The following is a 72,089-nucleotide window of genomic DNA, read 5'->3' as shown; positions in this document are numbered from 1 at the left end:
GCCGGGTGCACGGCGCCTGATGGCAGCTATAAGGGACGCCACGCACCCCTTACAGCTGCCATCAGGCGCCCCCCATCAGTTGGCAGCTGCCCGGCTCGCCCACCCCTTAGTCCGGCCCTGCGATTAGTCAGTTACCTGCCTCTTAACATCCTTATCTGGGACTAATTTTTAATTTAGATTAGGCCTGATGTGTTTATCTCCTAGCTTTAAAACAGAAAATGTAATTCTCCAGCATATTGTCCAGTGTATTATATTATATCTAGCAGACTTACCCAGCATTGCCTGGGTCCTTCAGGGCAGGATCTTGAGGATGTAGGGGGTGAGTTCAGGAAGCTTGGGGTTACAAGAATGAGGATTGGGGTGAGGAGGGGCTCAAGGTGAGGGTTTCCCCCACCTGCCAGGGATGTATTCTGTCCTCCCAGGCCTCCCTCAGCTGCCAGGGGCCTTTTTTCTCCTCCCCTCCTGTGCTGCAGCCAAGTGGGACTACTTACTCAGTGTGCTCACAGGCAAGATGGTGGCATCTCAGCCCTGCCGGCAACTCCCTTGATGGTATGGTTGCCTCCAATGGCCACTCTGCAGTATAGCTCTCCCCTGTGTGCTCTCTGTCCCCTGTGGACATTGTCATATCGCGTCCCTTGAACAGCAGCCCCTCCTTTTGCATGTTATGGAAAACAGTCCTTTTACTGGGGCTTCTGGTTGCCTTGGCACAACCAAACCCTGAACTCGCTTTTAAGTTAGGAGGAGAGGAAGCTGCGTATCAAATTTGGTGGCCCTAGCTCTTATCGTTTAGGAGGAGTTCTTGAACAAATGGACTCACAGACAAACACACACTAAAATATAGAGAGAGTTTATTGTATTATATTATCCAATGTAATATCTTTGAAAGAGCCCTTCATACTGCATGCTGCCTTATGTCCTGCAGTTAGTGGGAAGTTGTGTTCGACCTTGCCTGAACACAAAAGTTGCACTGAACTAACCAATTAGAAACCAGTTTAGTAAATTGGTGCCTCCCCTTTGGATACTGTGAGTGCCTCATCTCAGTTTAGCTGAAATCAGGAAGGAACCCTAAAGCGATTTAGTTAGATCAGTGGAATGTTTGTATGTAAGATGAAGTGTAAGGCTACTTCTACGCTAAAGCAAGAAGTCAACTTATGTCTCGTAACTCCAGCTATGCAAATAACATAACTGGAGTCAACATACCTAAAGTCAAGGTATACAACAGGTACTTAAATCCCGATTGAATTCCCTTACTCTTCTCATCCAGGGTAAAATAACAGGGTCGACTGGAGAGTGAGCTGTGGACAATTTGGCAGGTCTTCACTAGATCCGCTAAATCGACAACCAGTGGATTGATCTTTCAGAGCATCAATCTGGGCTGTAGTGTAAATGTAGCCTTGGTTTTAAACATTTTGCTTGAAATAATTGTCTCCTAGTGTGATAAAGGGAGTTTTATCTTAGTTTCTTTGTGTCACCAGACTAATGCACCTATAATTTCCAATCGGGAGCTATACGGAGAGGCTCTAGTGCACAGCGTGTTTTATCAGTGAGAGTGTTCATTATTACTACAGTTGCACTCTCTCCTGCTTTACTTTTTTGTTGAGGTGAACAACAGACATATTTGGCTGCTCTTCCATAAAATCACTACTGCATTGGCCAGCAGCACTTTCCCCATTTTCCATGCTATTTCCTATTAAATTCCATTTACAGCATTTTCTATTGCTAAACTTCTAGGCTACATCTAGATTGAATCCCTTTTTTGTAAAAGGGATGCAAATTAGACATATCGCAATTGCTAATGAAGCAGGGATTTAAATCTCCCCCGCTTCATTAGCATAAAAATAGCTGACGCTTTTTTTCGGCACGGAGCTTTGCTGGAAAAAAGCACCAGTCTAGACGCGGATCTTTCGGAAAATAAAGACTTTTCCAAAAGATCCCTTATCCCTCTTAAAATAAGGGATAAGGAATCTTTCAGAAAAGGCTTTATTTTCCGAAAGATCCGCGTCTAGACTGGCACTTTTTTCCGGCAAAGCTCCGTGCCAAAAAAAGACGGCAGCCATTTTTATGCTAATAAAGCGGGGGAGATTTAAATCCCTGCTTCATTAGCAATTGTGATACGTCTAATTTGCATCCCTTTAACGAAAAAGGGATGCAATCTAGACGTAGCCCTATAGTCTCTTGCTTTGGTGAAAGGCAATTTTGCTTCTGCGGTTATGCCTATTATTTTTTTTGAAACCTTGATTTTCTCACCTATGGTCCTAAGCTAAACCAATCATGCAAATCCATGAATTTATCCTGCTTTTTTTTTAAGCCCTGTTAAAGTCCTGGCCTTCACAACATCCTCTGACAAAGAGCTCTACAGATAGAGTGTGCATTGTGTGAAGTAGTGCTTCCTTTTGTTTGTTTTAACCTGGTACCTATTATTTTCATTCGGTGACCCCTTAGTTCTTATATTATGGGAACAAGTACATAACTTTTCCTTATTCACTTTCTCCACACCAGTCATGATTTTATAGACCTCTATCATATCCCCACTTTGTCTCCTCTTTTCTAATCTGAAAAGTCAGTCTTTTTAATCTCTCTTCCTATGGGACCCATTCCAAACTCTTATAATTTTTGTTGCCTTTTTCTTATCTTATTCCAATGCTAAGATATCTTTTTTGAGATGAGGCAACCACATCTGTATGCTGTATTCAAGATGTGAGTGTACCATGGATTTATACAGCGGCAATACGTTATTCTCTGTCTTATTCTCTATCCCTTTTTTAAATGATTCCTAACATTCTGTTGCTTTTTTGACTGCTGCTGCACATTGAGTGAATACTTTGGGATTTCATGGTATTGCCAGAAAGTGAATACTGTTACAGATGCAACTGGCATTTCTCCCACAGCCCAAGCATAGCACTTATTTAATGTGCCCAGTCTACAAGAGCACAAGACATGCTGCAAACCCCTGGCTGTGGGTGTTATGTTACAGCAGTGAGCCTTCCTTGCACCAGTGGGGAGGCCCATCCTGCACATGTCTGGAAATGTTGAGAGCCTGCAAAAAAGTGCTTGCTCTAAAGCAGTAGAGAAGAAATAGGCTAATTAGCTTGGGTAAAGGAGTTCTAGGTCTTTGCCAGTTTTTATCAAAGCATAAAAAGCAATTATTAAAATTAATGCAATTTACCATGTGTTATACTTCTAGCAAAGCTATTTTTGGCTAGGTTTGCCATCTGTCCCATTCAAAGAGATCAGCCCCAGACTTTTGCTCTCTGTTCCACCTCCTACAGTTTCCATGTGTACTTCAGAAACTATATTCTAGTTTAAAGGAACACTAGAGTAGTTTGGGTGCAAAAGCTAATATGCCTGAAAATTGTTATAATCTGGCGAGGAATGCCTGTTGCATTCCAAATACCTATTTAAAAAAATCCATGACTTTGGTCAAGAGACTTTACAAATCCCTCAAAACCAAAACACCTAACCAGAGCCTCAGTAAAATAACCCTCGCAATGCTTTTGCATTGTGCAGAGAAAGCCATCCAGTCAATAGAGGGTGCACAAGTTTACTAATAAATTGTATTCAAAGAAGATAGACCTGACAAAACTGCAACACTGAGTTTTTTTGCAGTGCCTTAAAGAGGAGGTGACTTTCAGGTGGCTTCCTGATCCCAGACTGCTCCAATAGGCTAGAGTGGTCCTGGCATATCTTAAACAGCCCAGGGAGAGGTCTAAGTTATGGCTACCCAAAGTGTATCCTCTTCCAAATCCCATCTTAATATCTCTGTCTGTATTGAATCCTTTCCTCTATGCTTCCATCTCAACAAGAAACTTGAACTGAAAACAAAAAGGCCCACTAAGTTCACCCCTGATGTACCTCTGCTGAAGTCAATGGAGTTATCAGAAGGAAGAATTTGGACCAAGCTGTCTTGAAAGTACTGAGATTCCACTTGTCCCTGCAGAACTGCCCCATATGTCCCAAAATACTAATGATCCCAATAGTAGGGCAAATCTCTGCATTACATTGTTCCGTGTTTGGCGACACCTCTCCAATAAATAAGATGCAGTCATCACTGCACCTTCATTCCTAGGAAAGGTGCTTTCCAGAACTCGCACACCTGGCAGTGACCTAAGTTCAAGACAACTCCATCACAAGTAGGAAAAGGTCATCAAAATCATAATAACCTCCCTTGCTGATGGTAACTGCTTTAGAGGTGACCCATTTCCTTCCCTACATTTCCCTTGTTCCTACTGCCAGTTAACAAAGAAATTGGGCATTTATCAGAACTTGTATGAACAATGAGAATACTTCCCCATTCATGCTCCCTCTGGCACACATTAAACTTGCCAAACAATTCTTATCTGCTATATTTAAAGAATCATATTAGTGATTTAAAGCCAAGGGAACTGCAGAGTTCAGGCCAAATACTGTTCTTCTTTAGAGGCGTGTAATGCCATCACACTAATTGATGGTGCTAGGACAAGAGCTAGTGGGTTTCTAATAGAGCATGTTTTTGGTTAAAAACAATACTACAGGATAAGGTGAATAACTGTTTAAGGTGACCCACAAGCCCTCTGTTATGATTCAGGCAAAACCACTATGATTAAAGCCATTGTATGAAGGGAAAAATTCAAGGTATTTCCTGCATGAGTAGTCTAATACAGAACTGTAAATGGCCAATCAGATTCCTCCCAGCACCCAGCTCAATTTAAGAGTACAATTTAAGAGTACATTAGGAGTATCTATTATCTATTTTGAAGAGTTTGTTTGTTTGTAGATTTGTTTGTGCAAAATAAAGTCATACTTCCTGATTAGCTGCAGATACCAAATTTTGCATAAACAATCCTGCCTCTTAAATTAGCTGAATGCACTACTTTCTGGCACTGGAATACACTGAGTGAAAAGTTTAAATAATTATTTTTGTTTTTCATCGGAAAAAATTCATGACTATTATGATTAGAGTTTATAAAAATATTTGCTATCAAAATTAAAATTGAGTCACTGTCATTTTAGTGCAAAGAAAAATGTTACTGTTAAAAATCACAAAATAATACAAATTAGTTATGGAACGAGTAGTGGAAGCTATACGAGTTTCTGATTCAAATTTACTATGTACAGTAATCATTCAATAAAATGAATAAAGTTTGAAGTTGAAATTCTACTAATTTACAACTGTTCTTTTACTTCCCTTTTGCAAGCACATTAATAAAAAATTCTGTTACATATAGTTAATTTCTCAAACTTTCCTATCAGAGTAATCTATGCAAAATGACTTTGTGCAGTCAACGACAGGCCTCAACTGCTAGTATGCTATATTTTGATGGTTTATTTGCCAATCAGGTTACAACAGAGCACTGGTGTAAACTTGTGTGAGATGGATTGTTTTATGTGAGGTGTTCAATGTACTTTGTTATATATTGATGTATTGGAATAAAGAGTCGCAATGCCAGCCACATGGTTAGTCAAAATCATTTATCACCTTCTGAAGAGAACACATATGCCATTGTTGCTAACACAGAACTTGAATATTCCACAGGACACCAAAAGAAAGTCCTTTTAATAATCAAAATACTGAATCTCATCTGTTGAATGAAATGGACTTGTTTTAAGAATAAGATGATCCAAAGTACCTTTATATATTACGTTTCCCAAATAGAAACAAAATTGAGACTGAACAGTTGTAAAAGTTGATAGGGTAAGAATATATATCATGTCATGATGATGATGTTATCCCATATTCTAGCTCCTGCACTTTTTTCTTTTTTGCTGCCTGTATGAATGTAAATAAAAATACAGTTTAAGAAACGAAGAAACAGAAAAAACCATCCAATAGCAGATAAACTCTTAATATGAGTCCAGAAAAATATAATGATGAGAAACTACCACAATGATATTGTTGTGTGAGTCGATGATCTGTGGTAGGAAGTGAGGTCCTGAAACCATCCTTGGTAAATGAACATGCGATCTGTCCCTTTCAAGGGAAGAAGGCATTTTCCAGCTGTGTTTGTGTTTTGTCTGTGCACACAATACTGAATCTGCTGGGGCACTTCATATATGTCTAAATTTCATGTATGACCTTCTGAGTTTGATTCTAATCTCATTTACGTTGCTGTCATGAGCGACTTCTGATTTACTGTCAATTAGTCTCTGAGAATCTGTATTGTAATGTGCTATCTCCCAGAGAAGGCCATGCTCTGATCCTGCAAATCACTGATCATGCTCAACTCTCATAGGGCTCGGACACTCTGCACCTATTGAATCGGGCCAAGTGGTCACTATACAAATGAGCTGCACTACTTTATTTTCAAGCGGCTGCTTAGGGTCAAATACTGTCTGTTTGAATTTTTTTAAATATTAGACAAACAAGTAGTTAGAAATAATAGCAATAAATTTATGAAGTAAATTACACCATTAGTGACGCTGAAATTAATAATCAGGGAACAAAGAGAAAAATATAATGAGTAGGTGACAAAAAAATAAACCTTTGGGTAACTTGCCACTCTTAGCATTTTAATTTTGAGCTTCTACTCCCAGCTATCCATTCTTATTGCCCATCCATCAAATGCCTGATGAATATAAAGGACCACAGTATGCCATATATCACTTCACAAGAGTGGTAGGTTGGGATAATAATGGAAAGAGAGTCTTGCAGGTTTTGAGGCAGTGGAAGGAAACTGCTGATGACAATATGGAAATGCTCCTTTCTCCTTTTGCTTTTCCTTTTCTTCTGTTTAATTGCTCTGGCCTTATGATTGCCATTTCAGAGGTACCCAAAGCCTTCCTCCTGATCAAATAATCTGAAAATCTTCCCCCGGCTGCCTTTAACAACTCATGTAACTTTTAATAGACGTGCAGCATGATTTATACCTTGTCTTATTCTTCCGATTTTAGGATTTGGATTTAATTTTAGCACCACATAAGAAACATTTATCTTCTACCTCCTGTTTACACTATTGTAAAAAATGTTGCAGTTGTTACTTTACTGCTAGCAGTAGGATATCATGTGAATTAATGCTGGCTGGGGAGACACGGGACATCTCAGTGTTATTTTTGTATGAATATTGTGCCTGCCTATGTGTGTTTGTTTATGATGGGTTATTGATGTGGAGTTTGATCAAAAGGGGGCTGTTAGAAAAGGCTTCACAATGGCCCAAAGAAGGGGCCTCTGAAAGATATTAGCTGTGAAAAGGTGACTCCTGCACAGCCCCAAACTGGGTGACATAGCTGTATTGCCAAGGCTGAAAATCCAGAGAATAAAAGACACTGATCAGTTAAAACATATGCCCTGCAGAAAGGGAACAGGAGAGATATCTGCTGCTGCAGGCAGACACAGACTGCTGGGGAGTCAGGGGCTGCAGCAAGACGGATGTACCTTGATCACCAAAAGAATGGGGAGAGATACCAAGGTTAAGTCATGCTTTTATAGGGACCTCCCAAAAGAGACGTGGGAGCAAAGGCCTATCACTTGAAGGAGTGCACTTCTAGATAACAATCTCAGAAAGGGTAGTCAACCTAGGGACCGTAACAGTGACCTTAAGCAAAGAATAGAACCATTGAAGTTACAACAATCTAAGTATTACAGAAATAGTCTGGCTATACAGGAAATGATTCAATAATTAGATGCACCCTTGGAAGTGTGTGTTATTGTGTGTTATTAAAATGGATTAAAATATGTGTACAGGCAGTCCCCGGGTTACATGGATCCGACTTACATCGGATCCCTACTTACAAACGGGGTGAGGCAACCCCACACTAGCTGCTTCCCCCCAGCAGACCAGGGAGACGCGAAGCTAGCGCCCCGCCCCCCGCAGACCAGGGAGACGCAGAGCGGCTTTTCTCAGCAGACACCTTAGCTTGAGAATAAAGGACTGAGGGAAGTGAGGTGTGGGAGAATAAAACTGAGCTCTGGAGAAATGTTTGGCTAGAGTTTCCCCTACAATATGTACCAGTTCCGACTTACATACAAATTCAACTTAAGAACAAACCTACAGTCCCTATCTTGTACGTAACCCAGGGACTGCCTGTACTGGTTTTAAAAATATTCCAGTGGATCCCTTGCTGTAATTTTCATGTGCATCTCTTCAACATTATATTGAACATATTAGAGGGTTATGAGTGGGAATTAAGAGAATATAACTAGTTGACTTTCATTTTAGAATAAAGGCAGAAATTGAAGCATGTAGGAAAATTATAAGTACAACTCTGGTTGGGGAGGGGAGAACTACAGCAGCTGATTTTTTATGTGTTCAATTAGCCATTTAATTTGTGCAATGCATGAGAACAGATTTTATAAAACAGTAAATAGTCATGTAGCACTATCCATGAGAACAGATGTGATTATGAATAATTTCTATATAGTTAGTCCCTGATCTTTATATGTGCAATTATCAAGTTATATGTGATCATTTAATATCCTTAAACTTGACTAGGTGAATGTTCACTCTTTAACTTCCTATTTGATTAAGACTGATTTTATATGTGCAGTAATCATTTTATATCTGCAATAATTCATCAGTCAAGATACTGTACATATGTTTTGAGTATATATCTTTCTGTTTAAAAATTCTTCTCCATTCCTGACTATCCAGTCATGTTTTACTGATTTTTTTTCAGATTAAAAGCTAAGAAGGAAGCGATATGTTGAATGTATTCCCTTTGTAAATGTTGCAAATTCCCTTTGCTGGGTCCTGCCACTTGAGTGACAGCCCTCTTGAACTGCTGCTGATTTTGGTTTGAAATTAGTTGCACTCTTTTCAAGACTAAACTAAGTTTTCTGCAGATTATTCTGATATAGACATTCTTCTGGTACCAAGACCACCATGATTGGTGTATTAAAGAACATTTTACATTGTGGTAAGATGTAGTCTGCACTCGGGAGAATTCTTGACCACAAAAACGTGTCTCAACTCTTAGAAAATGTCCTACTAACAGAAAGTGTAAATTCAAAAATGTGCGGAAAATGATGCTCAGAGCAGTAGGATTCTAATACATAGTATCTTTGGTACCCAGGAAATCTAGTAAGATTAAAAAATTCCAGTGCACAACTTGCATCACCACAGATATATTCCCTGATCAGATGGGATGAATTGAGTTTTCACCAACATTCAGCTAAACAATTCTTTATCCACCAGATGATGCTGTTGAGTGGCATAGGGCTGGCCAGATTTTACCATGCCACAAATCTGCTGTTGCTGAGATTTTACAGCAATGGATAAAGTGTGACTAGAATAGTCCAGGAAGCATAGCCCGGGTGCCCCATGTGGAAGTTCACAGTGGTACCTCCAGTCCAGCCCTTCATTCTGGTGTGCACTTTTCCCTATTCATATTATATTTCAAACTACATATTTTGAACCCGGTTGATTCATTGTTAGTGTAAGTTGGGTGTAACTCTTTGGTACACCCCAGCATTGACTTTGGCTCCTAGCTTTATGATTGAAATATATCCCATTAAATCAGCATTTGAAAGATAGAAAACAACACAACTTTATTTTCTTTTCTTTTTTCTAACCAGCTGTAACCTAAAGTGCTTTGTTATGGTTTTTAAACCTGTAAAGGTTAATTATTATCTGAACAAATGAGATGTAGACAAGGAAGAAAAGAAAAGGCTTCACATGCAATTTCAGATGTAATCATGATACTTGGTACAACATCAAAGCAGCCCCTTGTTTGACATGTGCCTCAGCCTTACTAGATATACAGCAGTGGTGGGCAAGCTGTAGACTGCAGGCCACATGCAGCCTACTGGGATCCACCCATGACCCACAACCCTCTATCTGCCCTCCCCCCACATTTCTCATGCACTGGGGCACTGGAGCCCTGCACTTCCTACTCTTCCTTCCTCCCAGCACTTTTGGAGTGCCCTGAATCACCTGATTCCCACACTGTCCCCATTCCTCTCCCTCCCAAAGCCTGAATGTCAAATCAGTTGTTCATGGCTGTTCAAGCTCTGTGGAGGAGGGGGAGGTGTGGGGACGGAGTATGAATCAGCAGATTCATGGCACTCCAAAAGCGCTGAAGGGATGGGGGAGGAGTAGGAAGCGTGAAGTGCGTGAGAAGTATGGAGGTAGAGAGGAAGTGCTCTGACTGCAGGTGGCAGCCCAGTGGGCCATGGGCCTCAGGTTTCCCATCACTAGATTTCAATTATGTGGCCCACTGAAGTGAAGGAGGGTCATTCATGTGGCCCATTGCTGCTCTGCTGATCCACAGTGTGCAGGACTGTCAGAACTTTTTCCTAGCCTAACCCTTTGCATGTGGCAATGAGGAGATAGCATGGGGCACAGATCACTTGCTGAAGGATTCTCTTCATCGTGGGGTCTTCAAATCATCATTTGAGAACTTCAATATCTGAGATATAGGTGAGAGGATTATTCCAGGAGTGGGTGGTTGAGATTCTGTGGCCTGCTTTGTGCAGGGGGTCAGACTAGATGATCATAATGGTCCCTTCTGACCTTAAAGTCTATGAGTTTATGAGTTGTAGCCCGAAAGTAGCCATTTTGTTGCTGACCATATTTCCTTCTCTTCTAGTTAGTGATCATCTAATCTGTTTTCTCTGATTTTGCCTCACAAAGATATGGAACACTCATGTTAAGCTTTGCCCCTCCAAGAGTGCATCTATGACAACTCTAACCAACTGATCATTAAGGAAAAGAGCTCTAAGGTAGCCATTGCAAAGAGCAGGGACTGTGGGGGGAGAAGGCAAGTCAAAATTGAGGCACCAGGCAGTGTATCCTTGTGTGAACAGTAGGTATCTTACACAGAAACAGAGATAAGTGGAGCTGGTTAGAAACACACAAAGGGCAGCACAAGTCTACAGGAGGTTTTAAAGAAAAAGCCCTAGATAAATGTATGTAACAATGATCACTGTGGTAAAACTTGCAACACCTGGGCTACGTCTACACTGGCCCCTTTTCCGGAAGGGGCATGTTAATTTCAGAAGCCGTAATAGGGAAATCCGCGGGGGATTTAAATATCCCCCGCGGCATTTAAATAAAAATGTCCGCCGCTTTTTTCTGGCTTTTAAAAAAGCCGGAAAAGAGCGTCTACACTGGCCCCGATCCTCCAGAAAAAAAGCCCTTTGAAATAGGAATAAGATCCTCCGGAAAAGGGCTTTTTTTCCGGAGGATTGGGGCCAATGTAGATGCTCTTTTCCGGCTTTTTTAAAAGCCGGAAAAAAGCGGCGGACATTTTTATTTAAATGCCGCGGGGGATATTTAAAACCCCCGCGGATTTCCCTATTACGGCTTCTGAAATTAACATGCCCCTTCCGGAAAAGGGGCCAGTGTAGACATAGCCCCTGATGTAGGCATAATAGGATAAATTAAAAATGGGCCTTCAACCCAAACTTTTAGCCTTAATCTTGGAAGTGAAGATAACAAAGTAAGTGCTGTTGAAACCTTAACTATAGCATAGCAATGCTCCAAAGTATCACTATAATCCAGTTCTACCGCCTTTATTTAGCCAAAGGGTGAATGAGAAAAGACATCTTTCATTTCACAATGCCTTCACTTTGTTCTAGTTTCAGAATGTTGGAGCCTTCAGCGTAACATTTGATGCCTTTGGCTCAATTTCTTACTTTTCTTATATGTGTGCGTTTTTCTATTAGAAAGGAAGGATGGTCTTGTAGTTAAGGTACTAGGCTAGAGCTCAGAAAACTCTGGGTTGAATGCCCAGCTCTGCATAGCTCTGTGGGACAAGATGCCCCTCATCTGAAAATAGGGGGTAATAATGTTTTTATCTCACAGACATCCTTGTTTGGAGGTACTTAGATATAGGGGTAAGGAGGGCTATATGAACAGATTATCTGCCACACTCAGTATTTTGTCTTGTTTTGTTTTCTTTTCTTCATGAGAAACTGCCATTTGTCAACTGTTGTAGTTTAAAATACTGTTGCCTGACTCTTCGTGCCTCTTCTCACCAATCCTGAACTGTTCTTTCTATGACTTTGATATCTGTTCTTTGGGTGAACTGTCTTTTGCTGTGCAAAGTGGACCAGGAACAGGGGCTCAAAAAACACTGGGAAAGAGAGAATCAGAAAGCCTTGATTATTAAGAAAGATGAGAAAAACAATTGCATAATCTTTCACCCCAGTGGCCAGGGAGAAATTGTGCTGGGTGTATGGACAACATTAAATGTGTGTGGTCAGTAAAGACAAGGACAAGGAGGATCAGTGATAATAGAGGAGTGGGACAAGAGCCTATCATAAACTGTGCTGAATTTAGAACCAAAGTGGCTTTTGATACAAATTCCTATTGGCTCAGTTACTGCACTCTGGCATCTGAGTAAGTTTCTGTAATATTTGAGGGCTAAATTCTGCCCTCAACTAGAACTGTACACCTAATCCCTCAGGCAGCAAGTAACATATCAAACACAGGGAATGCTTAAGCATGTTTTGGGAGTGCTGAGATCTGAACAAATCCAGGATGGAACGATTCGGATTTCTATATAACCAGGGCAGTTCTAATCCAGAGGAAGATGATCATTGTTCTAGGCAATATTTCTTTACATATACCCTCTGAGATCACGGAATGGTCCCTGACCAGCCACCCATAGGCAGCATGAGCATTTAAGATGAGCACTGCTTGTGTAGAATGATGTACTTGACCTGGGACTTTACAGCAGTAGTAAATGGCTACTAACAGCACCAAGCATGATGCTATTGGGGCTGGGGGAGTCTGAATGGCCTAGGATACAGGTCCTGGAATAGTTTAGCGCTTACCTATAACTTTTCCTTGCACTGAACAAAAAGCAGATATTTATAGTCTGGCCTTTGGGAGGGGGAGTAGGATGTGGTCTAAACAAAATCCCAAAGTGGGCTCAAGCAGCCTTCCAAAGGGCTGGGGTGGAAGCTCAGAGCTAAGGGAACGGACTAGCTTGTGTCTTTGCCAGATAAAGATTTTTAAAAAAGAGGTAGAATGGTGACAAAAAACAGAAAAGGGGGAACTATTTACAAGTGCAGGAAGCAGGACCTTTATCAGCAGCCTGCTGGGGAGATAAGGAACGGGGCCGGACCAGCTCTGCCCCGCGTGGACTCACTCCTTGCCTTCCAGTCTCTCAGGAAAGAGCAAAAGGAGCTGCTGACATTTCTGCTTAAAAGGAAGAATCGATGGATCTTTGTTTCCCACCGCCCGCCTGCTTGACCTTATTGTGTTGCGGAGCATAAAAGAAAGAAAAGGGAAGGGTGGAGGGGAGAGGAGGCGATTCGTGCTAACAAAATCCCAGACAAGATCACAGCCCCCTCTGATCGGCGCTGGAGATGGTAGGATTTGGCTGTTGTCTTGTTTGCTGCCGGGGCTCATTGCGGATTCTCGGCCCGCTGTAATAAGTCACACGCTTCCCAGCTATCATCCGCGTATTGACAGGCAAATGTCACCCGCCTTTGATTGACGTCCGAGGCTCCTGAATGCAGGAGGATGATTTCAGGATCAATTCTGCTTAGTTAGCTAACGAGCTCTTTGTGCCGCTCCTCGCTTGGTTCCTTAGCTGGGTAACTTGCTTAACAGGCTCTGGAGGAACCGGGCACCTAAGTAGCTGCCAGCCTGGTCTTCCACCCGCCCCCTCAGCGCCCCAGGTGCCCCGCAGCCCCGAGCTTCCCCTTTGCCCGAGCGGTGGCACGTTTCCTTGGGCTTTGAAAACAGCCGGGTGAAATGTGAAGCCGCCTGGGCCACGTTGCCCGCTGATCATTGAATGCTAATTCCGAGAGAGAGAAATGTCCCGGGGGGGTCTGTACGGGTGTGACACGGCACCTGCCTGTGCCCCGAGGGAAGGGAGGCAGCTCGTCCCCAGCGGAGCGAGGCGGGGCTGCAAATCCCTGTCCCCGGACGCGCCTCGTCCCGCTGTGAAAAGTGCGAGCGGCGCGAACACGCTCCCGCGGCGGGAGAGAGCCCGGGGCCCGTGGAGCGGGGGGAGGGGGGGGGGGGGTGACCTTTCACTTCTCGCTCGGGACCTGCCAGGTGCCCAGCCCCGGCTCTTCCCCGTGGCGCGCCCCGGTTCAGCAAGGGAGCGCGCACGAGCTCACTCCTCAGCCGCTTGCGGCGGGGACCCCCCCGCCCGGGTAGTGCCAGGCTCGGTGAGTGGGCAGCGCGGAGCAGATGCCGGAATGAGATGCCAGAGCAGCTCCCCTTTCCCCTGCGCTTTCGGGGGCCTATAAATTGCTCCGGCGCCTTCGCAGCCTCCTCTTCTCCTGGCGGGTGGCTCCGGGGCAGGCTGCTGCGCTCGCTCCTCCCGCAGCTCGGCGGCGGCTGCTCCTCCGGCCCAGCCAGCGGGGCGCTGCGGGACTTGAGGGAGCCGGGACCGGCGCGGCGGCGGAGGGGGATTTTGCCCTCGTGCGCTCTCGCAACTTTCGCCGGCAGCGCTGCCTTGGGAGGCTGGTCGGCGCTGCAGGAGGAGGCGGGGGCAGGCCCGCGGGGCGATGGCGAGGGAAAGTTGATTCGAAGTGGCACCGTATGCAAAAAAAAAAAAAAAAAAAAAAAAAAAGTCGATCGCCAGCAGGAGCATAAAAGTGTGAGCGGCTCCGGCGCCGGGCGGCAGCTCCTGGCGCGCTAGGGCAGCGGCAGCCACAGGTGCCCGGGCTCACACGTCGCCTGGCGGAGCGGCCGCGGGCGCTTGCCCCGCCGCGGAGCAGCCGGAGCCGAGCCGCGGGCTCGCCGGGGTCGGGGTGTTTTCGGCGCTGAGGAGGTCCCCGCGCAACCAGCAAGATTCTGTCCAAGGGCGGCCGGCAGGAGGAGCGGCCCGCGCTGAGCCGGCTGGTGGGCAGCAGGCGGCGGCTGATCGCGGCCGGCGCGCTGGGGGTGGTGATGGTGCTGCTGCTGGTCATCCTCATCCCGGTGCTGGTGAGCTCGGCCGGCACCTCGGCCCACTACGAGATGCTGGGCACCTGCCGCATGGTCTGCGACCCCTACGGCGGCACCAAGGCGCCCAGCACGGCGGCCACGCCCGACCGCGGCCTCATGCAGTCCCTGCCCACCTTCATCCACGGGCCCAAGGGCGAGGCCGGCCGGCCGGGCAAGGCGGGGCCCCGCGGGCCGCCCGGGGAACCGGGGCCGCCCGGGCCGGTGGGGCCCCCGGGAGAGAAGGGCGATCCCGGGCGCCAGGGCCTGCCGGGTCCCCCCGGGGCGCCGGGGCTCAACGCGGCCGGGGCCATCAGCGCCGCCACCTACAGCACCGTGCCCAAGATCGCCTTCTACGCCGGCCTCAAGCGGCAGCACGAGGGCTACGAGGTGCTCAAGTTCGACGACGTGGTCACCAACCTGGGCAACCACTACGACCCCACCACGGGCAAGTTCACGTGCTCCATCCCGGGCATCTACTTCTTCACCTACCACGTGCTCATGCGGGGCGGCGACGGCACCAGCATGTGGGCAGATCTGTGCAAAAACAACCAGGTGAGGGCCCGGGGGAGCAGCCAGGCCGGGGGTGTGCGGCGGGGCAGGGTAGAGGAGCCAGATGAGGGGATCCCGGAGGGGGCAGCGGGAGCCTGGGCAGAGGAGGCGGCGCGGGAGAAGGGGGACCCGGGGTACAAGGACAGGGTCCGGGGCTAGTGTCGATCAAGGGGCTGGGGCTAAGGAGGCTGCCGGGGGGCGTTAGGAGCCAGGCGGGGCAGGGCCTGGTGCGGCCCTATGAAGGCCGATGGGGACACTCTCCTGGGCTTGCGGGGAGCCAGGAGCTTCAGTCCCTCCTCTCCAGCCGCGCCGATCCGGCTTTGGGCCGGGCGGGCAAGCAGAGTTCGCCCGACCGGGGCTCAGGCTCCGGGTCCTGCCGCGGGAGCAGGCGCTGGCTGGACGCGTTCCCGGCTGCAGGGAGCCCGCGCCCGCCAGCTGTGCTCAGCCCCCACTGATCTTCTTTTAACCTGGCCCGGGCTGCTCCTCTGGCACGCCCAGCCGCGGATAGCGGCCTAGAGGGCACATGGCGGGCCCGGAGAATCCGGGAGCTAGGTTGTGGATTTCTTCCAAAATGTAAGACAGACCAACCAAACATTGAAGAGCCCTAGTTTTTAGGGCGCGGAGGCTGAGATTCGCCATCTTTCCCCCAGGAAGACTGAAATATTCAAAGATCTTGAGATGCTACTTCTACCAGCCAGAGGAACGGTCCATTTTAGTTAATCTAAATGCTGCTACTGCGCTTGCTGAGTTTGTGGAAACGTTCCCTGTAACTTTGCACCTCTTTACACCCTACTCCCCTCACACCCTTCACTTCTGCTATTTTCCTGTCCTGACCCGGGCCAACGGGTAGAAAAAGCTTGTCATGCCTTCTGAATTGAGCGGAGACGTTTGAAATGGAGCCAGAATGACACGTGGCTGCAGAAGCTTTAAATTGGCCATAAATGAAGATGACATTCCTTTTTCTGAATACTGTGGATATGAACTGACCGCACAGGGAAAGTTGCTACAAGTAATGCAATAGCACTATAAAGTGTTAACCCACTAAAGGACGCTTCTGGGACTAGTAATCAAGCCGAGCCAGCGCCTGACAAAATTCTAGACCCCTAGGGAAAGGATTCCCCTCTAGGAAATGAGAAATGTTGCAGGATTGATGCCTCCAGCTAGCATAGAAAGCGCACACTGCAGGGTAGCTCGATTCCAGGCTAAAGCGTGGGCTGGCCAGGTTTTCTTGGACCGTCAGGGATTGTTCTCAGCTCTCACATAGCTGGAATTTGGGATTCCGTGTCACTGTGCCATGCTCACTGGTCCGTGTCGATTTCTGGATTAAACCTCCCCGCCCACCCCGGGAAAGGCACAAAAACTGAAGCTTAAAAATGCGTAACACGCCTGGTATGGCACGGGGCCGTAAGCAGGAGAGACCCATTGCGCTCAGGCACTGTGTTGAACGCAAGCTCACAGATGGAAGCATCAAAGGCCAGTAAATTAAACTGATCTGCCACTTAACCTTTTGTTTATGGTTTCTCCGAAGTACCGTGAAATGGAGTTATGGAGACGTCAGCGGCAATTAATTACATTAGCAAATGTTCACTAGAAATACTGCGTCTGCGGATGAGCCCGCACTAGTTAAACCGTTCCGTGTAGTACGACCGCTGTGGCTGCTTCCTTCAAAAGCAGTGCTGTGTAGAGTAGCTAGCGAGACCGCCCTATTTACCATTAAAACACGAGTCTGTATTTGGTATTAAAATGTATTAAGTAGTCCTCCCCACTACAGGCTAGAAGCACAATATAAACTAGCGCTGCAAAGAGCGGCAGGCATTTAGAAACCCGACTGATCACTGGTACAGCGAACCTGAAAAACTAACCAAAAAACCCGACTTCAGCTCCCCGGCGTGACTCCCCATACAGCGCTCACGCCGCATGAAAGACGGGTCTTGCTTGTGTCCAAGGAATATTATTTTGTTCTGAATAGTGGGACTCGGTTGATTTGAAATGAATTCGTAGTTTTAATGCACCGGGGGCTTTTTAAAGTGTGTTTTGTTCGTGAAACACTGGTAAGTGATGCAATGTGGTAGCAGGAGGAAAAGGCCGGATGTTATCAAATGAATTGCTTAAAAGGGGTCTGCCCCAGATAGGTCTGTATATTCAGTAATATTCGTGGGGGATTACTCATGTTCCAGAGGGCATAATTTATAGGGAGAGAATCCCAAGGTAAGGTAGATCGCGAAGCTCCGGGTCTCCAGTGTAACACCTTGCCTTCCCACAGAGAAAGAGCTTAAGCACAGAAGTGCTGAAAACACATTGCTTACATAGTATGTGTTTGCAATTATTGCATCCCAATGTACTTGTATAAAATGATGAGCTGGACACTCATGCAACGTGTACAATGGATACTACATTAATGGTTTAATTTTGAAATACATTTGCACTCTTACGGCAGTACACTTACAAGCCTTCTGAGACTCTTTTCATAGGCTTTAAAAAGAAATTACATTGGCTTTCCCAGAGGCAGAAATCTTAAAAGTAACAGCCTGGACTATGGGCCCAAGGTAATGTATTTCCAGGGCTGTGTGGCCATGCACAAATTAATACAATCTGCGGAGATTAGTTTTAGGTTTGCAGTGTCTAAATCATTCTTTCAGTACAGACATCAGAACTACCTAGTCTTAGCAATGAAATGAGTGTGGCTATAGGCAAGTTGATGTCCCCCACACCTCATAATGTGCACATTTAAAGAGTTTACAGCAGAAGATATACATAGTCACCACACTGGCAGAAATATTAGCTCCAATAAGTAGCATTGAAAAGTGACATGAATGGAATGTGTGTGTGGGGAGGGTTGGGTAATTTAAATAATTTAATTTCCCAGTGTACAAGGCGTTAATTCCCTAGAAAAAAATATATTTTTTAAACCTAACCACCTATTTATTTCCTCCTCCCCCATTTATAATAGCAATAATGACTTCAGTGGAGACTATTTTCTGTGGAGGAGTATTTCTGGAGTTAATGGCCCAAAGAGATCAATTCCACCCTGATGGTCATTCATCCCAAAGAAGTGCCCCGTGTCTTGATAGTTATTGCTGAATTAATGGTCAAAACAGATCATTCCAATAAACAATTATACATGGGAACCAATAACGCCAGCATTAATGTATTCGTTTACATTTGCACATTGTTATGCAAATACATCCCCTGTAAGACGGTCTCATCCAGTTAGGTGGGGCACAGAGAATTTTCTTCCACTCTGCTTCATAATATAATAACTGGAGATCTAGAGTGCTTCTCCCTTCTTAATATTTCAGTATTGAGGTGGGATCATTCCACATGAAAATTTAATTTGAAAACCCATCGTTTAAATTTTAAAAGAAATGATTGGAAATTCTAGATTTATAGCTCTTTTTTAAAATTATGAAGATAAAAATCCCACATATTGTAAGCAAAGTCATGCATTATTACTTAGTTCAGATTTACAAAACCAGTAAATCACTTACAGCTCTCTATAACTATTCTAAAATAGGGCCAAGCAGACATGATGATGTGTTACACTAAAATCAATCACATACAAATAAGTTTAAATATTTTACAAAGCAGAAGTAAATTATTATAGTTAAATGATCTGGAGTATTACCTTTACCTGAGGATAGGACAGGATAGTGCTTGATCAAAAACTGACATTCAGTTTGAGACTGATTATAAAGTCCTTTTTGCTAATAAATTCATTTTCTTTTGCTAAAAATGACAAACTCAATTAGTAGACAAACAGTAAGAATAATTAAAGGGAAAATGTGTTTGCATTAAAGTTGCATATTCAGGTTTAAAAAAAATCTGAAAACTCCATAAATCATCTTAAAGTACATGCTGATGTAATTTTAAATGTATGTCTTTTAGGACTGAACAGAAATTACATAATTAAGAGAAATATGTGGCGATAACAGAATTTCCTACTTTGGATTAAATTGTTTGCTTATTAATTTTGTTGTTGTTCATTTCATTTAAATTTTGATCGCTTATTCTGAGAGCAGCCAGAAATTATTTCTATGTTTTGGCAACACGATCTGGTAACTATTATAATCAGAACATTTCTGAAAAACATCTTAATACCTGGAGCGGATTACAATCTCATGCCAGTGTAAATCAGGAGCAGGTCCACCACAGTTAGAGTTACATCAATTTAAAACTGAAGTGAATTAATCATCAGGTCCCTGCAGTCTATTTTGGGGAGGGGAGATGGGAGAAAAATTGTCCATATGGGCTAAGTAGCTGGAGATGTGAGAATGAGCAGTTTTGTATTACTCAGGAAGCAAGCAAGCCATGTGACAATGAACTGAGTTAAAATATTTAGCCTACTTATTAGAGAACTTGCTGCTATATTGTAAACCATTTCTAGCAATGTCAGAAATACTGATGATATTGAGGGAGAGAACTACAGCTGTGAAGTGTTTAGGCATGCTGCACATTTAAAGTGGCACTGAATATGTACTGCTCATTCTTAAAACATATTTTAATTCCACTATGCAGGAAGAATGTCCAGATGTCTTAACCAACCATTTTTTTGGTTTGTTTTTGTTTTACATAGGTTCGAGCTAGTGCAATTGCTCAGGACGCTGATCAGAATTACGACTATGCGAGTAACAGTGTGGTTCTTCACTTGGAGCCAGGAGATGAAGTTTACATAAAATTAGATGGAGGAAAAGCACATGGAGGAAACAACAACAAATACAGCACATTTTCTGGATTTATTATTTATGCTGACTGATCATGAGTCAAAAACTAAGCTTGTTCTGCTAAACGATGGATTCATGTGGCAAAAGTCAATGAATCAAGAATCCAGCGGATACTGACCGTGGGACACCTCAGTAGCGGGGAAAAATCAAATGCTACCTGACTCACATCTGTATGACCCAGAGAAACCTTATATTAATATATATATACACCAAGTTAAACAGATGTGTGAGCCACTACCACCAAAGCAAATACTTCTTATTGTTAATGTCGATGTGAATGAAGTCCTATATAGATCACGATTTTTATAGGAAAATCTAAAGAGACTGAATTATTTCTTCAGTATATATGATACGTTGATGTATTATGATCTTGCTGCTTTATCCATATGTCAGCTTTGGTTCTTGTGACTTACCTGCTAACTATGATGCTTGGAGTCCACTCATAGTGAGAAATGAGTTTACAATAAATGGAAGAAGTAATTGAAATGCTTCTTCTCTCCAAAGGAATTGTTTGCCTTGTACTTTTGTTATCCTGCTATCTAGAGCAAGAAACTAACATATTTCAAGCCTTAACTCTTTATCTTCTAAATAATTTCCACCCATTCATTTAAATTTCCCTGCTCTAGCCTTGTGTTTTACGAAAGAAAGGCAGAAGAAACAGTTCAATGAAAGTATAAGAAATGACATGACATAAACTGCCTATATTTGGACCAAATTCTGGGTCCATTGAAGCCAACTGCAAAACTCCCATTAATTTCAGTGGGAATGTATTTTGGCTCTTAATATGTAAACATATGTGTTAATACATATACTTAGACAATTTTACAAACCCGTTCTTGATGGTTTGTTGCATAAATACTGTTTCAGCAAGTCTACCACCCATACTCCCAGGCCAGGCCAGAATGATTTCTTTGCTGCAATTAGTTTTCAATGTAAATTTGTAGTTACTACTTTTGTTTAACAGAAGATTATTTAAGACTTGACATACTATAAAGAATCAACTAGAATCATTGCACAGAACATTGTGAAAAAACCACTGGCCAAAATCCTGCTCAGCTTATTTATGCAACCAGTCTTGCTAAAGTCAGTGTAGATACTTGCATGAGAATGGGATTTGGGCCCATATAATTATGCCATCACACAGTACCTGTTACAAGGTATTGAATAGTTTGTAGTATGGTGTGACTGTAATTAACAGATAAGCATATTACCAAATATAAAAACCAGTTATGCAAAGAGGGAAACTTAAACTTGCTTTGCATTTTGAAATGCAAAAAACCTGTGTATTAAAGCCTATTTTTCTTATATAGCTATATACATATATATCTATATCTCAAACAGTGAAGGCTTATCAGTATAATAGCTTAATGGCCTAGAGAATTGCATTGTAAAAACATACGTTTGAGTTATAATTCTATGAAAATCTTTTACAATCAGTAAGAGCAGCAATATCAATAATATCTCTATTCAAAGGATTTTTATTTAGAAATGACGTTTTTAATTGTTCCCAAAATGATACTTGCAAGTTTAAATCTAAAACAAAACAATAGCAGGAATACCACAGGGTCAAAATAATAATGTAGCTTCCGGCTGCAATGCTGATGGAGTATAGATCCTAGGTTACCTTCATGGCAGAATAAAAATACTATTTGCATAAATTGCTCTGGAAAGTGGGAGGCAGGATCTAGCTTTTTTGTTTTACATAATCTGCCACATGCAACCTTCTCTACTATACCAAGGGAAAAGGATAAACGGAGATTTATCAAATACTGAAGAGTCAAATATCTGCCATAATTAATAAACTATATTCACCTTTGATTTTTTAATAACTTTAAGACAGAGATTTTAAAGATAGAAACATCCTTCTAGAAAGCAGTTATTTATAAGAGTTGTGCTTCATAACTGCCTCCCTCTCTTCCCGCATTACATCACATCAGTTTGATTAAATATTTCTAAACTCCTTATGATAAAGACATTGACCCATATTCATGGGATGTACTGGTTATATGCAATATATTTTATAATGGACATAAAATTGACTTTACACCTTCTCATATCACAAATTCTTTTATTGGAAAGGGTCATCAGTAAAGAGTGGTTGGCAGCAAAGCTGTGGTGCTCTCTTATATAGGTGTCAAACAATGTTTCAAATGAAAAATCATTTATAACTAGCAATGCACATTCATCCAGGAGTGACCAGGAATACTTCATTACCACAGGACATCAAAAGCTGGACACGTGAAAGAATAAATTGTTGAAATATGATTGCCATTGCTAATACACAATCTTTTCTTTGTATTTGGTTTAGAAGAAATAAGTATTTAAATGAAAAACATATATGAGGCAAACATTTCTCTTTTGAATCATATCTTGACAAACTGATTTGTAAACTGATTAAAACATGGCCTTTGTTATAACTGTAATAATTCATTAAATTATATTATGTATATATTTCAACTTGTGGATTTTCATCTTTTCAACATCAGGCTGATTTGAATGATTTTTCACATTTTCACCTGAAAGTTTCCAAAGTTCAACTCAAAATTGAATCATAATTTAAAAGAAGTCTTTAAAGCAAAAGAGTAGTGATTGTTACTAGTCTAGAAACTGCTTTATTAAAAATATCTTTTCCATGTATTCTTTACATTTTCATTTAAAATAATTTCTTCATGTTCTTAATCCTGAGAGATACTTCACCTTTTTAAAAATCATGTTGTCTTCCCACTGTTATTCTGTTTTCTGCAAAAGCTATTTAAAAGTGCCATGTTCTTTTTTAAACATTAAAGAACAGCAGGATAATTAACAGAATCATCAATATTATACGGAACATCAAATTGTTCCAGGGGTGGGGGGGGGGGGGGGTCATTTAACTAGAAATTTAACATTTCCTCAAGTAGTTTAGTTGAGGAACTAGCTCCTGAATAATAAGGAGCTATAGTATTAAATGTGCACTTTCGAATCAGTTATATCAATATTTATTTGGAAAGATTCTGTAGTTGTGCTCATTACAAATAACTCATTCAAGACCAGATTATTAGGGGTGATCAGATTAATAGATAGCACATAACATTTTTGTTCTAATTAAAAAGGGGAGTGATTGTCTGCTTTTTTTGGGGGGGGGGTCTTATCAATATCCTACAAATTTTCCTCAAAAAGACTTTAGCTTTAAAATGACCACAATATCAAAACAAATCTGACTTTTCTCAGCAAGTTTACATACAAGATGTGGATACATAATCATGAACCCTATTTAAAAGTCAGCCACTGTTTTGGGTTGTCAATTAGTATCTTATCAATTCTATTTTGAGATATACCTCGTAATAACATTTTAGGAACTATGTTTTTGAGGATATGTGAATATCCGTGACCTCCGTATTTCATCAGTCGATTCTTAGTGTGTATATCATGAGCAATTACAATTCTGTCTTCATAGCCTTCATCAATCAACATCCGAACCCTACAAAAAAGTAAATTCAATGTACATCTGCCTCCAAAGGCTTCATATAATTCTGGAAGTAATACAGAAATAATTAATATTTAAATATTTTATAGGGACATCTCCTCTCTAGTCTGTATTATAAATGAAATGAACTATTTCAGGATATTTTAAAGAAGCAAGCATGTTTCCTAAATATACACAAAAGATTAAATTATCCTAGATCCATTTTAGAGAAAAGAAATCCCTTTAGAAGCAAAACAACGTCATATATCAAGAGCAATGGGTGGGGAAAATCCATTTTACTAGGATTTATTATACGCTTTGCAGTTCTGCACAATCAGTGTCGGGCCAAATTCACAGATTTCAACATGAGCAGGCCTGGCCCAGAAGCCTAAAGAACCATTTCCTACATTCACTTTTCTTCAAATGATCATGTAACAGGGTTAATTCCTACCTCTAAGCTAACACAAACTATTTCCTCACTTGTATTGCTAAGTAGTTCCATAGCATTTCCACACTTTTTTTTAAGGGATTTTCTCAAACAAAGAACATGGTAATGTATCAGGATTAGACAATTTGTAACTTTGCCTCTTTCAGCTGAAAAAGAAAATCTCCTGGAGGTTTTTTGCTCACTCTGAACAGCCTTTCTTAACAATTATGGTTTATTATTCCACGGTCACACAGGGAAAAGCATAACCACAGATGTGAATGGCTGTAGCTCCGCTGAAGTCAGTCAAACTAGCTGAGGATTTGATCCAGATTGTTGAAATTTATTCACAGATTAAAGTATGGGTGGACTATGCAAATATTAACATTTCTTCAGTGAACTTCCATCTGGAACAATTGGGCTATAAGCACTTCAAGTCCTAGAGTCATTAATTTCCAAAAAGATAAAATCTCACAGGTAACTTCATGATTCCATCTACAAGTTTTGTTAGTCTATAACATGCTACCAGACCATTTGTTGTTTTTTTCTCCTACCCCCAGCTACTCATATACAGAGAAAGTCAATTAAATGGCTAGTCTGGCAGCAGCTGTCTTTGCTAGTGCTTTACAAATAAAAAAGTAACAGCAGCAATATAATAGGCATACAGAGCTAATTCTGGAGTCCTAGTGAACAGATTTTGTACAAGCAGAGAAAGGGCCAAGTTGGGACAGATAATAAGCCCTGGCTAGTGTCTTTCCCTCTGAGGGTGAAGTCTGGCTGGGGGATCTGCAAGATCACCTCTATGGCAATGCAGAAGGAGCTTCATGAACCTTCCTACATTCTGCTCCCCTCTTTCAGTCAGCAGAACCTCTTTAGTTCCATTCCCTTCAGCATGTTCCTTCCATACTTGCAAAATGTGGGTATGATTTGCCCCCAAAGTGGGGTTTGGTGAAATTCTGCTGGCTGATATACCCTCCTAATAAGAGGCAGCTATATCTGAAGGTCATTCTCTGACAGCATCTACCAGCAATAGAAGTGACTGCCAGTAATGTTTTGGCCAGAGGTAGGTCTTACTCCATTAAGATGTGACAATGTTAGCAAGAATCCTGAGCTCCAATTAGCTTGCAACATTAAAGTGGAAATGATAAATATTAGCAAAACTAATGATTGTTCATTGCTTATCTCATGTAAACTCTTCAATGCCAACATTTTTACTAGCACTTTGCAGTTTAGATATTTTATTATTTGAATGCGTTTTGATCCAGAACAAATTACATTTGTATTATTTTGTCATCAGTCACATGGAAGTTCTTACTGTCAGCTTGCGGCAGGTGAGGGCAAGATTTACACAGAAGATTAGTTATAGGGAGGTCAGTGAATATAACTGGGCAAAAATCATAGTCAACCCGAGTCTGGTAAATAAGATAAGTTTTGGGGCTTAGTGCCAAACTGGTGGTTTTTCATAAAACACACACACTAAGGCTGTGTCTACACTGGCATGAATTTCCGGAAATGCTTAAAATGGAACAGTTTTCCGTTATAAGTATTTCCGGAAAAAGAGAGTCTACACTGGCAGGCTGCTTTTCCGGAAAAGCCCTTTTTCCGGAAAAGCGTTTGTGGCCAATGTAGACGCGCTTTTCCGGAAAAAAGCCCTGATCGTCATTTTCGCAATCGGGGCTTTTTTCTGGAAAAGACTACTGTGCTGTCTACACTGGCCCTTTTCCGGAACAGTTTTCCGGAAAAAGGACTTTTGCCCGAGCGGGAACAGCGTAGTTTTTCCGGAAACGCAGCTGATTTCTTACAGTAAATCGTCACTGCTTTTCCGGAAATTCAAGGGGCCAGTGTAGACAGCTCGCAGCTTATTCCGGAAAAGCGACTGCTTTTCCGGAATAAGTGGCCCAGTGTAGACACAGCCTAACATTGTAAGTACTTTAGGACTGCCACAGTACAAGTATTCTTCTCTCCCAAAACTACCGCCAGTGCAAGATGGTGTGCTTTCAAAGGATAAGATGGCAGTGGTTAGTCCTGTAAATCAAAATTCAATACTAACTAGACCACCAAATTTGAACAAGGAAAACCAGATACAAGAAAAAGTAGGTAAGATGTGTCATAAACCCCTCAAAAACTAAAGAAGAAATAAAACATTTGAAAGAGATGTCAGAGATGATGACTTTGGGTCAAACTAAGATCGAGACAGCCTCAGAAATACAACTACCTCTGCCCCATAACTTTCCTAAAAATATATCTTAATATATCTACACGCCTGCTCATTAAAAATAATTTTCTGCATACCCTTTGCATATACTTATCTCATATGTACATACACATACATATTGATATCTCTATTTGTGTTTCTAGATATACACATTTATGTAAGTGCATTCATATGTACGTATAGGATCTGACCATGGATATGCCTGAAAATATTCTTTGAATACTTGCACAAAGAAATGTAGGGGTCTATTTGATACGTATTACTCTGTGTTCAATATAAGTCAAATGTCAGCCTATTATGAATCTGCAGAAAAACAGGAGATTGCCATTGTCATGGTGTTTACGTATGAACACTCTGAAAGTACAAGAAACAGATTAAAGGCATTTCCAACCCAAACACACACACACACACAAAACCAGAACAAAGGGCAATCTTGTAGTATTTCTTTTTATAAAAAGCCTGCTGCAACACTCATTCAATGCCAGGGAGCTAAGGAGGAACAGCTGTGGCTGGGAGAAAGGACAAAAATATTACCATGATTAAGGAGAGACACATTACCATAAGCCCAGTAGACCATTGCTTTTGGATGCATAGCTCACAGTTTTCAATAAGAGTTGCATATGGAAAACAACTGCAGGACTGTTTGAATGCTTTGCAAGTCTATGTTAGAAAGGCCAAGTGTGAAAAACTGTTGTTACAACAGAGCAGGATTTGAGATCGTGAGTGCAAGATTGTAAAGCAATAGAGAGAGAAGATTTCATCTTTTGAAAAGCTGGAGATCTTTCAGGCACAGAGAAAGTCAAGAGCAGAATCAGACAAATGCTTGGCAGAAAAGAGATAACAGTCTGAAACCAGACAAGAGAGATCGTGTGGCCAATGTTACAGAGGAGGCGGAGGCAAAAAAGAAATGCCTAAAATAGGAGTGAAAACTAGAAAGATATTTCCTATATTTCCTCAAATTATCAGAAACCATAAAAGCCTCTCATCAAAAAGTGAGGAGAAAAAAGTGTTTCTGCCCCTGGGAGAAAGAAGTGATGGCATCATGCAATGTAGTAATCTGCTACTTGATTAGGAATGACACTGCTGACAAGCAGACACAGGGGATCCCACTCCAAACTTAGCAGGAAGCTGTACCCACCTCTGACACATACCTAAAGGGTCTGTCTCTTCTCTGGCAACACTTGTACAGTCTGCTATGCTAATAAAATCTCATTGAACAGACTGGTATTGGAGATGCTGATTAAAGGCAGGGAAGAGGTAAAAAAGAAGTGAACATGGGGACCATTAAAGAGTTTTCAGGAGGAAATAATTTTCTCTCTCGGATTGGGAGCGTGATGGCGGTGGTGGGGATAAGTGATAGAGGGCCTAGGGCTATGTCTAGACTACATCCCTCTTTTGAAAAAGGGATGTAAATTAGGCAGATCAAAAGTGAAAATGAAGCGCAGATTTAAGTATCCCACGCTACATTTGCATATTCATGTCCGATCACTGTTTCAAAAAAAGATATTTTGAAAGTGAAACTGCAGTCTAGATGCAGTTCCTTCAAAAAAACCCAAACCCAACCCTTTTTTGAAAGATCCCGTACTACTCATTTTTTCAGGAGTACAGGATCTTTCAAAAAAGGAGGTTTTTTTCAAAAGAACTGCATTTAGACTGCGGTTTCACTTTCAAAATACCCTTTTTCGAAACAGCAATTGGATTTGAATATGCAAATGAAGCACAGGATACTGTTCCTCTTGGTTTCTGAGGACAGGACAAGGAGTAATGGTCTTAAAGTGCAGCAAGGGAGGTTTAGATTGGACATTAGGAAAAAATTCCTAACTGTCAGGGTGGTCAAATATTGGAATAAATTGCCAAGAGAGGTGGTGGAATCTCCCTCTCTGGAGATATTTAAGAACAGGTTAGATAGACATCTGTCAGGGATGGTGTAGACGGAGCTTGGTCCTGCCTTGAGGGCAGGGGGCTGGACTCGATGACCTCTTGAGGTCCCTTCCAGTCCTATGATTCTATGATTCTATGATATTTAAATCCACACTTCATTTGCACTTTTGATCGGCCTAATTTACATCCCTCTTTTGAAAGAGGAATGTAATCTAGACGAGCCCTAGCAGAGCAACAGATAGTGCTGCACAGTGAAGGGAAAAGAGCAAATGAACCTTCCATCTAAGTGCACCTTTCATCTAAGTGGCAGCAGTTCCAGTAAGGCCAGGGTTGAATTTGGGCTACAATCTTTTGTCCATTTTTCAGACATTACAATTAGACGGGACAGTGATTAATAATAACACCTAAAACTGGAATGAGTATAAACAAAGGCCAAACCTTTATGCAATCACATGTAATTCCTCATCTTGGAGACCAGGATGTTAAAAAAGAGAAACCACTGAACGCAGTGATATCCAACTAAATGAACAAATAATTATGAATAAACATCTTTAAGATAGCCCATTAGCTTTGTTTTTCATAGAAAAATCTGCATTTTCTGTACGAAGAAATGTTTGCATTATGCATACCTAACTAGGGTTATAATTATTGTACTAGACAGAAATACCAGTAACAATAAACTACCATCATTTAGCATATTGGTATGAGCAACAAGCACATGAAACCTGCATACCAATAATAATAATTTTTAATAGCTAGCAGTGTTATTATTTATACTTCATTGCATTGCACTAGGTACCTTGCAATTCTTTCATTGTCACTTGGCATATCTCTATCCGGATTGAAGTGGTAATTAAGTATTTCTGTACCAAAGAGGTCATACTCTAAGTAGCATCCAAGTTTAGCAAACTCCAGCAGTTTCTTCTCATCAAATATAGTCCTGCAGAAAATACAAAGCAGAGTGCAAATGTGCATAAACAAATAATTAGAATGCATGTTGGAAATGGTTCTAGAGTACCACGTTATATGGACTACAGCATTTAAAGCTATCACTTGGGGGAAATCTTACTTCCGAGGAATTAAAAATATTTGATCAGGTTTACTGAGAAATTGAGCTACTGTTTGAGAAATTTAAGTTAATAAATAACAATAAACCAATCCATTATTCCATCTTTCCCCATGCATTTTAATATACGTTAACATGTAGCATAACATGTGCAACTGTAATGAACTCCAATGAGCAAAAAGAACTAAGCAAGACAAAAAAAGAAGAAGTGGGACCGCTAATCACTGAGGATGGAGTGGAGGTTAAGGATAATCTAGGCATGGCCCAATATCTAAACAAATACTTTGCTTCACGAGGCTAATGAAGAGCTTAGGGATAATGGCAACATAACAAATGGGAATAAGGATATGGAGGTAGATATTACCATATCCGAGGTAAAAGCCAAACTTGAACAGCTTAATGGGAGTAAATTGGGGGGGCCCAGATAATCTTCTTCCAAGAATATTAAAGGAACTGGCACATGAAATTGCAATCCATTAGCAAAATTTTTTAATGAATCTCTAAACTCAGGGGTTGTTCCATTTGACTGGAGAATTGCTAACATAGTTCCTATTTTTAAGAAAGGGAAAAAAAGTGACCCGGGTAACTACAGGCCTGTTAGTTTGACATCTGTAGTATGCAAGGTCTTGGAAAAAAAATTGAAGGAGAAAGCAGTTAGGGATATTGAGGTTAATGGCAATTGGGACAAATTACGACATGGTTTTACAAAAGGTAGATCTTGCCAAAACCAACCTGATCTCCTTCTTTAAGAAAGTAACAGATTTGTTAGATAAAGGAAATGCAGTGGATCTAATCTACCTCGATTTCAGTAAGGCATTTGATACAGTACCACATGGGGAATTATTGGTTAAATTGGAAAAGATGGGGATCAATATGAAAATTGAGAGGTGGATAAGCAACTGGTTAAAGGGGAGACTACAGCGGGTCATACTGAAAGGTGAACTGTCAGGTTGGAGGGAGGTTACTAGTGGAGTTCCTCAGGGATCAGTTTTGGGACCAATCTTATTTAATCTTTTTATTACTCTCCTTGGTACCAAAAGTGGGAGTGTGCTAATAAAGTTTGCGGAGGACACAAAGTTGGGAGGTACTGCCAATTCAGAAAAGGATCGGGATATCACACAGGAAGATCTGGATGATTTTGTAAATTGGAGTGATAGCAATTGGATGAAATTTAATAGTGAGAAGTGTAAGGTTATTCATTTAGGATTAATAACAGGAATTTTAGTTATAAGATGGGGACACATCAGTTGGAAGTAATGGAAGAAGAGAAGGACCTCGGAGTCCCAGTTGATCACAGGATGACTATGAGTCGCCATTGTGACATGGCTGTGAAAAAGGCTAATGTGGTCTTGGGATGCATTAGGCGAGGTATTTCCAGTAGGGATAAGGAGGTGTTAGTGCTGTTATACAAGGCATTGGTGAGACCTCATTTGGAATTCTGTGTGCAGTTCTGGTCTCCCATGTTTAAGAAGGATGAATTCAAACTGGAACAGGTACAAAGAAGGGCCACTAGGATCTGAGGAATGGAAAACCTGTCTTATGAAAGGAGACTCAAGGAGCTTGGCTTGTTTACATTAACCAAAAGAAGGCTGAGGGGGGACATGATTGCTCTCTTTAAATATATTAGAGGGATAAATACCAGGGAGGGAGAGGAATTATTTAAGCTTAATACCATGTGGACACAAGAACAAATGGATATAAGGTGGCTATTAGGAAATTTAGACTCGAAACGAAGGTTTCTAACCATTAGAGGAGTGAAGTTCTGGAACAGCCTTCCAAGGGAAGTAGTGAAGGTAAAAGACCTATCTGGCTTCAAGATTAAGCTAGATGGGTTTATGAAGGGGATGGTTTGATGGGATAACATGATCTTGGCAACTACTTGACCTTTCACTATCAGTGGTAAATAGGCCAATGGTGAGATGATAGGAGTTACTATAGATAACTTTTTCCTGGGTGTCTGGGTGGTGAGTCTTGCCCACATGCTCAGGCTTCAGCTGATCACCATATTTGGCGTCGGGAAGGAATTTTCCTCCAGGATAGATTGGCAGAGCCCCTGGAGGTTTTTTGCCTTCCTCTGTAGCGTGGTGCACAGATCACTTGCTGGAGGATTCTCTGCATCTTGGGGTCCTTAATCCATTTGAGGACTTCAGTATCTGAGATATAGCTAAGAGAATTATTCTAGAAGAGGGTGGGTGAGATTCTGTGGCTTGCATTGTGCAGGGGGTCAGACTAGATGATCATAATGGTCCCTTCTGACCTTAAAGTCTATGAGTCTATAAGACATGCATGCATGGTATCAGAAAGTGTCCTGTCACACTCATGAGGAAGGAAGCTTTTGGTGTTTGTTTGGGTTTTAAAAAAAAATTAGAGGGATGTTTATTTAAAGGATTACTCACCCAAAAAAAGGCATATCAGATCTGGTACTACAAAGAGAGTGTATTTCATCCATCACTGAACAGCAGCTTTTTGGGATCTTCTTAGAGCAAATTATTCAGTCTGCGGGACTAATCCCTGGTGAGTGCATATCTCTATGTTTATCTTGTGAGGAGGGCTTTAAACTAGGTTTGTCGGGGGCAGGTGAGCAAAGCCCACAGGTAAGTGCTGAATGTGCGGGACTGGGAGATGGGTTGGAAATGGGGGGGACTACGGCCTATAATGGCAAGGAGAAAGGAGGGCACAACAGGGAGGCAAGATCAAATCAGTATCTTAGATGCCTATATACAAATGCGAGAAGTATGGGTAATAAGCAGGAAGAACTGGAATTGCTAACCAATAAATACAACTATGATATCATTGGTATTACAGAAACCTGGTGGGATGGGATGCATGATTGGAATATTGGTATGGAAGGGTACGGCTTGCTCAGGAAGGACAGACAGGGAAAAAAGGGAGGAGGGGTTGCCTTGTATATTAAAAATGTACACATTTGGACTGAAGTGGAGATGAACGTAGGAGATAGCTGTGTAGAGAGTCTCTGGGTTAAGCTAAAAGGGGTAAAAAACGAGGGTGATATCATGCTAGGAGTCTACTACAGGCCACCTAGCCAGGTGGAAGAGGTGGATGAGGCCTTTTTTAAACAATTAACAAAACTATCCAAAGCCCAAGATTTGGTGGTGATGGTGGACTTCAACTATCCAGACATATGTTGGGAAACTAACACAGCGAGGCACAGGCTATCCAATAAGTTTCTGGACTGCATTGGAGACAACTTTCTGTTTCAGAAGGTTGAAAAAGCTACCAGAGGAGAAGCTGTTCTGGATTTGGTTTTAACAAAAAGGGAGGAACTAGTTGAGAACTTGAAAGTGGAAGACAGTATAGGGGACAGTGATCACGAAATAATAGAGTTCATGATCTTAAGGAAAGGTAGAAGGGAGACCAGCACAATTGAGGTTATGGATTTCAGGAAGGCAGATTTTGATAAGCTCAGAGAACTTGTAGGTAAGGTCCCATGGGAAGCAAGACTGAAGGGAAAAACAACTGAGGAGAGTTGGAAGTATTTCAAAGGGACGTTGTTAAGGGCCCAAAAGCAAACAATTCCGCTGTGTAGGAAAGATAGAAAATATGGCAAAAGACCAGCTTGGCTTAACAAGGAGATCTTGCATGATCTCAAAATAAAAAAGGATTCATATAAAAAATGGAAACTAGGACAACTAACAAAGGATGAATATAGGCAAGCAACACGGGAATGCAGGGGCAAGATTAGAAAGGCAAAGGCACAAAATGAGATCAAACTAGCTACAGGCATAAAGGGAAACAAGAAGACCTTTTATAAATACATTAAAAGCAAGAGGAAGACCAAGGACAGGGTAGGCCCACTGCTTAGTGAGGAGGGAGAAGCAGTAACAGGGAACTTGGAAATGGCGGAGATGCTCAATGACTTCTTTGTTTCGGTCTTCACCGAGAAGTCTGGAGGTGTGCCTAACGTAGTGAATACAAGCAGAGAGAGGGTAAGTTTAGAAGATAGGATACACAAAGAACAAGTTAAAAATCACTTAGGAAAGTTAGATGTCAGCAAGTCACCAGGTCCTGATGAAATGCATCCCAGGATACTCAAGGAGCTGATAGAGGAGGTATCTGAGCCTTTAGCTATGATCTTTGAAAAATCATGGCAGACAGGGGAGATTCCAGAAGACTGGAAAAGGGCAAATATTGTGCCCATCTATAAAAAGGGGAATAAGAACAACCCAGGAAACTACAGACCGGTCAGTTTAACGTCTGTCCCAGGGAAGATAATGGAGCAGGTAATTAAGGAAATCATATGCAAACACTTGGAAGGTAATAAAGTGATAGGGAATAGCCAGCATGAGTTTGTGAAGAACAAGTCATACCAAACTAATCTGATAGCTTTCTTTGATAAGATAACGAGTCTTGTGGATAAGGGAGAAGCGGTGGATGTCATATACCTAGACTTTAGTAAGGCATTTGATACGGTCTCGCATGATATTCTTATTGATAAACTAGGCAAATATAACTTAGATAGGGCCACGATAAGGTGGGTGCATAATTGGCTGGATAACCGTAGTCAGAGAGTTGTTGTTAACGGTTCTAAATCCTGCTGGAAAGGGATAACAAGTGGAGTTCCTCAAGGGTCTGTTTTGGGACCCGTACTGTTCAATATCTTCATCAATGATGTAGATATTGGGATAGAGAGTATGCTTATTAAGTTTGCAGATGATACCAAACTGGGTGGGGTTGCGACTTCTTTGGAGGATAGGGACATAATTCAAAATGACCTTAGCAAGTTAGAGAAATGGTCAGAGGTAAACAGGATGAGGTTTAATAAAGAGAAATGCAAAGTGCTCCACTTAGGAAGGAACAATCAGTTCCATACATACAAGATGGGAAGCGACTGTCTAGGAAGGAGCATGGCGGAAAGGGATCTAGGGGTCATAGTGGACCACAAGTTGAATATGAGCCAACAGTGTGATGCTGTTGCAAAAAAAGCAAATATGATTCTAGGTTGTATCAACAGGTGTGTTGTAAGCAAAACTCGTGAAGTCATTCTGCCGCTCTACTCTGCACTAGTTAGGCCTCAGCTGGAGTACTGTGTCCAGTTCTGGGCGCCACATTTCAAGAAAGATGTGGAGAAATTGGAAAGGGTCCAGAGAAGAGCGACAAGAATGAGTAAAGGTCTAGAGAACATGACCTATGAAGCCAGGCTTCATGAACTGGGCTTGTTTAGTTTGGAAAAAAGAAGATTAAGGGGGGACATGATAGCGGTTTTCAAATATCTAAAAGGGTGTCACAAGGAGGAAGGAGAAAATTTGTTCCTCTTGGTTTCTGAGGACAGGACAAGGAGTAATGGGCTTAAAGTGCAGCAGGGGAGGTTTAGATTGGACATTAGGAAAAAATTCCTAACTGTCAGGGTGGTCAAATATTGGAATAAATTGCCAAGGGAGGTAGTGGAATCTCCCTCTCTGGAGATATTTAAGAACAGGTTAGATAGACATCTGTCAGGGATGGTGTAGACGGAGCTTGATCCTGCCTTGAGGGCGGGGGGCTGGACTCGATGACCTCTCGAGGTCCCTTCCAGTCCTATTATTCTATGATTCTATGATCTGTGCCTTTGCAGGTATTGGGTGATTGCAGCTCTTCTTGTTTGCAGATCGCCATTTGTGGCCAATGCGAGCAGTGGGAAGCAGTGTCCTGGTCTGTGGCTAAGAAGACTTAAGATTATCCAATACCTACAGAAGTGTAGGTAAACATAGTGGTGGTGGCCTGCCAGGGACTAACCCTGGCAGGCTGCCTTTTTTTAATGCACACTTCTGTCTTAGAGTATATGCAACATGTCTCAGATAGCATGTAACTTGGATTCATCACTGAATTTGGTTCACTGAATGAATCATTAGCTTCCTTGGCCCAGGCTGGGTACTGACGGGGAGCACACAGTGTACGCTGATCCATGTTCCCCCACCCTCCTTGGGGTAAAATGCTGCAAATGTTAGACACACTACACTACACACTAGTGTAGGACTGGAAATCCCACCTAACAGAAACTAAAGATAGAGATGCTTTTAAGTAGGCCCATGCCGGAATTTCGCCAGGATTCCCTAAATTAATGTACCTACTCCTGCAAAACAATGTAATGGCATCCTGAAGTAGTCAAGATCTCAACTAAAATATGACACATTGTTAGAGCACCAGTTCAGGGGGATGGGTGACAACAGCTAACAACTTCTGGAAGCATATAAGGTGCTTCTTGGCAATGTCCTCATTGACCACTTCAGAGTAGGCTCTTCCACCTCAGAATTCCTCCAAAGGATGAATTCTAGATCTTCTCATATGAGGGAAGAGATTTGGGGAAGGAGGGGCATTTAACAAAAAAGCAAATACAAAGAGTAAAACAACAATTTACTTTGTAAACAATATCCTCTGTTCCTTATTACAAGCACAAATATTTGCATTTAAATAAGAATGTTCACCCAGAGCTTTTCTTTCTTTTTGATGCTCAAAGTAATTTTGCTCTGTTTAATTACATCATAGTCTATTGCTATGGAAATGACTGATGTCACAAATTCAATATTATCACTTAACAGCAGGATCAAGTAGGAGGAACAGATGGGCTGAGAGAGAGGAGCCTCAGCATTGTCAACTGTAATTAACAAAAATTAATTATTTTAAATACTTTCACAGTTTACACAAGATAAGAGTGTGTGATCAAATCGGCTTTCAAAGTGCAGTGCAGAAGGAGTGGCTTTCAGTGCCAGCTCTGTATAGTTCAAAGGGCTGCAGTAGCCACAAGAATGAAGCCAGTTACAATGCGAATAGCAATTTTATTTTTTTAAATTCCAGATTTCATAAGAGTAATGTCACAGCCATGAAAAATTATTTAAAAACAATTGTTAGGGGGAGGTAGGGCTCACATGGGACAATACAAGTTATGATTATTAACGTATAAAGCATTATCCATTACATAGCTTCAAAATATATGTATTATGGATACTGTAACAGTAGCCATTGTTATTAGCAAATGCTCACCCAGTCATGTGACAGGGAACCTCTGTAACCTTAATCCCTGATAGGTAACTGGGACCAGGAAATAAAAAGTTATCTCTTCCCAGTTCTCTTGCGTGCCACACTTTTATTACAGACCCCTCACACAGAATGTAATAAAAAGCTAGATGTAGCTAGAATCATAGAGTCATCCATTCCAGCCATTTAAATGTGTTGAATGAAGACAGGCATGAAGTTTAAATCCACATGCCAAACTTGTAAATTTAGGGGATCTGGAGACTCTAGTATAGAAGTATAACTGAGAGGGGATGCAAACACTATGTTTAAAAACAATTTGTTTTGTTGCATTCTACTAAAGTGGTTACAAAACCCCTGGCATTAACTGTGTCAGGTGCTCTGCATTCTTATATCCTCAGATTAGGGGGTTAATATAGTTTTTAGAATATCTACAGAAGATTAACCACATATTAATACATGAAGAGAGATTGCATGTATGTATTTATTTTTAATTATATAGCATTAAAGCATTATTTAAACAATAACCAAATGTACCCAAAATGTAGATGAGTAATTTGGGGCTCTGGTATATATACAAAAACCAGTGCTTCAAATGCAATGCTGCAACACATGTAGTTTACAGGAATCTTTAATAAATGCAACAGAGTTGGATATATTTTCTATGTCTGTATTTCACCCTTGATGAGGACAAACAATTGAACTGCTGAGAGTCATATGACCACAAATAGTTTCTGTCATTCAGCAGCTAGCAACATTTATCAATATGTGGACATTTGCCAAATGATCATCAGCTACACAAGGTCACATAAACCCGCTGTGGCCGAATGAATTGTGTTTCCGAAGAGGGCGGGATATTCTCCCTTCCCCATTATGTGTGGATAGTCTTCTGTGCTTGTTTTCAAGTGAGCTAATATCTCACTCACCTATCTGAAATTTAACTGGGATTTTTTTTTTAAAGTTGCATGACTTTCCATTGGCAGCAGAAACCTGATTTGGGGTCTAATTCAGAGTCCAGTGGAGTCAGTGGAAGTCTTTCCATTGGCATCAATGAGCTTTGGATCAGGTCCCTGGAAAACAGCCTGATATTTAAAAGGGACAAACTCCCAGGAGCTCTCCCAGAAATCTCTCAGAAATCAGCGGGACCTGCTGAATGTCCAGCACTTCTGAAAACCAGGTCACTGATTTAGGAGCCTACGTATTGACTTAGGATCTGAGGGTATGTCTACACTACAGCGCTAATTCGAACTAACTTAGTTCAAATTAGTTAATTAGAACTAAGCTAATTCGAATTAGCGCAGCTAGACTTAAAAACTAGTTCGAATTAGCGTTTTGCTAATTCGAACTAGCATGTCCACATTGAGTGGACCCTGAGCAGAGGTTAAGGATGGCCGGAAGCAGTGCCGGCAGGGCATCAGATGAGGACTTAGAGCGTGGAGCTGCTGTCTCAGGCTAGCCGAGGGCTGTGCTTAAAGGGTCCCGACCCCCACCCCGGACAGACAGTTCTCAGGGGTGCCCCGCTTGCAAAGCAGTCCTGGCTTGGATTGCCCGGAGTACCCACACTTGGCACATCACAGCACTCGGCCATCAGCCCGGCTGCACTTGCCGCAGGCTGCCATCTGGGGAGAGGGGGAAATTGGGAGGCTGCAGGAGAGCTTCCACCCCCAGAAGCCCGCAGAGCCAGCCCAGTCCTCCCCATCGGGGGCTCATACCCCATTCCTCCCTCACCTCCTTCCACTTACCCTTCCCTAGCCCCCCTTCCTGAGGTACAAAATAAAGAAAACGTGTGTTCAAAAATAGAATCTCTCTTTATTGAACAAAACTGGGGGACACTGGGAAAAGGAGGTGGGAGAGGGAAAGAGAGAGGGTGGGAGAGGGGAGGGCAACTACAATGATCAGGGGTGTGGAACAGGTCCCATATGAAGAGAGGCTAAAGAGACTGGGACTTTTCAGCTTAGAAAAGAGGAGACTGAGGGGGGATATGATAGAGGTCTCTAAAAGTATGAGTGGTGTGGAGAGGGTGCATACAGAAAAGTTCTTCATTAGTTCCCATAATAAAAGGACTAGAGGACACCAAAGGAAAGGAATTGGTAGCAGGCTTCAAACTAATAACAGAAAGTTGTTCTTCACAAAGCAAAGAGTCAACCTGTGGAACTCCTTGCTGCAGGAGGCTGTGAAGGCTAGAACTAGAACAGAGTTTAAAGGGAACTTAGAGAAAGTCATGGAGGTTGGGTCCATGGAGTGCTATTAGCCAGGGGGTAGGAATGGTGTCCCTGGCCAAAGTTTGTGGAAGGCTGGAGAGGGATGGCACGAGACAAATGGCTTGGTCACTGTCTTTGGTCTATCCCCTCCAGGATCCCTAGTGTTGGCCGCTGTTGGCAGGCTACTGGGCTAACTGGACCTTTGGTCTGACCCAGTACGGCCATTGTAAGCTCAGGGCTCAGGGTCGGGGGTCTCAGTGGACCATCTTGATTTTCATGCAAACCTGCTCCTGGGTGGCCAGGCTGGCAGCTCTCCTGCCCTAGACGGCCACTTTCCTGTGCCTAGTGCAGAGATCGTGGACGAGGTCCACGATATCTGCACTGGACCAGGCGGGTGCCCGCCTCTTGTGGACCAGGGCAGGCTCCCGGGAGCCGCCAGCCTGGTTCCGGGAAGAGGGGGAGGGCTGGGGGGCATCGGGTGGCTGGCTAGCGCCGTGCCAGGTGCAGGGTCTGCTGGCTGGGTGCTGGCAGGCTTGCACCTGGCACGGGCACCGTAGCCAGCCCGTGCCCCTTTAGGAGTCCGGGGCCGGGAGGGGGGCAATAGAGTTTCTCTGGTGTTGGCCAGAGTGGCCACCAGGGAAAGCTGGGGAGGGCTAGCCTCCCACTAGTTCGAATTAAGGGGCTACCCAGCCCTTAATTCGAACTAGTAAGTTCGAACTAGGCTTAGTCCTCGTGGAATGATGTTTATCTAGTTCGAACTAAGCGCTCTGCTAGTTCGACTTAAGTTCAAACTAGCGGAGCGCTAGTGTAGCGCCTATCAAAGTTAATTCGAACTAACATCCGTTAGTTCGAATTAACTTTGTAGTGTAGACATACCCTGACTTTCTAAAATCTTGGCCAAGATTGTTTGTAAACTAGGAGCCTCATCCAGAAACATATGGGTTACGTATGGAGAAGCATTACTGTGTTCTTGAAATCACTAAACACAAAGCAATGCTTCTTGTAGTGCTATTGTAAAGTTGACAGGCAGAACCAAATCTGGGGCCTAGGGAGCTCAGTGCATGAGCCTCTAGTGCTTGAGCTAAAAGTTAGCTTTGAGCTAAGGCTGTAGAGCACACTCATTCTCTCTCTCTCTGTAAAGTGATCTAAGCACCACTATATGGGACACTGAATCATATGCAGTAGGTGTGTGGATTACACTGTTAGATCACTGGATAAATTCCAACTGTCTGAAGCTGCCATGTAATATCCAGAAATTATACTATCTACAGGGAGTAGGGATGTTAAAAAAGTGTATTTGTGTAAACAAGATAGCTACTGAACTTTTTAGCAGTTATACATTTATATGCAGAGGGGCACAGGGGAACCGGTACTTGCGGGGAGCAGGCTCCTGCCTGCCTCCCCCCTCGCTGCTATCTCTCTATTAGAGGCAGCAACGTGGGGAGGGGGAAGCAGGCGGCTCCGTGAGAGCTGGTGCTTGTGGGGAGCCAGCTTTTAAGACAGTCCCTCCAAGCACTGCTCCCGCCTACCCTCCTCTTTCCCCCTCACTGCTGCTTCTGATACAGAGGCAGCAAGGGGGAAGAGGAGGGAATGCATGTAACCCTTAGGATTAACTGGTAAATCCAGGTTTATCGGTTAATCGTGTAAACAAGTATATGCTAACATCCCTAACAGACAGCACATCCAGGAAAATTATAGACATGTGATACAGGGGTAGCCTATTCATTTACCTGTCAAGATGAGATATGACTGTTTTTGAGATATCAGCTCCGGCCTCCTGCAGAATGCGAAGAATCTGGAAAGGTGCATTGCTGTTCCTGCCAGGATGAATTATAATGGGGCAGCCCAGCTGTGACTGAGCATGCGCTGTTGCCTGCAGCACTTTGTTTTCACTTTCAGTCAGAGGCCATGAGCAGCCAATTTCTCCTACCACACCACACTTGATGTTGGTTCCATCAGCTCCACTGAGTATCTCGTGCATGATAATGTCTGTAAGCTAACAAAAATAAAAAATAAATCCTTCTGTTAATGATAGTCTTTGTGTTGAAAAGTGTCAGCTATGGGCTACACACAAAGCTGCAGATTTTAAACCTGATTAGTGAACTATATCCAGCTTTCTGGGTACCCGCTCTTATAGTGGTTGAAAAATGGCTGACCAAGTGCAAGCTACACCAACAGCATAAGCCAGGTTTAAACCAAAACCAGAGCATGAACATAAAAGCTTGCACTGGTTTAACTAAGAGCAGGTCTACACCCAATAGTTGAAACAATATAACTGTATTTAACCAAGAAACTAATGCTTCTAAACTGATATAGTTAACTTGGCACAACTGTGTTGAAAAGCCCCAAATCAGGTTTTACATCTATGTAAGTTAAACCCATGAAACTTCTGTGTTCAGACAAGGTCTCAAGGTGAAAGTAAATACACATTATACCAGTAGAGAAGGAACAAAACTAGATTTTTTAAAGCTTGGGGAAGATTCTAGCTGTCAAGACCTAAAGAAGAACCATGAGGCCAAATCCTGCTCTCAGACGTGCCAAAATCAATCTGAAGCAACTCCACTGACTTCTGAATTGTAACCAAGAATAAACTTTGGTCCACACTCTTTCAGGGTAATTTTTTAAAGCAGCTTGTAATTCTGTAGGCACAGACAATAGCATGTAGATACCTGCAAGCATGGTCAGGTGGTTAAACTTCTTGATGCCATTATTTGCCCGCACAAAAACAGGCACACACATTTGTGTGCAAAACCAATGATAGAGACCTTTTAAATATCTGGCCCTGAATGTTTAATATCTAATCATTAGCTCAGGACATAGTAAAAACAAAGTGAACAAGGAGAGAGAAAGGATTGGCAAAGTTAATTTACTGTATTAACCTAGAAGCTAGTACCTTAAAACTAGAACACCAGGAAAAAAAACAAAAAATCCATGTCAAGTTGATCTGCTATTCATTCTTCCTCATTCTGTCTCCCCGGACATGGACACATAACACGATGGAGTAGATCTTCAGCTGTTGTAAATTGAACTTAATGGAGCTATGACAATTGAGACTAGTTAAAGATCTGCTCCAATACTTCTCCACTATAATCGTAAGCCTTTCAATTCATGCATACAACTGAACTGTCACAAGGATGGGTAACATGCACTAGAAACAGAATACAGTTCTTAGAATTCCTTATGGTTGTCAGAAGAACACCATTTGGGTTGCAACATTACCACACTTCGATCTTCAACAGGCTTTGGCAATCATGGCATGGATTGCTGGAGACACTAAATTCCTTCCTTGTTTAACCAATGTCAAAACTTATTTAGCTGTGTCCTAACAAAAGAGCTAGACCACAATGTCCGTACCAATTTCTCTATGGAATCATTGATCCTTTTTCGTTGCTTGGTCACTGCAGACATCTATATTCAACCAGTTATCTGTCAACATCTTGGCTTGGATTAATCAAGTCTGGAATGGACTTCTGACTACACTGAACTCTGAAAGACAGCTTGAAAGCTTGTCTCTCTCATCATCAAAAGTTGGTCCAATAAAAAGGTACTACCTAATGCACGTCGTCTCTTTATTATTGTGGGACCAACATAGCTTCAACAATACCACATACTCTTCACTCTTTAAGTCACCAGTGGTCCATGGACCACAATTAGGAAACTTTTACTCTATGGCGCTATTAAAATTGACCTGTCTTGCTGGATGTCTAAATCTAAACTCACTCATAATTTTGAGAAATTGCACCAGTGGAAACAATTTGGTCCAGTTCTTCAGCTGCCATAAATCATTAAGATCAATGAAACTACAGAATCCTAGAAATGGAGGGGGCCTCAAGAGATCATCAAGTCCAGTCCCTTGCCCTCATAGCAGGACCAAGAGGCTGTCAGTGGGTTGGATTTGCCCTGCCAAACCACCAGATCAGGCCCACAGCCACCTCGCCGGAATCCTTAGTCAGAGAACAAACAGCTCACTGTTTAAAAAGCCAGCTGTTCTCCACTCTGGATGGCTGGGAAGGGAGGAGGGAGAATGTCTCATGATGTTCCCACCCCACACCCCAGCAAAATATCTCATTTCCCATTGGCCAATCTCTCAGTTTCCAGCCAACAGGAACTGAGAATTTTTACTGGGAGCAGGGGCAGTATGAGAAGCTTTCTCCCTCCCTTTCCCACTAAACCTCCCCATCATGCCAGGAGCAGAGCCATGTGGAGCAACAAGCAGCCTGCAGCAATCTGCTTCAGGTTTCTGCAGGTAAGCATTTCCCAGACAGAGCCTGCCTCTGGCACCCCAGCCCTTCTCTCCACTCTGATTACCTGCCCCAGGCCACCATTCAAACCCTCAGAACTCTTTTCCTCTTTCTCCCAAGACACAACCCCCTCCCAGACCTTGCACCCCCAAAGAACTCCTCCCCAGGTCAAAATCCTCTCCTGAACCGTACAGCCTACTAGACTGTGCACTCCAAGTCCCTGCCCCAGATCACAGCCCCCTCCTTCATCCAAACTCTCTTTCAGACCCCCCACTGCCTCCTCACACCACTTCCCTATCTCAAGTTCACTTCTGCACCCAACCTTCAACCCAGACTGCACCCCCCCCCCCCTCCACAGAAATGCAGCCCTTGGCCACTTTCCAAAATCTTGGAATGCCTCCCCCCCATTAAAAATTATTCCCCACCCCTGGTCTAGATCACCCTAGATAGATGTCTATCCAACTTGCTCTTAAATATCTCCAGGGATGGAGCTTTCACAACATCCCTAGGGAATTTATTCCAGTCTTTAACCACCCTGACAGGCAGGAAGTTTTTCTTAATGGCCAATCTAAACCTCCCTTGCTGCAAATTAAGCCCATTGCTTCTTGTCTTATCATCAGACGTCAAGGAGAACAATTTCTCCCTCTTCCTTGTAACACACTTTTAGATACTTGAAAACTGTTATAATGTCCCCCCTCAGTCTTCTCTTTTCTAAACCAAACAAGCCCAATTCTTTCTGTCTTCCTTCATAGCTCGTGTTTTCTAGACCTTTAATTATTTTTGTTGCTCTTTTGTAGATCTTCTCCAAATCTTTCTTGAAACTTGGTGCCCAGAATTGGACACAATACTCCAACTGAGGACTAATCAGTGCAGAGTAGAGCAAAAGAATGACTTCTTGTGTCTAACTCACCACACTCTTCTTAATGCATCCAAGAATCATGTTTGCTTTTTTTGCAACTGTGTCACACTGTAGACTTATATTTTAGCTTGTGGTCCACTATGACCCCTAGGGTATGTCTAGACTACATGGCTCCGTCAACGGAGCCATGTAGATGAGTTTACTAGACATAGCAAAATGAAGCGGCGATTTAAATAATCGTCGCTTCGTTTACATCAAACTGGCCGTCGTGCTGTGCTGACGATCAGCTGATCCGGCACAGTGGGTAATCTAGACTCTCTGCGGTTGACAAAGGAAGCCTTTGTCGACCACTCTGGTAAACCTCGTTTCATGAGGCATACCAGAGCGGTCGACAAAGGCTTCCCGTGTCAACCGTGGAGCGTCTAGACTTCCCACTGTGCCGGATCAGCTGATGGTCAGCACAGCACGGTGGCCATTTCTGCAGTACTCTTCCCAGACAGTTACTTCCCATTCTGTATGTGTGAAATGGATTGTTCCTTCCTAGATGGAGTACTTTGTATTTGTTCTTATTAAACTTCATCCTATTTACCTCAGACCACTTCTCTAGTTTGTCCAGATCATTTTGAATTATGACCCTAGTCTCTAAAGCACTTGCAACCCCTTTCAGCTTGGTATCATCTGTAAACTTAATAATCATACTCTCTATCCCAATATCTAAATCGTTGAAGAAGATATTGAACAAAATTGCTCCCAAACCAGACTCCTGTGGAACTCCACTTGTTATGCCCTTTCAGCATGATTGTGAACCGATAATAACTACTCTGTGAGAACGGTTAACCAGCTAGTTATGCACACACCTTATTGTAGCCCCATATAGGTTGTATTTTCCTAGTTTATTGATAAGAAGGTCATATGAGGCCATATGAAATGCTTTACTAAAGTCTAGGTATACCACGTCAACTGCTTCTCCCTTATTCACAAGACTTGTTATCCTATCAAAGAAAGCTACCAGATTAGTTTGACAAATGTGTTCTTTACAAATCCATGCTGGCTATTACCTATCACTTTATTTTATTCCAGATGTTTGCAGAGGAATTCTTTAATTATTTGCTCCATTATCTTCCCTGGCACAGAAGTTAAATTGACTGGTCTGTAGTTTCCTGGGTTCTTATTTCCCTTTTTATAGATGGGCACTAGAGTTGCCCTTTTCCAGTCTGCTGGTGTCTCTCCTGATTTCCATGACTTTTAAAAGATAATAGTTAAAGGCCCAGATACCTCCTCTATCATCTTCTTGAGTTTTATAGTTAATACCTCGTATCAGCTTAAAAACAGCTGAATGGATATTTATCATAGTAATGTGCATGGATCTCACCTAGAGATGTCAAAATGTATTTATTTTGGTATACGTGTTCCTGCTGAAACATTAAGGCTGTGTCTACATTGGCATCCCTTTCCAGAAAAGGGATGCTAATGAGACACTTCGGAATTGCAAATCCGTGGGGGATTTAAATATCCCCCGCAGCATTTGCATTTACATGGCTGCCGCCTTTTTCCAGCTCGGGGTTTTTGCCGGAGAAAAGCGCCAGTGTAGACGCGATTTTCCGGAAAATAAGCCCTTTTCCAGAAGATCCCTTATTCCTACTTTCAAGGAAAAGGGCTTATTTTCCGGAGAATTGCGTCTACACTGGCGCTTTTCTCCGGCAAAAACCCCGAGCCGGAAAAAAGTGGCAGCCATGTAAATGCAAATGCCGCGGGGGATATTTAAATCCCCCGTGGATTTGCAATTCCGAAGTGTCTCATTAGCATCCCTTTTCCGGAAAGGGATGCCAATGTAGACACAGCCTAAGCGTTTTCACATTTACACATTGGGGGGAAGGAGGCAGGCAGGAACCAGTATGCGAAGGGAACAGGATATAATGTACAGGCAGAGAGAACAGAGGGACAGTTTGCAAATTGCTTATCAGTGCCACAATTATATATTTATTTCCTTTTAAAAAAACTTTTGGTGGTTCAGAGGGGACAGCTTAGTTGAAAAGAGGGACAAGGAAAATAAAGGGGACAACGGAGAGATACTATTTCCATCCCAGTATTTTGTAAAAAGAATTTTCACTGCTGTGCCAGGATGCTATACATACTGGCTGTGTCTAGACTGGCCAGTTTTTCTGGAAAATCAGCCGCTTTTCCGGAAAAACTTGCCAGCTGTCTACACTGGCCGCTTGAATTTCCACAAAAGCACTGACTTCCTACTGTAAGAAATCAGTGCTTTTTGCGGAAATACTATGCTGCTCCCGTTCGGGCAAAAGTCCCTTTTGCGCAATAGGGCCAGTGTAGACAGCTCAGATTTGTTTTGCACAAAAAAGGCCCGATCGCGAAAATGGTGATCAGGGCTTTTGTTGCATAAAAGCGCGTCTAGATTGGCCATGGACGCTTTCCCGCAAAAAGTGCTTTTGCGGAAAAGCATCCGTGCCAATCTAGACAATCTTTTCCATTAAAAGCATTTCCGGAAAATCATGCCAGTCTAGACGTAGCCACACAGTCATTTCTTTACTGCTAAGTTACAGTAAATCTGTACAAGAAAATTGAAATGCTGATAGATCCTAGTGGCAATGCTGGGTGCAGATACAATATAAACAAACACAATTTTAATTGTTTTCAAGCAGAGTATATTTAGATTTTTGTCAAGTTGTGCTTGAACAGTCATTGATCTCCTGTCATCTGTACATTATCTGTAGGGCAGTATTTCACTAAGTACTTGTTTGTACTTACCTGCTCCACGGACATAGCTTGTGTCTCAGAAGAATGAGTGTGATGCACATAAAACCCAGCCCCAGCAATAACGTGTACCCCAGTTTCCTGTGAAAGCTTCTTTAAAGTCTTCACATCTCGGCTGATACCCATGGTTGTGTTTTCCACAATAGTCCCACCACCTGCTGCTTTATACTGCAATAGCTCTTCCTTTACCGCATCTGTTTCCTGATACAGAAGAAGGTTCTCTTTATGGCTATAGGGATTCTGTTTAATCCAAAACAAGTTCTTCATTTCAATGGGCTCATCAGACAAAGTTTCTTGGCCTGAGGAAGGTGGGACATAACAGCAGGTGTAGTCCATTGTCAAGTGCTCATGGGTCATGGTGCAGCCAAGCTGACTTGGTTCTACAAGGCCCAATACAGTCTGTACCTTCCCACTCAATGAAGCCATTTTTCTTCTTATTTTAAAAGGAGCAAATCCAGATTCCAAACAAGCATTTGCTAGAAAAAAGAGATAGGGAAATAAAAGTGAATAAAGTTTTATAAAAAGCAACAAAGTTCCTATAAAATACAGAAATTTCATTCCCAATACCAATGTAGTTACAACATATTTTCAAATGTTTTGTCCAAACAAGTTTTAAGATTGAGTTTCCTTTATTTCCTTGTGAGAAACTATCCAACAGTTTAGTTTAGCAGGCTTCACTAGCAGGAAAATCTCCCTTATATTCAGCCTAGGTTTTCCTTATAAACCTTACTTCCGTTTATTCTGCTTTGGACCCCCTTATTGTTCATATTTTGGACAGCTGTTTAGAAAATGGAAAATATTAAAATATGCTTTGTTTACTTGTTTGTAATGTATAGAGAAAAAAATAATTAATGTCTTTGCACCCTGATATCCTACAGAAATAGTGACAGATTTGTTAGAAAAGAATAGGTGACCCAGAGGCAGATGGAGTAAACAGGCTTCACTGCAGATACTTGTTATGCCTTAGACACCCAAAGCCCCGGTCCAAGTGAGCAAAAAATTAACCACAGACATACTTTTTTTATCTTAGTTAGTACATACATACACTTATCAATTACTTCACACGTAAAACCCTAATTTAGTAAAATGAACACCCATATAATGCATAATCAGAACCATGTGATAAATACCATTATACCTGCCCTGTTGAGCATTTACAGCTTTTTAGCTGACATAAGCAGTTTTACATTACAAACGTCTTGAATCAGCAACTTACAAAGGGGGAAAGACGGAGCTGTGACCCTGAATATGTTTCCTAGCAGTTTGGAAGGAGGAAGATAACATACAGTTATAGACAATTAGTGTTCATTAGAAGTTACATCTTTGGTACAAGCTATATGATTATCTATCCCAAGCAAGCAGGAAAAGGAAAAAGGGGCATTAAAATAGGTTTATAAATCAATAAGGACAATGCCTGCCCATGCTGTACCCACACCATCATCGTAGCGATTACCCAGACCCCTTATTTAATCCTTATACACCCCACTAAGACTGAATTTGTAAGGTGGGATTCAAACTGAATATGACTGAATTTGTAAGGTGGGAGGAATAGGTTGGTGGTTTGAGCATTGGTCTGCTAAACCCAAGGTTATGAGTTCAATCCTTAAGGAGGCCATTTAGAGATTTGGGGCAAAAATTGTCAGGGATGGTACTTGGTCCTGCTGTGAAGGCAGGGGACTGGACTCAATGACCTTTCAAGGTCCCGTCCGGAGCTAGGCAATCTCCATTAAACTTTTATTTAATTAAAAAATTTATAAACAAAGAAGATAGCAGCCTTGCCAACTAGCTCACAAAGGGGGTGGCTCTCAAAAGAGCAAAGAGATGGCTATAGGAGAAGCATAAAAATGGAGCATTGCTCTTGGTACTTACTGTTGTGCTGGATAAGGCTATGTCTACACTACAAGCAAGGGGTATGATTCCTTGCTTGCATATACCTACTTGTGCTAGTTCTCATCTAAACTAGCATGCTAAAAATAGTGGCCATAATGGCATGGGCAGCAACAGAACATGCTAGCAGTCTCCAGTAGAAACCCACCTGAACTTCATAGATATGTTCTCTTGGCATCTAGGAAGTGTCACCATTGTCCCTGCTACCACAGCTATACTAGTGTTTTTAGCATGCTAACTCAATGAAAACGTATGTGAGTACATCTAGGCAAGCTGAAACTCACACCCTTAGCTCAGAGTATAGATGCAGGCTAAATGAAGAAAGATAGTTGTGTGAGAGTGGGGAGAACCAATAGGAAACAAGATCAGATAAACAGAGAGGTACAGGCTGTCCTCGCTATAATTCCAAGATACGTTCCAAAAAACTTGAACTTATAGCAAAACAACTTAAAGCGGGGAATTTTTTTCCTACAGCTGACTTCCATTTAAGCAAATTTGGGGGAGTGTTTCACACGACTTATAGCAGGGAATGGGAGGACTTAGAATGCATCAGTTCCTACAAACGTCAACGACTTTACTGTGGAACGGATGTATACCGGGGCAACTTATAGTGGAGATGCCCTGTAAAGATATATAGGAACCTGAGGGCAAGGAAAGTAAGTTTAAACTTGATGGTGCTGAGAAAGGGAACCCTGAACAATTCCTCTTTGACTCTGACATTTAGATTGGCATTAGTAGTTATGGGGGCTCCATTTGGCTCCATACATATATTTAGTTCTTTCACTGTTTCTTCATTAGTCAATCCCCATTGGATTCTTTTGTGGCTGTGAATATTCACTGAATATTTGTCAATTCCTATCTGGTGTTGTGAACCACATCAGGCAAGGGCCTGTGAAATTGGCAGAAAGCTGGACCTGAACCCTGCAGGAAGGTCCCCCTGGATTCTATGGGCAGCTGGAAATTGAATGGCAGATTCTAGTACTTTCCAGGGTGGACATTTTTATCAGATTATGTAGAGAAATGAATAATGCGACTGGCAAAACTATGTTTATTTTCTTGTTCAAGTCAATTATTTAAAACTGTTCACACACATTCAGTTAGTGTGACACAGATTTTCACAATGACAAAAAACAGCAGCATTATAGAAGCTGTCGGGGAAAGCTGGAGATTCTGTCAATTAGGCAGGAGGCAGTTGGGGCTGTTGGCACCCAAAGTGTGGAAAGAGTTTTGGAATTGCGACTGAGTCCACCAGTTGCGCTAGAGGACAAATATGACATTTCCATTACTCATCCCTTGAGCCATCCAGTATCCCAGCAGCATTTCTGCTGTATTTAGCACCCTGTCGTGTCATTGTCTGACACTATTTGTGAATTCCCACCCTTATATCCTAGTCCCCTTGTTCTTTGATTGTCAATTTTAGTTAGGTGGTTGTCATCTGAAATAAAGCTAAATTTAAAGTTAAATTTATATCAAGAGTTTTGCAAGGAAAAAAAAATCACATTCAAATTGAAGGAAAACATCACAACGTACTGTGGTAAATGCAATATCCCAATAAGACAAATGTTTCCTTTTCAAGGGCAACCACTCTATAATCATTTAGGACTCTCTACTCCCTAGCAGCTGCCACATTTTGTAAGCTTGAGCCGCCAACTGTATATACTTGGCATCAAGGCTGACTATTACTTGCTGGATAATTTCCATTTAATAAAAAATATTATTAAGATTGAATATACCCTTTTAATGATCAGAATCTGCCTATGTTTGGCCACTTTGTTTCCCCCACTATGTGCAGATTTTGAAACAATCTCTCTACCTATTTAAGTAACCAGCGGTCAAATTTTGGTCTCAGTTACACTGGTGTAAATATGGATTAACTACATTGCAATCCCTCGGGATTTACACTAGCGTAAATGAGAGTGGAATTAGGCACTCGAACAGCAGGAATTCCTAGAGGAGAATCTACAGTATTATATTTTCAGATAATTAGGATTAAACACTGTTATTTTATTTCTTTAATTATAATTATTGTATTTCTTTAATTATTAACTGGGCAGTGACTATGATGATCTTTGAGGCTACTACTTATAATTCGACAATGTCAAAGGTTTTCAATCTGTACATATTTAATTTGAATCTCTACTGGTTAGATTTAATAGCAACTCTCTTTCTCTCTATTTTTTTAAGTTTTCTTCCCATACTAACATTAAACAAGGCTGACTACCCAGTTCAAGTTAGATCTGCCTGATGCTAGCTGCAAAGGCTTGAGGATATATAATTATATTTCCTAGTCAAATAAAATCATGACTTACAAAACAAAATACATGTTTAATGATGTCCAGAGGATAGTACTAACTGGAGCACACATTCCTGATTAAAGAGAGAAGCCTTTCCATTTGTGTCTCTCTTTTTGTGAATAATATCATAAACATGGGTCTATTATTGGTAAAGCCCTAAGAGCAGATTTTTCATGTTTAAGTTTTTATCTATTAATGCAACAGAAGAACTATGTCAAAAGGGCACTGAACCCTCAATATCAAAGGGGTTAATGTCTAGATCTCTGATCTTTAGGGATAAACAAAGTGCAATATTAGTATGAGTAATATCATTTCACAGCGACAGAGAGCTACCCAAAGTGTTCCAATCTAAGCAAAAAATACCAGCTTTTAGAGATTAGAGACTGACATTGTAAAGTAAAGAGTTTTCAGTGTCTGTGGTTAATCTAGCTATGAAACTTGGTCAACCATAAGAGATAGATATGGTTGATTTACTATATGTGTGTGTCTTGTATATAAGAAGATGCTGCATGAAAATCCCAATTAGAAAAGACTGCTCTGCTACGGATTTAAAGGGTAAATGCCAGCAGAAATGGTTGTGCTCTGTATGGTAGACTTACTATAAAACATTACTTGGGGATATTTCCATAACATAGGATTACAGTAATAGTGCTCCTGGTGGGTCATTCTGTTGACTTGTTTGTGATTGTAAAGGAAGCAGAGCTTTGCTAAAACAGACTTCTAATTTATTAATATAATGAGTTGGTATTTGTCACATAAAGTCACAAGAATAAGATTTCAAAGGGGACTGCACTTGTGTGAATCATTAAAAGCAAAGTACCTTTCTCTTTCAGTAACTGTGGTTGGTTGTGATTAAAATCAAGTTGTCTGACCTCATCATTAATTGAATGTTCTTGATTAGAGTTGGTGTTGTGTAGATCAGCCCACTATTTTGGAAAAGATTCAATGATCTGAGTCATTCCTGCAGTCCGGGCGAAAAGAGTAAGATGACTGTCTTAAACACTCAATCCTTTTTTTTTTTTGCTGTTTTTTTTTCTTCTCACTAAAAAAACTATACTCTCTCCTTCAACCAAAACCTAGCATTATGACCAGTGATATTTAAACTCCAAATAAAACCCTTTCAAGTGATTTTTTCGTGCACAGCCTTTCCTAAGTGCCCTTTTTAGTCTGATGAAGCTACTTTTATAAATATGTTTGAACAAGTACATATAATGTAATCAGGGCTGGTCTTAAGACAAATAGCATTCTGGTGAAGTATTTTGGCACCCCGGGCTCCTGCTTCCTCCCCAGGCTGCCCCCATTCCTATCAACCATGGTTTCTGCTGCTTCCTCTGGTCCCTTAGCCATCCCCCGAAAGTCCCGTCCTCTCCTCCCTCGCCTCCCCCCCCCCAACTGCCCCTAGGCCTTAGTGCCTTCCTGGACTGCACCTCTCCCCATCATCCATAGCCCTCGCAGCCTCCCTGGGCTCTGCCCAATCACCTCTGGTCCCCACAGCCTGTCTGGGTTTTCCATGCTCCACGGCTACCTTCCCCCCTACTCACTACCCCAAGCTCCCTTCCACAGCCTCACACCCCAGGCTTACACCTCTCTTTGCCTCTTGACTATGGTGCCCCAGGTGATAGTCCACTCATAGGACCCTCCATGGAAATAATGTAAATAGAAGCTCTAAGGTAAAACTAGATAATGCTAATTAACAACTAGACTGTGGTATTTTCTTCTATTTTCTACATCTTTCTATTTATTTTTTATCATGTTGTAATATATATATTTCTCAACAAAAGCCACTCTCATTGAATCAGGCTTTCTGATTGCCTTCAGACAGCAATTTTGATATGTATGTTGATTTTCAAAATGAATTTATTGCTAATTAGTTTCTGGCACAGATATTTTAGATTAAATCTCTACTAATCTAACCTGACCCCTGCAAAGATCCTTGTCTGTGTGCGTGATCCACTTATAGCCTATGGGTGTTGTCTGTTGATCTCTTCCAGACAAAACCTAGAACTATTTACTCCCGTGCTGGATTCTTCTTGTAGAGGGGTTAATATGTTGACTTTTACGATTCTATACTACTGCATATATGCAAACCTAAGAGAAATACAAGTACACACTTCCGTAGCACCTTCTGTCTGAAGCCGTATAATGACCTTACAAATGTGTGAAGTATTCACATTTTAAGTGACTTGTGCAAGATCATACAGTGGGCTTTCTTCCTGAAAAACATAAGTAACTCTCACTGACGTCAGTTAATTGCTAGCTAACGCAGCTTTAGAAACCCACAATCCTCAATTAAGAATTGTGGAAAATATAATTAATTTATATTCTAATTGAGATGAAGTCTTAATCGCTGTCCTGTTAGCTTCTGTATTGACTTTCATAAATACCATAATTCTAGCATACTATAATGATATTCTTGCCTTGAATACACATGATGGTACTGTACCTAATTCACATATATAAACTAACCTACAAACAGCAATTGAGACTACAATACATCAAATAGCTTGTGCTTACCTTTAAAACCGTGAGTAGCCCCAATGAAGTCAATGGGATCAACTCATGGACTTTAAATTAAGCTTCTGCTTATGTACTTTGCTGAATGGTGGCTTAATTGCCCACTTTCCTTGTCTTATACACATCTAATTCATTTCCATAAAAACATGTTTCTTCTCTTAGGTAAGACAATGAGATTTACATATACAGTCAGAACATCAGTAAACATTATTAAGGAAGGTTTCAGAGAGGTAGCCATGCTAGTCTGTTTCAGCAAAAACAAAGAATGCAATTATAACCTGTACCTTTATAGATCTATGTCTACACTCTGTTATGTGGGTATAGTTATGATAACACAGTGTTCATATAGACTGCACTACTTACATCAACTGTAAGTAAATGTAAATTTGTGTCAATTTCACAGCTCCCTGCATTTGGCTCACAGTCACCTTGGGACAGCTGGGGGGGTTCCAGCTAGATTGGGGCTGACCTTTTGGATTCCCAGCTCCTGTTGGGCTGCTGCCTGGGCTCCCCTCTCCCTGTAAGGAGCCCCGCTGCCTCCACCTCCCCCCAAGCTCCCTACTACTAGCTTGCCTGCCACGCACTGAGAACTGGGGCTCCCAGCTTCTCACACAGAGCTTACAGAGTCTGATTGCACTGAGTCCAGACAATAGCAATGTGAAATTGACAAGAATGTCCATTTCCCTGCAGGTGGGCTTTATGCTGTAAAGATGTGACTGCATGGGACTCACAGCTGGGGCTGTCACCATGGGGCGGCTACAACTGTGAGTCTCATATGGCTGACAGTGCTCCACAATGCCCCACTTCAGGCAGTGCAAGTGCTTCTGGTGAGGAAGCGCTCCATCAGCAGCAGCAGAGAACTGTGTGGACATCAACAGCTAATTACTACCGGCTATAGAAAAAACATTAAAACAACGAATGGTCCTATAGCACCTTAGAGTTTAACCAAAAAAATATAGATAGTATCATGCACTTTTGTGGGCACAACCCACTTCTGCAGATAAATGGAGGAAGGGGTCCAGAGGTACAAATAAATAGCAAAAAAAGAGGGGAGAGGGGGGCAAGAAAGAGGCTATAGGTTGACCTAAATGACATTGACCTAATTTTGTAGTGTACACAAGCCATAGCACTCCCTACACTGGAATAACTACTTCCTAGCTTGAAGTGCTTTTCCAGTTGACAGGGCTCTTCTCTGCAGCCTGACTCATGATGAGTAGCACTTCCTCTCTTAATTTCATTGGATCTACTCCCTTCAATATATACTGTTCAATGAGAATAGATGATGAAGAATCTCACCCAAGTGTTGGCCAATGATCAGGAGTTCCTAAGCAAAATATATCAGGAGTTCCTAAGCAAAATATATAATCCTTTATCAAATTACAAAAGAAGAATATAAGCAAACAACACAGATATGCAGGGGCAAGATTAGAAATTCAAAGGCACAAAATGAGCTCAATCTAGTTAGAGACATCAAGGGCAACAAGACGACATTCTATAAATATATTACAAGCAACAGGAAGACCAAGGCCCATTGCTCAGTGATGAGGGAGAAACAATAACAGAAGACTTGGAAATAGCAGAGGTGCTTGATTACTTCTTTGTTTCGGTCTTCACCAAGAAGTTTCATGATGAAGTGAATGCTAACAGTGAATGCTAGTGGAAATGGGGTAGATTTAGAAGATAAAATAAAAAATGAACAAGTTAAAAATTACTTAGAAAAGTTAGATGTCTGCAAGTCATCAAGGCCTGATGAAATGTATCCTAGGATACTCAAGGAGCTCATAGAGGAGGTATCTGAGCTTTCAGCTATCTTCTTTGAAAAATCATGGAAGTCGGGAGAGATTCCAGAAGACTGAAACAGGGCAAATATAGTGCCCATATATAAAAAGGAAAATAAGAACAATCCAGGAAACTACAGACCAGTCAGTTTAACTTCTGTGCCAGGGAAGATAATGGAGCAGGTAATTAAGGAATTCATCTGTGAGCATCTGGAAGAAAATAAGATGATAGGTAACAGCCAACATGGATTAGTAAAGAACAAATCATGTCAAATCAATCTGATAGCTCTCTGATAGGATAACAGGTCTTGTGGATAAGGGAGAAGCGGTGGACGTGGTATACTTAGAATTTAGTAAGGAAATTGATATGGCATGATCTTCTTATCGATAAACTAGGCAAATACAACCTAGTACTATAAGGTGGAAGCATACCTGGCTAGATAACTGTTCTCAGAGTGTAGTTATTAATGGTTCACAATCATGCTGGAAGGATATAACAAGTAGGGTTCCACAGGGGTCTGTTTTGGGACCTGTTTTGTTCTATATGTTCATCAGCAATTTAGATGATGGCATGGAGAGTATGCTTATTAAGTCTGCAAATGATACCAACCTGGGAAGGGGTGCAACTGCTTTGGAGGATAGGGTCATAATTCAAAATGATCTGGACAAACTGGAGAAATGGTCTGAGGTAAATAGGATGAAGTTTAATGAGGATAAATGCAAAGTGCTCCACTTAGGAAGGAACAATCAGTTTCACACATACAGAATGGGAAGTGACTATCTAGGCAGGAGTACGGCAGAAAGGGATTTAGAGGGTTATAGTGGACCACAAGTTAAATATGAGTCAACAGTGTGACACTGTTGCAAAAAAAGGAAACATGATTCTGGGATGCATTAAGAAGAATATTGTGAGCAAGAAACGAGAAGTCATTCTTCCAGTCTACTCTGCACTTAATTGACCTGGGGATGGGGGATCATGCAAAGCCTCCTCCCACTCTGCCAGGAGCATGTAGTGCTTTGAAGCGCCGCGCGCAGGGCGGGGGGGGGGGGGAGAGCGGAGGAGGCTTTGCATGCTCCACCAGCCCCAGGCCAATTAGAGCCTGGGGGCGGGGGAGCTGCGTGAAGCTTCCTTCACCCTACCCCGGCCCTGCGAGGAGCCTGCGGCACTTCAAAGTGCCACAGGCTCCTCGCAGGGTGGGAGGAGGCTTCCCCCGCTCCAGGCCCTGATTGGCCTGGGGGTGGGAGAGCATGCCAAGCCTCTTCCAGGGCACAGGTGCCTAGTGGGATGGGGGGGGGCAAAGGGGCTTGTGAGCAAGAAACGAGAAGTCATTCTTCCAGTCTACTCTGCACTTAATTGGCCTGGGGGTGGGGGATCGTGTGAAGCCTCCTCCCACTCTGCCAGGAGCATGTGGCGCTTTGAAGCGCCGCACTCAGGGCGGGGGGGAGAGCGGAGGAGGCTTTGTGTGCTCCCCCTGCCCCAGGACAATTAGAGCCTGGTCTAGAGAGTGGTGCAGCCCCAACCCTTCCCGTTTAGGCACCGCCCCTTTCAGGGTGGCCCAGGGCTACTTAAAAAAATCTTTGAAGTGGCCCCCTGGGCAAAAATTATTGCCCACCCCTGGATTAGACAAACATCTATCAGTGATGATCTAAATGGTGTTTGGTCCTGCCGTGAGGGCAGGAGACTAGACTTGATCTCTTGAGGTCTCTTCCAGTTCTAGTATTCTATGATTCTATAATCACCTTAGACTTAAATGAAAGTCATTTTAGTTTCGTTATATTACTTTGCGACACACACACAAGCATGCGGAAACAGAAGAGAAAAATGCAGTTGAATATTCAAGGGACTGCAGTTATTGACTTCTCAAGTTTTGACAAAGATTCTAGCTTTTTTGGCATGTTAGAAATCAGAATGGAAACAACTCTGAATAGAAACATCTATCTTTTGAGGACTAAATTCCAAGGCTTGTGGAAACATTTTCAGAAAAATATCCTTTTATAATTGTTTTTATCAGGGGAGAGAAAGATATTCTCTCATACTTCGTAGCCTTGGGGTTAGAGCACTGGTCTTGGATGTGGGAGCCTTGCTATACCTGATTAATCATGAGTCAAGCTGCTGACAATCTGAGGTGAAAAACTCAATTCTGAATGAAACAGCAGAGAGACTTGCATTTGGGTCTTCCACATCCCAGACTGGTAGGATCACATCTGCCATGGTTCTGCCCTCCTTCCTGAATTCAAAAGACAAGTTTTGATCTGAAAATGGATATTTCATTACAAACATATTTTGTAAAACATTCAAACAGTGTTGATTTTGTTCCAATGCAGAATGCAAACAAACAAATTCTGAAACCCAGAAAGATGCCAAGAAACAGAACTGTCATCCTTTGGTCAGTTTTACTTAGTTCACTGCAGGTTTTCCCAACTTAGATAACAAGACTAATGGGCACTCCCTGAGCTGCCCACTCCCTACAATGGATGGAGTCTTCAAAAACAAAGAGATACTTCCATTTCCTGAGCTTTGGTTTTGAAGAGGATTTGAGGAAGGAAGTGGACATCTCTAAAAATTCAGTATCTTCCAATTACCTTTCTGCGTGAGGCTGCACTAACAGCCATGGAACAACTAAATTCTGGTGTGAAGTCTGGGGTAAAGGATTCTCTGTCCCAGCTTCCTTGTATTTGGCTGAGTACGGAGCCAAAGACAGTATTTGTACCTCATTATAGAGAGCACTTAATTCCTGAAAGTAAACAACTGCATAATATTATTTTTATCACTATCACTAATTAGAAAGATTAAATCACTTTAAATCTGCAGACCAGGGAGATGGGGAGCAAAGCAGAGCAAAGCCACGGAGCCCGAGGGCAGCAGGACAACCACGGCGCATCTGGGCTGTCCCGCTGCCCCCATGCTCCGCGGCTTTGCTCCGGACGCCTGTGGAACAGCAGCTGGGGCGCTGCCGGTTGGTCCCGTAGCGCTGCTCTGGGCACTACTGGACCAACCCGGCAGCACCCCAGCTGCTCTGCCCCAGGCGTCCTGATTCAGCCACTGCTGGTCAGTTTCAGCAGCGGCTGAATCAGGACGCCTGGGGCAGAGCAGCTTGGGTGCTGCTGGGTTGGTCCAGTAGCGCCGAGGAGCGGCGGCGCTACTGGACCAACCCAGCAGCACCCCAGCTGCTCTGCCCCAGGCGTCCCCAAGTCAGCCGCTGCTGAAACTGACCAGTGGCTGACTACAGGAAGCCCCTGCCCCGGGCTTCCTGGAATCAGCCGCTGATCAGTTTCAGCAGCAGCTGACTTGGGGATGCCTGGGGTTCTTAAGTTGAATCTGTATGTAAGTCAGAACTGGCGTCCAGATTCAGCCGCTGCTGAAACTGATCAGTTTCAGCAGCGGCTGAATCTGGACGCCAGTTCCGACTTACATACAGATTCAACTTAAGAACAAACCTACAGTCCCTATCTTGTACGTAACCCAGGGACTGCCTGTATATGCCAATGGAAAGATATATTTCCTGAATCCCAACTTGCTTTCAAAAAGCACAAGTAAAATGTCCACTCCCACTGAGAAAAAAAGAGAGGCAAGGCAAGATCTGGTCTGGAAATACTAAAACAAAGATGGGAATTTCTAAAAACTGCATTGAAACTATTCTTTGTACTACAGTAGCTCTAGGATCCAAGGGCCAGGATCCTAGGTGTGCCAGGTGCTGTATAAACACAGAAATGACAGTCTCTAAAAAATAAATGAGCGCATGACACTTCGATAGAGTAACTATCATTTTCTCTGTATAAGGTGCAACTAAGTACTGTAGTTTTTCTTTAGGGTCTTGAAACAGCTATCCAGAATTTATTATAATAACTCTAGCAGAATCTTTACAACAATCAACTGCACAAAATACCCTCCTCAAATTTAGTCTGCTACTAAACACTAGTGCAGGTATTATTGTCCACTGGTAATAAGACCATGAATAAGTCCCGCAGTCCTTAATCTGGCAAAGCCTCCATTAAGTTTGACAGACGTTTTGCCTGAATACCAATAGCAGGATTTGTCCCTTTGTTGTTTTCCCATCTGGATCTGCTTTTGTGCCATTATGCCATTATAATAGTCTTGTATTGAGAAGTCTCCCTCATCTTGAATTGGTTGTTTCCCATGGTAATCTCATATTACTTACAACATAATAATCACATAAACATAGCCCCACATGTTTACAATAGTTTTGAGTTGGTAAGCACATTAGAGCAGTATTAGCACAGGGTCTCCCTAGAATTGCATGGAAATCATTTTATTGTCATTACATTACAATGTGAGATTATAACAACACTAAATCCAGATTACTGTGACAGAAAATGTATGAAATCTAATAGTCATGGTTCAGTAGCTATTTGTTACATTTTAGAAAAGATTAATGCATTTTCTGTTTTGAAAATAAGGGTTGCCTTGTTTCATGAAGAGCATAATAGAATCTTTCCTGACACAATTCTAGAAACACAGGAAATGTGACATAGCCCAGGTTACATATTTATTTATAAATAGAGGAAAATGGTTTAAAGGCCCGATCCTGCACCCAATGATTTTAGTGGAACAGGGAGAAGCCTATATTTAGAGAAATATTTCATAGTAAATTAACCTAGTAGTTTTTCAGGAATAATTTCAGAAACATGCACACTAGTTAGTACCAATACCAAGTAGAAGTTTTGTAATACTACTACTTCTCATTGAACTACTGACTTTTATAAATATTACATGTGTGTATATAAAAAAATATGCAGCCTACCCTTGCTGTAGAAAACTACACATATAAAATATAACAGCATACTGAAGCATGCTATTGTTTGCATTATTGCAGTGTCTAGTAGAATCAATTAATCTCTTGTAACTGGGAGAGTGTAGCTGATATCATGTAAAACCCTCTTAAAAATATTTGTCTCAGAAGAGCAAAAATGACATCCTACAACACTAAGAAAATTATTGAAGTTATCACACATCCAGATATCTAAATTACAGATTTGTATAATGTTGTCCACCAATGTAACATAAGAGTACCTTCCCCATAAAATCAACAGCAACAGACAGTGAAGTCCCTAGAAAACTTCATAGAAGCTCAGGTACTTTTCACTTTTCAGGCTAATAAATCTGCTGAGCATAGGGTACATTTTTTAATTTTTAATTATATATATAATTATTAGATATATATCCTTTGATTAGTAAACGTTTATTGGGTTGAAGAAGACATCAGTGTTACATCATTTTTATGGTGGAAAGGCTTTTTCAAACAAGAAGGTTTTACAGTAGTTCCTAAAGATAGATTCTGAATTTGCCTCATCTTTTGCTGGAAGTTTTCTCATTACCCAGATCCCCTTTGCCAACAATGGTTTGGCCCCCAGTTTCTCAAATTTCATCTTGGGCTTTGTTTGAGCACTGTCCCAGAAAAACATAGTTCAGTCTTAAATATATCTCGAAATTGAGCCATTTATTGCTTTGAAAACTAGGACATGATACTAACTGGTCATCTGTGCATAATGCAGAGTTCAGCAGGATCCAGAAGTGTCATACCATTTTGCTGGTGTGACACTGAACCAACTAGGGTTAAGCACCCAGCAGGCTAAAGTGACCTAAAGATCAACCTCTAAGAACATACTAGAAAAGTATTGAAGAGGTAAACAGGACCATTCCTTGCAGATAGTTATCAATTACTTGTTTAATGGATGAGAGTTATGCGTTGTTAGTGGTAAATACTACAGTAAAGCTACAGTCAATGTAACTTAGGTCAATTTACACCATTGTCTCCAACTCCCTATGTCAACAGAGGATGAGCTCCAGCTGACTTACCTTCTACCTCTTGGGGAGATGAAGTGCAGATGCCCATGGGATAGTGCTCTGCCATTGACCAGCCCCACTAAATTGACACAGCTGCATCCACTGAAGTATAGACAAACCCTAATTGTATTTACCTATATCTGTGAGAAGTTTAACAATGTGATATAATTAGCATGTAGATGCTAAACTTTGGTTCCTGTCTGTAATATTTCATTACTATATTCTATTGATTTGGTGATCAAAAGGGAACATTGGCAACTGGATTAAACTTGGATGTAACAATATCATTTTCTTTCTTTTGGAAATTTTTAGTAAACTACTTGTAAACCTTTGAATGATAAACTGTTTTAAGGTAATCAATGCAACTAATTACCCCTATATACACAGCAAATAGGAAGTGACTTCAAAGCAAAAGCCTATATTACTATACTTCACTCAAGGAATGCCCCCTGTGTTTTTTTGCATAGCCTGGTAGAGAGCTATAAGAGAACTCTGGGCCTGATCCTGTCATCTCAAGTCTGCCTTTAACTTCACCAAAGGAAATTAAAGTTACAAGTCTGAAGTTCGACTTTAGCAAGGCTTTTGATATGGTCTTCCACAATATCCTTGCCAGCAAAGTTAAGGGAATGAGGATTGGATAAATGGATGGTAAGATGGATAGAAAGCTGGGTAGAAGGCCGGGCCCAGCGGGTAGTGATCAATGGCTTGGTGTCAGGATGGCAGTCAGTTTCTAGTGGAGTGCCCCGAAGTTCAGTTCTAGGACCGGTTTTGTTCAATAATCTTTATTAATGACCGGGATGAAGGGATGGATTGCACCCTCAGCAAGTTGGTAGATTACACTAAGCGAGGGGGAGAGGTAGATACGCTTGAGGGCAGAGATAGGGTCCAGAGTGACTTACATAAATTAGAGGATTGGACCACAAGAAATCTGATGAGATTCAACAAGGACAAGTGCAGAGTTCTGCACCTGGGACGGAAGAATCCCAAACATTGTTACAGGCTGGGAACCGACTGCCTCACAGTTTAAGAAACATTGACCTATTGTACTTCCTCTCTCTGGGCATCTGGTATTGGCCACTGCAGGCAGGCAGGTTACTGGGCTAGATGGACCTGTGATTTGACCCAGTATGGCCGTTCTTATGTTAAATGCCTCAACAGGTCTGGAAACTGACTGCTTGTTAACAACAGAAGGAAGCAGTAATGTTAATTTCTTTTGCAGTGTGCACTAATTCTTGTTATAAATCAGTACTAGTCACCTTTATGAAATGTAATTAAACATCTGAATGTCATTGTTGCCATCTCTGATTATAACAACAAAAGTGAATATGACAATGATGACACTAGGAAGAATATTATGCCTGTTTTAATCCTCAAATGCAAAAGTGTCATTAATAATAATACCTGACATTTATATAGTGTCTTTAATTCAATGATCCCGATGTACCTGACAGAAAAATACAAAATTGTTTATTAAAGGGATCACTTCACCCATCACTCAAATTCAGCCACAGCATAGGCAGAAGGCTGCAACCTTTTAACACCACAGAACAGATGAGGACAGAAAGTGAAGTCTGACATATGCATCAAACTACCGGGGTGACTTTGGACAGGCAGAATACAATTGCCCAATGGAAATTCAGTCAAGGATAAGATCTTGCTTCTTGCAAGAGATGCCATGCAAATCTTTAATGACCACAAATGGTCAGAACCTTACTTCTACCCATAAGATGATATCTTTAACAGCAGACTGTGCTAAAACTATGCGCAGGATTCAGTTAGCTAGCTCTAATAAAAGCTGAAGAACACTACGTTCCATAATCTAATACCTACAGGTTCCTTTAAGAGCTTGCATTCAGATACCAACTAGGCCTATTCCTCTGTACTGAGTTTCCCACTGAGGTGACTTACTTACCTATGCTGATAGCCATTCATGTCAATAAAAATCACACATTATGTGGCTGTCAATGATGACCTCCATGAAGAGTCCTTGGGACTCTGAAGAGCTGTCTTCTGTTTCCATAGCAACCTTCTGCAGGAAAGTTGGGAGATGCCTTCATCACCATGGGGAGATGGGAGCTACCAGATACTATGCCATCCATTTCATGGTCTGGACACACCATCTTACAATGTTGTGTTGTATTTGTTTATTTCTGTTTCAGGCTGCTTAATGGGACCCCACAGTGCTTTCTCCTCTGCTCCCTGGTTTGTCCTCTTAACATGGGAGCCACAGCAGAAATAATAACCCAGACCTTTATATGCTGATTGTAATTTAACTGCTCTGGGGATCTAAACACCTCATAATAGGATCTAGCAAACCGTGCCTTCTCTGATGACAGCATTGACGGATAACCCGGGTGAAAGTGAGCGAATTTGCCCTGGTACGTAGCTCTATCAAGAACCGGTTTAACTGCGGCAAAAGCCAGCAGGAAGCTATTTAAAGAGCTGGCAGGGACCCAGATTGCAATAGGACAATACCTGTAAGATATTTTAAGTTACTTTCACTGCTGTGGATAACGCTGGTGCCTTGTCCAGATTATCAACCCGATTACTGCTTGAGTTGGAAGCCGAGGTTGTAAAAACTACGTGATTCTCTGTGCTGAAGTTGAATGCAACTAGAAAGAGAGCATTCCTTCCTGATGCTTAGCCTGCCAGTGCTTCATGGGTACGAACCGTCAAAACACTAAGGACAGTGAATCCTTTGACACAGTGCAGAAATTCCTTTTACTGGTTTGACAGTAGTTCAACCACTAGTTCTCATTCTGTTACAACACTGCTACCACCCTGCTGACAGATTTCCTGGGCAAAGGGGTACTCAAGCAGGCCAACTTTTGGGATTGCAGTTCCTCAAACAACCATGCTTCAACAGAGCTGTGTCTCTCCTTTGAGTGACACCTGGCCAATTAACTTTGGTTTAGGCCGGGGGTTTGACTTCTACCACTCCAGTCTCTTCCAATCCTTCTGTGTGCTCCCAATATAGTTTGTTATCTCCCCTAAAAGGATTGCTGTTTTTTAACACCAGGGGAAAGTCCAACTGGCAGGCACCCACTTTCTTTTGTGAGAATGATCTGTATTTCCTGTTTCCTATCCTGTGTCCTCCTTTGCTTCTTCCCCAGAAGCAGAGGATTGGATGCCACTACTAGGCTATGTCTACACTACGAGATCTATCGACAAAATATGCTAATGAGGGGCTCATTTGCATGAGTTGTGATCTCATTTGCATATTTTCTGCCAATCCGTTTTTGCGCTGGGGTTTTTGCGCAAAAACAAGCAGTGTGGGGCTACGTCTTCACTGCAGTGTTCTAGTGCAAGAAGTCTGTAGCGCTAGTTTTTTGGTGCAAAGGCTTCTTATGCAAGACCACGTCCACACATCAAAGCACCTCACTTTTGTGAGACTCTTTTGCACAAGAGAGAGTCCACACTATTGGACGCTCTCCCACATATAAAAGCCACCCAGAACCACTTGTAGCTGGGCTAGAGGTCATCAGTTGGTGTTGAGTACTGTTGCCGGAGCCCTCCAGAGACGCGTGCTTAAAGGGAGCCCCTGGACAGCCGCTTCTCTGTCTCTGGTGCCTGCTTGCTAGCCTCTTTGGCAAAGCAAAGCCTCAGCAATGCCTGCTGTGTTTGTCCTTTGCAGACCACAGTTTTCCACGAGTCTGCCCTGCGCTATGGAGCCGCAATTGCCCCTGGGCATGCCACAAACTCCCAGGGCCACGCTGCACTCCCTGCAGTGCCTGCTTCAAGCAGGGGATCTCTTCCTCATGGAGGTGGACCCCAAGATCTTCCTCCTTAACCTATGTCTGGCGGCGGGTGCTCCTCTATGGGTGCCCCAGCCCACCATATCCAGAAGAATTTGGAGGCTGGACACCAGCTCGGAGTGGTGGGACCGGCTAGTCATGGAGACGTGGGATGACCAGCAATGGATACAGAACTTCCGCACGTGGAAGGCCACTTTCCAAGAGCTCTGTACCTGGCTTGTACCTGCCCTCCAACAACATGACATCTACCTATGGCCTGCCATCGCACTCCAAAAAAGGGTCACCATTGCGCTGTGAAAGCTGGCCACCCCAACAGCTACCGCTCGGTGGCACACCAGTTTGGGGTGAGGAGGTCCACCGTTGGGGCCGTCTTCATGCAGATAAGGACATCACAGGATGCAGCCCCTGCATGGGGGTAGGGGACTGTTGCATTAGCGGGACCCTCAGGACAGGGGGGCTGAGCACTGTACGGAGTGGGGGGAAAGCCTTGGCCCTGTGGGCTGGTGCCTTCTCACCTGCATACTGGCCTGGTTGGGGGGAGGAGGGGCAGGCACCAGCTAATGGGGGGGGCTCCCGCGGGTGGGGGGCCAGAAGGAGGGGTGGCCGGCCCAAAGGGGGGTGGCTACGCCCCACTGGGACCACACAGCTCTTCTCTCAAGCTCTATTGTATGGGTTCCCGTCTCTCCTTCCGTAGGTTGTCCAGGCCATCAACTCCCTGCTGCTGCACAGAGTCATCCGGCTCCAGGACCTCGACGCCATCATGGGCGGCTTTGCAGTACTGGGATTCTCCAACTGCACGGGAGCAATCGATGGCATGCACATCCCCATCCGGGCCCTGGACCATCATACGGGCCAGTTTGTGAACCGCAAGGGCTACTTCTCTGTAGTGCTACAGGCCCTGGTGGACCACTTCACTAATATTTATGTAAGGTGGTCGGGCAGGGCTCACAATGCTCAAATATTCCGCAACTCCAGCCTGTGCACCCAGCTGGAGGCGGGCACCTTTTCCCCCCAATGGGAGTTCCCTGTGGGTGACCAGACTATGCCAGTGTGTATAGTGGGGGACACGGCATACCCACTCGTGCCCTGGCTAATGCGTCCCTACACTGGCCACCTGGATCGCACAAAGGACATTTTCAATGCTCACCTGAACAGAGTGCTGCCTCCTCACCCACCTGGACGTTGGGGAGCAGAATATCCCTGAGGTGGTGGCGGCCTGATGTGTGCTCCACAACTTGGTGGAGCGCAAGGGGGAGACCTTCCTCCCAGCATGGTGGCAGAGGCCTCCCACAAGGGCCGGAGCTTTGAGGAGCCCCGGACAGCTGCGACCCGCCAGGCCCATGAAGCGAGGGCGCGCATCCAGGAGGCCCTGAGGGAGAGGTTCTCGCAGGAACCATTGTAAAGCTCCCCAGGGCCTCTACCCTTCCTTCTTTGTCCCTTCCCCCTCTCGCCCCCTCCCCTTGCTCCTACCCCGACCTCCCAATAAACACACTTGTTTGGTTTCCAATCAAAATTAGCCTTTTTATTGAACAAAAATGAGGGTGGTCAGGGGGAGGGGGAGCTGTGTGAAATGGGAGGGGGGATCATCACTGGGAGGGAGGATGAGCACTGGGAGGAGTACTGGGGCAGATAGCTGATCCCCCTTGTGTGCAGATACGTCGTTGGGGTTGGGCGGCTCTGGGGGCCCCAATGTGCTGGGCAGGGAGGCGGCAGGAGTGGGGCCAGGGTTGGCGGGGGGGCAGGAAAAGGAGCCATAGGAGGGGCCATAGGCATGACTGGGGAGGAGCTATGGCCATGGGGAAGGGAGGGAGCAGAGGCATTGCATGGGAAGGGAGGAAAGGCATGGCAGGGTGGGCAGATGGGTGGGCCATGGGAATGGGGGAGGGGAGACAGGTTGATGGAAGGCAGGAGCAGCGGCAGCCGGCGCCTGTTCCCTCGGGCGGGACAGGATGTCCAGCAGGGTGTCGCAGCGCACCATCAGGTCACTCCACGCCTGCTGCTGCCACTCCGAATGGCACGACATGGTGGCATGGATGTCGCACATCACCCCAATGTGCTGGCGCATCAGCTCCTCCCCAGGCCTGGTTCATCTGTGGCTTCTCCAGACTCTGGGTGGTGGCTGTGGCAGTGGTGTGGCTGGGCCCTCTGTCCCGGTTGCTCTGGCTGTGGAGAAGACACAAGAGGGGCAGTCAGTCCACCCTGCACAGTGAGAAGCTTGCCTCTCTCTGGGGTCTGCATACATACCTGCAGCTGGTTGAGCTATTAGGTGGGAGCAGCTGCTGCCTCTCATGTGTAGGCATGACCAGGTGCTGCGTGCTGAACTCCAGAGTGGGGAGGGAGAGGGGGAGGTTTGTGCCCTTGCGAGTAGCCTGCTTGAAGTTGGCTGTGCTCCCCTCTTCCTCCCTGGGGGCAAGACTCATGTGCCCAGGCATGAGGCTGGCAGCAGGCTCCCAGGCACATAGAGGGGCTGGCTGCTGTGACCGTGTGCCACACCCTCCCGCTGAATGTGGTTGCACATGGCCAGACTGCAGCAGCATGTGCTGGCCTAGCAGCTGGTGCGACAGTGTGTGCCCCCTGCCCCCCCATGTGTGTCTGTGTGCGCCAACGTACCTGAGGTTCCCTCCCAAGCCTCTTCGGAGGCCTGGGAGACTATCCAGGCTGGCAGGGACTTGTTCCTGGGACAGGGTGATGGTGCCACTGTCCTGCTCATTGTCGCCATCCTCTTCCTCTTCTGTCGGTGGCGGCTGGACCTGCCCCACCATCTCCTCTGATTCGGGGACAGGCTTCAGGAGCTTGAGGATGGGTTGCTCCAGCCCAGAGTCTACCACAATGGAGGGGGAAGAGGGCTCTCCCCCACAAGGATGTGGTAGAGCTCCTGGTAGTATGGGCAGGTTTCGGGTCCTGCCCCTGAGCACCTCCTCCGCTCCCTGGTCTTCACGTATCCCTGATGGAGCTCCTTCACCTTTGCCTGTACTTGCTCCATGGTCGGGGCAGGGTGACCTCACTCCATCAGGGATATGGCCATGCGAGAATAGATTACCACATTGGGGCGCTTTGCCTGGGGGTCCTGCAGGGAGTCCTCCTCACTCCACAATTCCAATAGGGATTTTATTTCTGGCCTGCTCCAGATAGGGGCACACCTCTTGGTCCCCCTTGGGGAGGGGGTCCTGTGACCCCTCTGACTGGTCCCTGGAAGGGTCAGGGTGGTCTCGGGAAGCTTAGTGGGAGGCCATTTGTGGCTGCAGCAGAGCAGTGTGCTGAAGGCACCTGCTCCCTGCAAACTTACAGCCACAATGCTTGTGCAGGAGGCGTGCGGCTTTAAAGGGTGCCAGCGGATAGGAACAATAAAGTTCTGATTGAGTTGGCTGGAGTGGCCCAGCAGCCACCCTTTTTTCCCCCTGGAGGCCAAGTGTTGCGGAAAAACCTCTGTGGAGTGTCCACACTTGCTTCTTTTGCAACAGCTGTAGTGCTAAAAGCAGTTATGCCTCAGAAAAGGAAGTTTCCCTAGGGCGGAAAAATCCCTCTGTTCTGCCGTTTAACTGCCCATTTAATAGTGCTAGAGCTCATTTGAGGTGGGGAAGCTCCCCAGGTTTTTGCCCCAAAACCTTGTAGTGTAGCGGTAGCCTGGACGTTTTCTTTTTGCGCAAAAACCCCTTTCCCCCACCCCAAAACAGGCGTGTTGAAGCACCTAGTACCCGACACAAACCCCATGCGCAGATCTTCACGAGCTCGGTGCAGGAAGGGTTACGGCGGAGGCTGAGCTCTCAGCACAGGCGTGAGAATCCAGCTCCTCGTGGCTCAGCTCCGTTCCGCTCCGCTCCTGACTCACCGCGTGGCGCGGGACAAGCTGTCTTGCTGCCTCGCCGCTTGCGGGGCCTTTGAAAAAGCGAGCGAGGCGTGTGACTCAACCGCCCGCTTTCCACGCCGCGGGCTGCACGGCCCAGGGCGGGGGAGCGCAGCACGTGGCCCCGCAGCTGCGAGCGGGCTAGGGCAGCAGAGCCGGCGGGGGTGGCTCTGCGGCCTCAAGGCGCGCCCCGCTGCAGCCCCGACTCCCGCCCCACGGCGGACGCGGCTGTTCTGGGCCGGGCCCCTCGCTGCCCGATGGGAAGCCCTCCCCCGGGGCCCGCTCCCTGGGGCGCTCTGACTCCGACGCCGCTTACCCCCTGCCGCCTCCGGCGCGACCCAACCCGCCGGTGCAGCGACCGAAACGCTAACTTCTCAGAATGTGTGACTTTGGGTGCACTGAGCATGCGCACTCAGTATCCCTCGCTGTAGCCGCTGCCTCCTCGGATTTGCTTCCTCCTCTTTGGAGGGGTTAAAAATGATGAAGGGGGGCAAATTGCAGGAGGGGGGGGGGTGTCAGGTTCTGAGCATGGGGCGCAGAAATTTACCGGCTGGAGGCATCAAGCTTCTTTTTTTAGCTGCAGAAGAGGCATGAAATTTGAAAAATGGGGGGGGAGGGGGTGGTAGCCTTGGTTAAACCCGGGGGGGGGGGGGGGGGCGACACTGCCAGACCCTGTGCGGGGACAAAACCCCGTTTACAGAGGGGGAGAGGTGGGAACAGTCACCCAGCGGGACAAGCCACCTGATGTCCTTGTAAATATCGGTTTTCCAGGGGTGCAAAGTCTTTTTTTTCTTTATTTTCCCTGGACGCTGCCTGTCAGCCCCCGAGAAGGGGGCAGGCTCCTGGGCTTGAGTTCTTAAAGGCACAGGCCTCCCAATTCCTAGACGGTCAATGCTTAGACACCACGGTTCCTCTGTATGTGTACAAGTGTGAAATATTCTACATACAGTTCCTGTCTCAAACTCTGCCTCTCCCTTTTTTAGTATTCAATAGTTTTCTCTTCGTTTCTCTATCAGAAGTCACTGCATCTCCTTTCTCTTGTGTACTATGCTGATGTGCTAAAGTCCCTCCCATCCACACCCTCTCCTGTACTGCAATCCCCTGACCCATGGCAGAGCCCGCACCTGTCCCCCAAACTCCCTCTAGCAAGCACCCCTCATGCACCCAAACTCCGTCTCAGATCCTGATCACCAAACATGGGCAAGTATCGGAGGGGTCGCCGTGTTAGTCTGAATCTGAAGAATCGTTGAGGAGTCCTGTGGCACTATCTTCAGTTCGTCTATAAGGTGCCACAGGACTCCTCGCCAACATGGCCAAGTGAAATTTTAGTGATTCCTCCCGTTGTCAATGGGGACATGGGTCAGAGAGCTCAGAGCAGGGGGCTCCAACGTTTTGAAAGTGCAATCCAATATGTACCTTATATATAAATACCCTTTTCCCGCTTCCTTCCTACCCCTTCTCCAAGTCCCAGATCCTGCACCCTCTATCCTCCCTCTCTTGCCCATCCTCAGTCTCTTTCTTCAGCCTGGGACAGACGGTTGGGTGCGCATGCTGTGGTCTTTGCTTAAGGGATCTGGAGCGTGAGAAGGGCTCTGAGCAGCTCTTGGAGCTTGCATTTACTGTGGTGTTCTAGGTGCAGGCTTTGGCAGGGTATTTGGATGCGTGGGTGCTCAGAGCGATGATAAGGGCTTGGATACAGGACTGGGTTCGTGCCAGGGGTAGGAGTTAGTGATGTATGCTCCATTTTGTCACTGCTGGTGACTCCTAGATGGTGGTGGAGTGTGCCTAAGGCAGGCTTACCCATGCCCTTGCCCTGTAACACTCCCTAAAGCTGCAAGAAAACTCCATCCCTGGTCCTGTGTTGAAAGGATACAGAATGGTATAAGTTGAACCCTGACATCAGCACCCCTCTTTTTCCTCCCCTGCCGTGCACACAAAGCAGCAGACTCCCAGGCGTGGTATCAGCTGCAAGGCAAAGTGCAGGACATCCACAGCAGTGGGGGGAGGGGCATGTAAGTGCTGGCACTTGATATCCTCTTGCCCACACCAGTCAGGATCACCTGACAGAGGCTACAAGATGTACCAGTATATCCCTATCTACTGGTTGGTGTCCACTGCCTCATAGCGACTGTCTGTCCAGGGTCAATGTGTCATGTCACCGCAGGTACAGCCCTGCTCCACCCAGCCTCGTACAAGGGCACTGATTACAAACTGACATACAGTAGCCCTCCTGGCACTGAGCTGATGCCATCATGCTTCTTCTTATTGTGGGCAGGCCCATGCCGCACTGTGCTACCCTGCCTAGCACCCCTCTAACCCCCTAGACTGTTCAGTTCCCCCCATATTCCCACCAGCACAACTGCAGTGCTCCTCAGACCCCCCACGCTTCACAGCGCACTGACACCCATAGATCTATCTTCCCCACTGCACATCCCCCCTTCACTTCCCACCACCTCACCAGTCCACTGTCCACAATACCAAGCCTTGATAACAGGCAAGGGTCCAGACCCATCTGTGTTACTGTGCCTGCTGCCACATTGCCATTGTATTTCCCTTAATAAAACTCAGTTGTGGTGTTTGGCTTGGCTATTTCACAACACCAACAGAAAGTGGAGGGTTGAATCTGAAATCATTGCCTTGATACTGACAGTCCCCTTGAAAAACGGTTAGAGTCCAATCGTCTAGGCTATCCACATTAACAGGTTGGTCAGGCTAATCAGGGAGCAAGGATGCCCTTAGTTTCCTGTCCTCTGTGTGTGCTTGATTACCCTTGTTCAGACACATTTGGCCCCAGCTTAGCATAGAGCTAGTCTTGCCAGATGTTTTCACCAATACTGCGCACACTTCCCATTACGTCACTAACTATTTCCTGTTTTGAACAATTCTCACATAGTTTAATCTGTTTCTATGCAAAAAAATTCCACATAGAACGTAGCTTCTCCACCCCGTACCATCCACAAACCAATGGCTTGGTTGAAAATGCTAATAAAAAAATCAGAACGTAAGTGAATTATGACATGTTTTCTAAACAGAAGTCTTGTTAGTTTTCAGTCTTTCATAATGGGTCATGTTTTCTAGGCCTTTAAACAGTTTTGTTGATTTCCCCTGAAAGACAAGAAGGACCTTCTGTACATCTCTGTGATTCTATGCTATGGTTCATGCTTCATAGATATTTTCCCTTAATTTTCACCTTTTTTTGAAAGTGCTGAAGAAGGAAGTGTATGGTGGAGGGAAGACCCAGGGAGAGAGGTTTTAAGGACTTGTCTGGGAATGAGAGCTGACTGAGCAGAATTAGTAGAAGGAAAAAGGATATCTAGTTGCTGTCTGATCTTTGAGGAAAACATACAGGCTACACTGGCATGATTTTGCGCAAATTCTTTTAACGGAAAAGTTTTTCTGTTAAAAGTATTTGCGCAAGAGAGCGTCTACACTGGCATGTGCTTTTGCACAAAAGCATCCGTGCCAGTGTAGACGCTCTCTTGCGCAAGAAAGCTCCGATGGCCATTTTAGCCATCGGGCTTTCTTGCGCAAGAAATTAACGTTGCCTGACTGCGCTGGCCCTCTTGCACAAGAATACTTGCGCAAGAGGGCTTATCCCTGAGTGACAGCGTCAGAGTATTTGCACAAGAAGCACTGATTTTGTACATTACATCATTGTTCTTGCGCAAATACTCATGGCCAGTGTAGACAGGCAGCAAGATTTTGCGCAAAAGCAATTGCTTTTGCGCAAAATCTTGCCAATGCAGACACAGCCACAGAGAATAGGGCTGGTGCATAGTAATGTGTTGTGTGAATATAGATTTCTGCAGATAAAACAAGCCAGGAGGGCTTCCCTTTCACTGGCCACCAACCTCACATAGATAACATGGAATTATTTTTAAATGATCAGAAATTTAAAAAAAAAACGGTAAAGTTGGGATTCTTGAGTGGTTTCTAATCTCAACATTACTTGTAAAAATAAATAAAAATTTGCTGCAAGTATGAAATCTAGAAAGAGTTCTACAAAGATTAAGTGAAAACCTGAAAGCCTAGCATTTATAGTGCTTTGTATTTTAACATGTTCATAT

At 43.5% G+C, this 72,089-nt stretch overlaps 2 protein-coding genes across 3 annotated transcripts; one reads left to right on the top strand and one right to left on the bottom strand.

Moving 5' to 3' along the window:
* Positions 1–13,885: 13,885 nt before the first annotated feature.
* Positions 13,886–22,525, top strand: C1QL3 (complement C1q like 3). Its single transcript, XM_075922453.2, has 2 exons — positions 13,886–15,356; positions 19,927–22,525. The coding sequence occupies exons 1-2, from the start codon at positions 14,769–14,771 to the stop codon at positions 20,104–20,106; spliced, it is 768 nt and encodes a 255-aa protein (XP_075778568.1). The 5' UTR covers positions 13,886–14,768; the 3' UTR covers positions 20,107–22,525.
* Positions 22,526–23,190: 665 nt separating this feature from the next.
* Positions 23,191–68,478, bottom strand: PTER (phosphotriesterase related). Of its 2 annotated transcripts, none has more exons than XM_075922450.2 (5): positions 68,339–68,478; positions 46,139–46,620; positions 40,003–40,268; positions 28,836–28,976; positions 23,191–23,531 (listed from the first exon to the last, which is right to left on the bottom strand). In XM_075922450.2, the coding sequence occupies exons 2-5, from the start codon at positions 46,568–46,570 to the stop codon at positions 23,321–23,323; spliced, it is 1,050 nt and encodes a 349-aa protein (XP_075778565.2). In that variant the 5' UTR covers positions 46,571–46,620; positions 68,339–68,478; the 3' UTR covers positions 23,191–23,320. The 2 variants fall into 2 exon arrangements, with proteins under 2 accessions (XP_075778565.2, XP_075778566.2); XM_075922451.2 differs by lacking the exon at positions 68,339–68,478 and adding an exon at positions 56,708–56,828.
* Between the last annotated feature and the right edge of the window lie 3,611 nt (positions 68,479–72,089).

This window comes from Pelodiscus sinensis, chromosome 2 (assembly GCF_052426305.1).
Source record: "Pelodiscus sinensis isolate ZL-2025 chromosome 2, ASM5242630v1, whole genome shotgun sequence".
Classification (NCBI taxonomy): domain Eukaryota; kingdom Metazoa; phylum Chordata; order Testudines; family Trionychidae; genus Pelodiscus; species Pelodiscus sinensis.
This window is presented reverse-complemented; position numbering and strand designations above follow the sequence as displayed.

Excerpts from the sequence above, each read along its gene's own strand:
- C1QL3 (XM_075922453.2), top strand. The coding sequence starts at position 14,769 with ATGGTGCTGCTGCTGGTCATCCTCATCCCGGTGCTGGTGAGCTCGGCC. Across the intron at positions 15,357-19,926 it reads ATCTGTGCAAAAACAACCAG|GTTCGAGCTAGTGCAATTGC; the intron begins GTGAGGGCCCGG and ends TGTTTTACATAG.
- PTER (XM_075922450.2), bottom strand. The coding sequence starts at position 46,570 with ATGGCTTCATTGAGTGGGAAGGTACAGACTGTATTGGGCCTTGTAGAA. Across the intron at positions 40,269-46,138 it reads AAGCTATGTCCGTGGAGCAG|CTTACAGACATTATCATGCA; the intron begins GTAAGTACAAAC and ends TATTTTTGTTAG. Across the intron at positions 28,977-40,002 it reads GTCATATCTCATCTTGACAG|GACTATATTTGATGAGAAGA; the intron begins GTAAATGAATAG and ends TATTTTCTGCAG.